The sequence below is a fragment of the Oratosquilla oratoria genome, chromosome 12 (assembly GCF_046742065.1).
Source record: "Oratosquilla oratoria isolate Oo_2021 chromosome 12, ASM4674206v1, whole genome shotgun sequence".
In the NCBI taxonomy this organism is placed as follows: Eukaryota; Metazoa; Arthropoda; class Malacostraca; order Stomatopoda; family Squillidae; genus Oratosquilla; species Oratosquilla oratoria.
In genome coordinates this window covers 33,532,711-33,592,710 of record NC_134788.1, presented here as the reverse complement: position 1 = coordinate 33,592,710, position 60,000 = coordinate 33,532,711, and the positions used below count along the sequence as shown (strand labels likewise).

General features: G+C 37.7%; 2 protein-coding genes across 4 annotated transcripts; both read right to left on the bottom strand.

Annotated features, from left to right (window-relative positions):
• Positions 1-3,248: 3,248 nt before the first annotated feature.
• On the bottom strand, positions 3,249-30,492 carry LOC143031308 (uncharacterized). Of its 2 annotated transcripts, none has more exons than XM_076194979.1 (2): positions 30,008-30,492; positions 3,249-5,171 (listed from the first exon to the last, which is right to left on the bottom strand). In XM_076194979.1, exon 2 carries the CDS (start codon positions 4,709-4,711, stop codon positions 3,263-3,265), a length of 1,449 nt encoding a protein of 482 aa, XP_076051094.1. In that variant the 5' UTR covers positions 4,712-5,171; positions 30,008-30,492; the 3' UTR covers positions 3,249-3,262. The 2 variants fall into 2 exon arrangements, with proteins under 2 accessions (XP_076051094.1, XP_076051095.1); XM_076194980.1 differs by lacking the exon at positions 3,249-5,171 and adding an exon at positions 15,950-20,826.
• A 4,538-nt stretch (positions 30,493-35,030) lies between these two features.
• LOC143031310 (uncharacterized) lies at positions 35,031-40,091 on the bottom strand. 2 transcript variants are annotated; one of them, XM_076194984.1, is made up of 2 exons: positions 39,817-40,091; positions 35,031-37,293 (listed from the first exon to the last, which is right to left on the bottom strand). In XM_076194984.1, the coding sequence occupies exon 2, from the start codon at positions 36,919-36,921 to the stop codon at positions 35,632-35,634; it is 1,290 nt and encodes a 429-aa protein (XP_076051099.1). In that variant the 5' UTR covers positions 36,922-37,293; positions 39,817-40,091; the 3' UTR covers positions 35,031-35,631. The 2 variants fall into 2 exon arrangements, with proteins under 2 accessions (XP_076051099.1, XP_076051098.1); XM_076194983.1 differs by lacking the exon at positions 39,817-40,091 and adding an exon at positions 39,604-39,805.
• Positions 40,092-60,000: the final 19,909 nt, after the last annotated feature.

Genomic DNA, 60,000 nt, shown 5'->3' with positions numbered 1-60,000 from the left:
TAAGAAAATGACTGTGATGAGTGAGGTGATGAGATGTACAAGGGGTGAAAGTAGCAGCAGACTGGAAGTGAGACTGGAGGAAGTGGATAGTTTTAGATACTTGGGTGCAAATGTGGCGGGAAAGGGAGTGGGGGTGGAGGTAGAATATAGACTGAGAGAAGCGAGTAAATGCCTTGGTGGATTAAAAAGTGCAATGAAAAATAGACATTTGGGAATGGATGCTAAGAGGAGATTGTATGAAGGAGTGATTGTGTCGACAGCACTGTATGGGGCAGAAACATGGAACATAAGAGAGGAAGAGAGAAGGAGTTTGAATGTGCTTAAGATGAGATGTCCGAGAAGTATGATAGGGGTTACTAGGCTGGATAGAGTGAGGAATGAAGAGGTGAGGAGAACAGGGGTGTAAAGGGAGTTGGGAGATAGGGTGGATGAAAGAGTATTGGGATGGTTTGGACACTTGGAAAGAATGGGCGAAGAAAGACTAGTAAAAGAGGTGTGGAAGGAGTGAACATGAGGGAGCGACCTAGGATGAGATGGATGGATGGGGTAAAACGGGCTTTGGGGGAGAGGGGAATGTCTGTTGAGGAAGGACGGGAGAGGACAGATGACAGGGGTAAATGGAGAATGGTTGTATATGGCTGATGCTGTGTCGAGGGATAAGAGTCCGTTGTTACACTTTGTTGACATTTAATGAGATTGCATCAATGTTTAGGTATAAAAAGAGGGGAGAGCCAATAAGTAAGACAGAATCAAGGTCGGAATCGGGGAGTTGGGGTTTCCGCCTGGTTGCGCCTGGTTGTGTCTGGTTGGCTCAGCGCCTGGTCGAGGGTACAAGTAAGTTGTTCTTTGGTTTTATGTGTATGCACTTTAAAGGTATCGTTAGTGGTAGGGGATGTAGGGGGTCGGGGTGGCTATGTTGAATGAATAGCCAGCAGCACAAGGAGCAACGAGCTCTCCATGGTGGTGGCGGCAGCGATGATGATTGATTGAATGATGATGATGATGATGATGATGATGATGATGATGATGATGATGATGATGATGATGATGATGATGAGGATGATGATGATGATGATGATGATGATGATGATGATGATGATGATGATACGCCCCAACAAGGCCTTGACCTCAAAACACTTCGTTAGGTGTTCTCTAGCCTAGATACAATCATCGATAAAATAAAGCAAAGGGACCCAAACCCAGCACTAAGTGGAACAGCTGCATATAATGCAGAGGAAGCCTTCAAGGTCTACAGATATATATTCAAGGCCAAGAAAAAAAAATGCAAGGGAAACCACCATTTCCAGCTTCTTCAAACCTGCCACTTCCTCCCACCCATCAGGGACATGCCAGTTAGTAGTGACTCCTGCGACTGTATTGTGAGCTGCTCTTTGGTCTTTCTTACAAAACCTGTTCGATATGGGTGACCCTGCAGAAATTTCCTCTCTATCGACATAGCTTTTGTAATCATTAAGATTCTCAAGCCTATCCACCACATTAAGGTGTCAACTCTCAGATAGGTGACATATATATATATATATATATATATATATATATATATATATACATATATATATATATATATATATATATATATATATATATATATATATATATATGTATATATATATCACCTATCCGAGAGTTATATATATATATATATATATATATATATATATATATATATATATATATATATACACACATATATATATATCACCTATCCGAGAGTTGTATATATATATATATATATAATATATATATAATATATATATATATATATATATATATGTGTGTGTGTGTGTGTGTGTGTGTGTGTGTGTGTGTGTGTGTGTGTGTGTACATACACACGCACACACACACACGTTAGATGAGAAAGTGGTGTGTGCAAAAACAATACATGAGTTTAAAAATAATTTAGATAAAATGAGATATGAAGACGGGACATCACGAGCATGGCTCCCCTTCCCACAAAAGACAACTAGGTAAATACAACTAGGTAAATACACACACGCAATATATGTATATATACATTATATATGTGTGTAAAAGAGGTGAGCAGATTATCTGTAATACACGTGGAGTTGAAACTAAAATTATTGGCAGCTGTGATGTGATGACCCCAGGCGACTTCAGCTACTCGAGGCAGTTCAGCATCCAACACGTTTTCTACCATACCTTTATTTGATCCATCTCTTACTAATCGAACACAGACATTCAATTCAGCACCTCCCCCCTCTCCCTCCTCCCAACCCAACAGCTTGACCTTACTACACTGTGACCGGCTTCACACAAAAAAAAACTCCCCCTTTCATGGGACCAAATATACGAGACACACTTGAATTATGTTCTTCTTTCAACCTTTGATGATCATAAACTACATTTTTTTTTTATATGATATTCGGATAATTGTGAACTAAATCTCTGGAATCTGAGAGTTGTCTCAAAGGAAAAAATAAAATCTGCTGAATACATTGCAGTAGATATATTTACAGTAACACAAATTGCAGGTAACAATGTCGTATGCTCCAAACAACTTTATACAATGCTATGGTAAACAGAACATCTGCACACCATGAAGTGCAGATACTTATATCCACCAGTTACGCCATTCTCTAAGATTCTCAATAGTTTTTCATCATTACAAGAATATTTGTGCACTTGATAGAACACTCGAGAATCTTTAATTACTAACAAGCAGAAATGTAACTACATAATATGCCAATCAAACAGGGTCATTAAAATAACTGCACAACTGAGAGTAAACCAAAATTTACAACCGACAGTATGTGTGTGTGACGACTCATCTATCAAATAGGTTTATAACAGTGGATTAATATCTAATTGCTGAAAGTACCATCACAAAGAAAAGATAAATTACTCAGGTCACACTGGAGAGGCCTCTCAACAGCGTGAAACATCTTGCAATACATGAGATCAACCTTTGGTGAAGAAGTGTGATTCACAACGTGGCATTTAAAATCAGTCCATCGTGACAGAACTGAAAAGGTGTCTTTCCTCTATAGGTCATCGTGTGATGTCTAAGTCTATTCTCTTCTGAGAAAGATGCATCGCACAGGTCTAACTTGAAAGGCTTCTCCCCAGTGCGGGTCATCATGTGTCGTTTGAGACTACTCTTTTGTGAGAAAGCTGCATCACACAGGTCACACTGGAAAGGCTTCTCTCCAGTGTGGGTCATCACGTGTCATTTGATATCTCCCTTTAGTGTGAAAAATGCATCACAGAGGTCATACTTCAAAGGCTATCCAGTGTGGGTCATCATGTGTCGTTTGAGATTATTCTTTACTGTGAAAGCTGCATTACACAGGTCACATTGGAAAGACTTTTCTCCAGTATGCGTCAGCACGTGTCGTTTGAGACTACCTTTTTGTGAAAAAGCTGCATTGCACAGGTCGCAGTGGAAAGGCCTCTCTCCAGTGTGGGTCATCAAATGATATTTGAGATGACCCTTTCGAGAAAAATCTGCGTCGCACAGGTCACATTGATAAGGCTTCTCTCCAGTGTGTGTCACCATGTGTCGTCTGAGACTACTCTTTTGTGAAAAAGCTGCATCACACAGGTCACACTTGAAAGGCTTCTCCCCAGTGTGGGTCCTCATGTGATGTTTGAGATGGCTCTTTCGTAAGAAAGATGCATCACACAGGTCACACTTGCAAGGCTTCTTTCCAGTGTGGGTCATCACGTGATCTTTGAGATGACTCTTTGCTGAGAAAGCTGCATCACACAGGTCACATTGGAAAGGCTTCTCTCCAGTATGCGTCCTCATATGATTTTTTAGAGTATTCTTTAGTGAGAAAGCTGCATCGCACAGGTCACATTGGAAAGGCTTCTCTCCAGTGTGGGTCATCAGGTGATATTTGAGGGCACCTTTTTGTGAGAACGCTGCATCGCAAAAAATACACTGGAAAGGTTTTTCTCCAGTATGGGTCATCACGTGATTTTTGAGATCACTCTTACTTGAGAAAGCTGCATTACACATGTCACATTGGAAAGGCTTCTCTCCAGTGTGGGTCACCATGTGTCGTCTGAGATGACTCTTTTCTGAGAAAGCTGAATCGCACAGGTCACACTGGAAAGGCTTCTCTCCAGTGTGGGTCATTATGTGTTGTTTGAGGGCACTCTTTCTTGAGAAAGCTGCATTACATAGGTCACATTGGAAAGGCTTCTCTCCTGTATGGGTCATCATATGCCGTTTGAGATCACGCCTTGCTAAGAAAGCCACATCGCACAGGTCACACTGGAAAGGCTTCTCTCCAGTGTGAGTCCTCACGTGATATTTGAGGTCACCCTTTCGTGAGAAAGCTGCATCGCACAGGTCACATTGGAAAGGCTTCTCTCCAGTGTGGGTCATCACATGATGTTTTAGGGCACTCTTTAGTGAGAACGCTGCATCACACAGGTCACATTGGAAAGGCTTCTCTCCAGTGTGGGTCATCACATGATATTTGAGGGCACTCTTTAATGAGAACACTGCATCACACAGGTCACATTGGAAAGGCTTCTCTCCAGTGTGGGTCGTAACGTGATATTTGAGGGCACTCTTTCTTGAGAAAGCTGCATCGCAGAAGACACAATGTAAAGGCTTCCCTCCAGCATGAGTCGTCACGTGTCCTTTGAGATCCCTCTTTCCTAAGAAAGGTGCATCGCAAAGGTCACACTGGAAAGCCTTCTCTCTAGTAAGGGTCATCATGTGATATTTATGAGCACTCTTTCGGGAGAAAGCTGCATTACACAAATCACATTGGAAAGACTTTTCTCCAGTGTGTGTCGTCACGTGTCGCTTGAGATCACGCTTTGCTAAGAAAGTTGCATTGCATAGGTCTTACTAGAAAAGTCTTCTCTGCAGTCTGGGTCATCATGTGATTATTGGGAGCACTCTTTCGTGAGAAAACTGCTTCGCACAGGCTACATCGGAAAGGTTTCCAGTGTGTGTCATCACATGATATTTGACAGCAATATTTCCTGATAAAGCTTTATCACATAGGTCACACTGGAAAGGTTTCTCTCCAGGGTGGATAGTGGCGTGATATTTAAGAGGACTCGTGAGATAGATGAGCTGAAGACGCCACACCAGATTCTCTTTATCATATGATGAATGTACGGAATCTTTGGAGACCTTTTCCGAGGAAATTTTGATATTTACCCTCAACCTGAAAGAAAATATATTACAATTTTGAGATCTAACTTTTTGAGAGCACATGAGTGTATACAAATGCAGTGGGGGCAGTAACCAAAATGCAGTAAGGGAAAGGAACAAACAACTCATATCAAAGAAGAAACTTAAAGGAAGAAGAAAGAAATGGAAGGTTGAACAAATGCTAACTAAAAATGACGGGGTTGCATAAAAAAGGGCTGGGACAGTAAAAATAAACAGAGAAGCAATAAGGCAACAGAGGGTTGAATAAACACTGCAAACAGATAAAGGGCACAAGAAAAGGAGGTCGCTGTATAATGTAGGATACAATAGCATAACTGGAAATAAGAATCTTTGTCAAATTTTTGGAGAAAAGTACTACACACACACACCATTCAATCAATCTATATATCAAGATATTTTTTTCCCTTTTAAGGAAAGTAGCCAAAGCCTACTCCCACCCATCTCACTCCCCTCCACCCTCCCATCTCAGTTCCTCATGGATGACGGGTCATTCCTGCATCCACCAACAATCCTATGTCAAATGCAATACAGCAAGACATAGCACATCAACAGCAAGGCAGCTTCATTTGATCGGCGCCTCCCCCCCCCTCAGTCCCCCATGCAGAAAAAGAGATGGGGAGAAATCTCTTTGGGCTGCGTCAAAATATAATTTACACATAAGCAACCCCAATCTCCCATCCCTCTCTTCCTTGCATAACAGTATCATCCATACACATTCTCCACTCATTCCTATCTCCTGCCTTCTCCCTTTCTTGCTCAACAGACATTCCCCTCTTGCTCATCCCCCTCCTTCGCCCTATCCATCCATTTCGTCCTCGGTCATTCCCTCAAGCTCCATCCACATCTACCTTCAACACCTCTTTTAGTAATCTGCCATCTCCCTTTCCACTCCCGTTCTCCTCCTCACCTCATTTCTCACTCTATCCAAACTTGAAACCCCCTTCCATACTTCTCAGACATTTCATCTCACATTTAAACTTTTCCTCTCTGTCTCTCTTAAATTCAAAGTCTCTGCCTCATACAATGCCGTCAGCACAATCACTCCTTCATACAATCTCCTCTTTGCATCCATTCACAGTTGCCTATTTCTCATAACACTTTTTAAACCCCCCAAGGTATCTACTTACTTCTACCTCCATTTCTCCTTTCCCTGCCACATGCAACCCCAAGTACCTAGCCTTTCTCCTTTTGGATTTACTTCCAACTCACTGCCATTCTCTACCCTTACACATCTCATCACCTTGCTTTTACCCACATTTACCTTCAACTTTCTACTATTGCATATCAATCCAAACCCCATCACTAACTCCCTTCAACCTCCTCTGACCCTGCCACAAGTTCAGTGTTGTCAGCAAACAACTGGTTCACCTTCCACTTTTCTCCATTTTCTTTAACAATTTCCAGTCCATTATCCTCACCATTACCTCCTGTATCACCCTATCCATGTACACATTGAACATCCATGGCAGCATGACACAGCCCTGATGCAGTCCCACCTTTACCTTAAAATATTCACTCTCTCCATTTCCCAACATGACAAAGCCCTAAAACAGTCCCACTTAAACCTTAAAACACTCACTCTCCATTTTCCATTCTAACACAGGCTCTACTACTCGAATAAAACCTCTGAGTGCACTTAACAGATTTCCCCCAAATCCATATATCTGCAAAACCTCCCACAATGCCTTCCTGTCTACCCTGTCAGAAGCCTTTTCCAAATTTATAAAGGCCCAAAAAAATCCTCAACTTTTTCCCATAGCTTTCTCACATATTTGCCTTACTGGAAAAATCTGATCCACACAACCCTTTCCTAAACCCACATTGTTCCTTACCAAGTACTCCCTCTGTTCCTTTCCTAATCCTCTGTCAAAACCCTCCCCAATTACACTCAACAAGCTGATTTTATTGAAACTACTACACTCACATTTGTCCCCTTTTCCCTTGTAAAGTGGAACTATATAGGTGCACCTTCAGTCCTCTGGCATTCTATCCCCCCTTAGACACACATTAAACAAACTCACCATCCAGTCCACTATTACTGTACCTCCCTTCTTCAGACACCCCTCTAATCCAGGAGTAGACCTGTTCAAAAAACAACTTTTTCATATTTTCATATGTTACTTGCTTTTTCCCATGCTTTCTGACCTGAAGAAACAAAAAAATACATTCATTGTATCAAGGATGTATGGAAGCATTGCCATATGGTGGCCGATTTTTTTTTTTTTTTCTATCATACCAAAAGGCCAATTTTGAGGCATTTCTAAGCATATTTTGTGGTATAATTTTTTATCTATCCAAGATAAAGCAACAAATTAGGTACCAAATGAGTGAACAGGATCTACTCTACATATACCAACCATAAGAATTGATGAATTTTCCTCATGACTTTTAAAAGACATGACAGTGTTGAAAATCCTGACTTTTTTACTACCCTGCAGACATAGTTTTTATATGGAGCAAGATAGAGTAATAAAATAGTTATCAAATTAAAGAATTTTAATGCTCTTTTGAATGTGTACAATCTGATTAACATTGTACAAAAAATGGCATGTTATTTATATTTGCAGAAAAATAACAAAATTCCATACATTTGACATATATTATACAAAGTGGAAAATGTAATTTTGCAACAAGTCAAACCATCAACTGAAAAAAACTACCAAAATAATCATGATTATATGTATCAAAATGATGTTACCCAGTCATTTGTGAAGTGTTTGCTTCTTCAATCTGTTGAAGCACTGTCTGTTGTATTTCACTGCATGGAGGATATATTCCCTCTACTTTGGATCTGTGCAAAATCATTCATAATCTTAACTGCACGCTCAGCGATGTCATTCACTACTCTGAGGTTTCTCACATATTCCAAGGCTTTATCTTATTCCTTCTCCTTCTCTGGCCATGATTCAACCTGATCCAGGAGCCAGTCAGGTCTAATGATGAAGATGTCTAACAAAAGGTGGGATTTGGGACCAATGAGATCTACTAGTGTGGTCTTGGCTGTCACCTTCTGAAACACAGCTTTTTCCCCTTCTGAAACTGTCTGACTTCTGATTGGCATGCAGCTGAGCAGCAATGTCCTGTTTCTGTTTGGCACTCAGCCTGCTGCTGAAGAGCATGAATGGAATGGCCTCCTGAATCAAATACGACTTGTGATTTTCCATCTTCTGATGAACTCCTTCACTAATCTCTAGGTCTGATACCTGGCTGAACTGAAGATCATTCACAGGAACATCCACAGCAGATGTTGACATTATCCACATTGGTGTGTAGAACAGCACCAGGAAGATGTTGAGTGATTCCTGCTTTGCAACAGTCTCTTCATCACACTGAAGCTGGTCACAAAACATCAGGATCTTCATGGAATACAAGTTCCTGGTCATCCATCCAGCCTGGTGAATGGCCCCTGGTCGACTCCAGTGAATCCCTTGGGGAGGTGTGCCTCCAAAAACAATCATTGTGAGCTCAGCCATTTCCTTGTAGTCAGCTCTCAGTGGCTTCTCAGATGTGAGGATGTCATGAAGTATTTCCTCACAATCCCTCTTCTTTTCCCTTGAAGTGTCTGAACCAGGGATTCTTTAGACTCTTTACCTTGCCCAACAGCTTTTCCCAGACTGCTCCAACTAACACTTCCAGGATGTGGTATCACATCCCATGACTCTCCTGGGGAATATTGAAGTCATGGTGTCTTCATGGTAAGAACATCCAGGATGAGGCTGCTGGTTATCCATATCCTCTGTGTTAGTGTCACTCTCACTGGAATCAACTCAGGTAATGTCATCCACATGAGTAAATGCCTCTTGTTCTGTTGCAACTGCAGAATAATACAATGTGCATGTAAAACTGCAAAATAATGCAATGTGGCAAGAAAAATTCTAACTTGTGATATTCAAAAGTATGATTGGTAAAAGTATGAATGTATGATTACCTTGGTCTTGCCTCTGCAGTTGGGTCTCAGTTTGACCTACTTGTTGCTGGGATCTTGTCTCAAAGATATTATCATGACCTGACATGCGACCTTTCCTCTCATTCCTCTGGTCCTGGTAGGACCTGATGTCCTCTTCTTTCTTCTCCCTGGACAACAGTCTGTTGCTCTCTCTATTCTGGACAGCATCTGGATCTGGAGCTCCAATGTCAAACAGGCTGTCCAATTCCAAGACAAATGCATTCCTCTTTCCTCCAGGGTCACTTGCTCTTCCTTTGCTCTTCATCAGTGCTCTGTGTTTGTCATGGAGATTTACAAAGACCTTCATGCAGTTCTGTCTGGTCATTGTCTTGATCCTTGCCATATGCCAGAATGGGATGATAGCTTCAACCATTTCATAGATGAGGCCTTGAACCATGAGTTTCCCTGTATTTTCTGGTAAACTTTGGAGGTAAGGGAAGTACTGGAATGCTTGTCTGTTGGTGGGAAGCTGGGAACCACTGATGCAAGCTAAAGGGTGTCCTACCAGGTAGGTTTCAGTGATAGATCTGGTGGACGGCCAACTTGATTCTTGCTTGCGGACTGCACGTGCAGATTCTGAGTCATCAACTGTGTGTCCTTGTAGCTCCTTGCATGCCATTGTATTTACCTAGTTGTATTTACCTAGTTGTAATATACGGGAGGGGAGCTATGCTCGTGGTGACCCGTCTTTGTATCTCTCCGCATCAAGTTTTATCTTAAAATCTTGTATATTGTTAGCACATACTGTTTTGTTGTCTAATTTGTTGCATTTATTTATCGCTCTGTGCGGGAAACTGTTCCTTTTCAAGTTTTTTCTATAACTATCCTTTTTCAATTTTTTTCCGTGTCCTCTTGTGATGTACATGTATTGTATGGATAGTTTTCTGGATTTGGATCGAGTTTCTGTGTTGGCCTTGCTGTACTGTTCACTACTGCCCAACATTATTAACAGGTTTCTGTAAATATAAAATGAAATGCTGATATTATGTATGAGTTTTGGTCTAAATTCACTTAAAATTCAAACATCCATACAAAAATCATGTCTCCAGGTTAGCAAAAAAAATCAGGATTTTAAGCAATTGCATATATTTTAAAATTCATTGCAAAAATTAATCAATTCCAATGGTTGCTATATGTAGAGTAGATTTTGTTCTTTCATTTGGTACCTAATTTGTTACTCTATCTTGGATAGATAAAAATTATACCACAAAATATGCTTAGAAAAGCCTCAAATTTGGCCCCTTTGGTATGATAGCAAAAAATTTCAGCCTCCATGTGGCAATGCTTTCATACGTCCTACATAATAATGGATGTTATTTTAGGCTTTTTCAGATTAAAAAAAGAAAGAAAGAAAAAAAAAACATGGGAAAAGGTACAGTAACATGAAAATCTGAAAAAAATTGTTATATTTGAACAGATCCAATCAAGGAGCTTTACCTGTTCTCACATTTTTTCAGAGTTACTGGAACCTCACCTTTTCTTATTTCACCTCCATTTTCCTCTCTCATCAATTGTCCTCCATTTTTTTGTGAGACTCCTTCACCTAACCTCAGGGTTGAAGGGAAAATGAGAAAAATACACAAATATCACCAAAGGCCTATAAATAAAACTACAAAATGTTGATTTCTGACATCCTAGAGTAAGAAGTAAGTTACTTTCTTCACTCTATCATACCCTGTCCCTACCTACACCTAGGTTAGGTTATATTCACCCCTCCTTTCCATCAACTGCTAAAACAAGGCATAGGGTGGGAATAACTTGTTGAGTTATAGTTATTCGGTGGAAACAGGCACTTCAAATGAGTCGCAACTAATTTACACAAATGTTTGTGTCCCATGGCAATCTTACTCATACATCAACATAATATTTGATTTTTTAGCTGGTTGATGAAGTGTAAATTAATAAGGAAATAAGAAGCCACAGGAGTGGATGAATAAACAATACAAAGAGAAGTTACATTAAAAAAAAATCATAGCAAATGAAAAGAATAATCAGAGTATGATGAAATATACAATAGCATTGATCACCCGAAATAAGAAATCTTGGTCAAATGCTAGCAGAGGTCTACTCCAATGTCAGAAATCTATGTGTGTTCTTGTGAATCCTTTACTGGTTTCCACTTGTCAGGGAACACCTCACCCTCTACCAACTGAGCCTGCACTATCCCTACCTAAAGCTAGGTTAGATTAGACTCAAACCACCCTATCCCCATTTTCTCAACTACAAAAAGCATGGCACATGGTGGGAGCTGTTTGTTGAGTTATGATTATTCAGATACAATCACTCCAAATTAATTATAATACATTTATCTTGAAACTTGCTTTGTGCACATGGCAATCATACTCGTAAATCACAAAATCATGACACTGCATCTGGAACCTTCCAAAATAAAGTAAATTACTAATATTTTGTGAAGCAATCATTCCTCTTGTGAGACAGGGCTTTTAATGAATGTATTTGAGTATTCCTGTCCCAAATAATGTACAACCCGCATCCTTCGCATTATAAAGAACTTGCCAAGAATATAGTAACCTGAGAAAAATGTTCATTAGTTTGTGACTTTTTACTTAATGTCATTGGATGCCTAGCATGCAAGAATATAAACATTAAATAAGCATTTCAGCAAGACTTTTTTCTATCAAATTGGCAGTGCCCAAATGCAATCGGAACTACTGTAACATCAAACCAGGCGACATAAAGTCATGAACAGTTGAGGAAGATGGCATCTACCACATGATAAATACATGTGCTCATAATAACACTCGCTTATTACCTGCACAACTGTTGTGATTCTGTATTCTATGCCACATCTGGATCTCACAGGTGTCACAAGAATGTCAAGGATTCTTTCAAATCTGTACTATATAACTGCTCACAGTATGAAGCACTTATTTCTATTCAGTTATTACAAAGTGGAGTTATTGTGATTATAAAGACAATTTTTACTTCATGGAAATAAGCCCCTTATTTGGCTTCTTCAAGTTATCCTTAGTATGTCAATATATGCTTACCTGTGACTCAGCCTATAATCTAGAATCTTTACATCTGTTGTTTAGTTCATTTGTAAAGGTTATTTAGCTTGAATTGCTTGTGAAATGATTGTCTACTGAAAAATAAAAATCCTAACACTTAAATTAATAACTAGTTGAATTAGACAGTGAATGTCGTAAATTGGATTTTTGTTCCATGGCAGCCCACCAATTAGAGTGTAAAGTTGTTAAGAAACAGGATACACACAAACTTTTTACAAAGGATTATATGCAGACAAGGGACCTTTTGGTCCATAGCTAGGTTGACTATGGGATTAATGATAAAGAGAGACATATATAAGTATATAAAGGAATAAAACAAACTGATAATGGCAAATAATAAACAAAAATAATAATTATCTATAATAACCAATCAATAAATAATAAAAATAAACAGATAAATATCAACTAAATAATGATGAATAGATATAATGAAATAAATTAAATGGCAGGCATTAGAGTATATTGCTTAGGTGCTTTTCAAATCTAATCTTAAAACTCCCCTTGCAGGAAGTTTATTTCATTCATTTACTACACAGTTTTCGAATCTGTTTCTACCCATTTCCAAATTAGATATACTTGCTGACATTTTGAAACCATTATTTCTCGTCTGATTTGCATTCAGTTTGAAAATTTCATTACCTTTGATGGTGTCAAAATCTTAAAGACCTTTACCAAATCACCCGAATCTATACTTTTGTGGGAAAACAGATTCATATGTTTTACATATATATATATATATATATATATATATATATATATATATATATATATATATATATATATATATATATATACACACATACATATACATATTCTTTGTATCAGCACTGAAGATGTAATTATACAAAAGCGCTCTGCTTTATTAGTTTACTTTTCCTAGTCATTACGCATATATATATGTGTATATATATATATATATGTATATATACATACAGCACATATATATATATGTATATATATCATCTCTGTAATATGCCTTGCTGAATATCCTGTAAACAGATTGAAGGACTTTTACACTCTATAAAAGAAGTTTCTGAGTTAAAATTGTTGTATTTATATATGTTAGTACACTAGATATTACAGGGGAGAATCCCAAAACATCAGAAATAAGATAATATCAACAGGTATTGGAACCTGATCTCAATGTGGAAATCTAAATTATTAAAAGTGATGGCAACTTCAGGATATTCCCAATGCTGTTTGAACAAATATTTATCACCAGGGCGCCATATGGTGGATCAGTAGTAAATGTGGTATACAGAGCCCCGACATGGATCCGCCCCAGGGTGAGTCAAAAAGTGACGCCTCCCCCTCCCCCCCTATCACTACCACCACCTTCCACATCTGATGGTCACTAGCATGATTCACATGTAACATTCATCCACAAAACAACGTTTATACACACATCATTCACACACACAACTCATGATAAATAAATCATGCATTAAAAGTACATTAGGGGGAACTTGCTTTACCTTCTTTTTGCCAAAAGTACTGCCCCCCCCCCTACTCCTCCCCTTGTCAGGGCCCTGGTGGTATATGCTTTCCTACAGCGCAAGACCTAGGAAAAGCATGAAAAATTAATCGGGGATAGTACTGGACCAGTGCCAACAGCAAGACCTCTTCCCAGATCTGCAAATGGTATTGACTTATTGGGTCATTTTAATGCTGTGTATGTAGCCGGATGCTACCAATATGTTCATGCCCCAAATGGAGTAATGCAATTCAGACGTGTGCCACCTCCCATCTTGAGAATTGGAATATACACGACAAGCGACGTTGGATAATTGTGCTTGCACAAATGACATTTGTGAAGGATGGAATCGTATATTTTTCAATCTAATTGGACACCGTCATCCTTCTGTTTGACATGTGATGCTGCCATTCCAACAGGAGAAAGCTTCTGTTGTTGCAGTCATAGATCAAGATCGTAGTGGCCAACGTCCTGCTAAGCAGAGATGTTGATAGTTTGTGAACCTCAAGAATGGTTTGAAGAATTTGTACTTGGATTACAATAGATAAATAAATAAATAATCTTCGTGGAATAGGTTGGAATATGCATTTGTTAAATCATCAGGAAATGCCATCAAATTATACAGTTTAATTTACGGTATAATTGTTATTCATTGTATTAGTATGTAGTACATGTCAATAGTAATAAATTTCTACAATAAAATATTGGATAATTATATTACTTTTATTTTAATCTCAATGGAGGGATTTTTTATTTTTATTTGTAATGGAGAGAAAATACTGCAACTTCCATAATCATATTATTTAATTTTGAAGCTGTTCTTGGTGGGTATCCAACTTCTTATTGTATGGGAAGACCCAAACACATTTTCGTATATTTAAACGATCTTGAAGAAAGATACACTTTGTAGGTCCAAGCGGATCTACGTTCACCTCACAACTAACCGGCTCCCCGCACGGTCGTGGTTTATATACCACTTATTTGATGAAGTCAGCCTTGGTGAGGGAAGTCGACAGCTTTATCAGTAATTGTCTTATTTCTATATAAATGAAAGATTTAAACATAATCTATGTTTTGAAATAATTGGTTTTATTATGTAGTTGCTTCTTGTGATTTAATTTGTTTTGGGGTAAATTTGGGGATGTGGTGTATGTGTGCATTGAAAATAAGTTCCTGGCTACCTAGCCATTATCACGCACTGTGCATGTGATGGTTGGTCACCTAGAAAGGGTGTGGGTGTATTTTTGTTAGTATGTGTATTATGATGTAGTTTTCTGTGGGTGATGGTACAGCATGTAAGGCTACAATTTTTAATGGCAGAAAAATGACCAGTTATTGAAGGGAAAACAGCTGCGGGATTGAGCCTGGAGGGAGGGAAATTAAACCTAAGAAAATGAACAACAGCGGGGCGGAGAGACCAGGAAAATGAGTGTTACATATGTATATATATACATATATATATATATATATATATAAATATATATATATATAAATATATATATATACCTAAAGAGCATAATTATAATTCATCTGCAGCGATATTGTATCAAGAAGGAATTACATAGGAAAAACAAATACAGTGAGTCCTCTTTATATAGTAATTCTTTATCCGGTAAATTCACAGTTACGATATTTGGTAATTACTACCCTCAATTCTATTTGCGGTAAGAAAAATTCACAGATACGGTATCTGCTCATGTTTTGAAGAGGTATACAGTAATTTCAATTTGCGGTAAGGTTTTCAGGAACGCATATGTACAGTATAATGAGGACTTACTGCATTAAAAAATCACATGTTACCTGGACATAACAAGGCTTGCGTATTACCAGTATAACTTTGCTGTGCTTGCATTATTCAATGATACATCTAGACCTCATATATATCCCAGGAAGCACAAAGATTATTGCATGTCCATAAGTCTCTTTCTAACACAGATTCATGGTGTTTACTCATGGCTGGACAAATCCTAATGTACAATTTGATATACTGTAGAATCTGATTCATTGTTTATTAATGGATGACCTTTAATCTACTGGTAACATGAGCAATTATTGACGAACAGTTTGTTTTATCATTATTATTATTATTATTTTTTTTTTTTTTGGGGGGGGGGTCCAGAGGTGGGCACGATTCGAAAACATTTAAGTCCGATTAGCGATTACCAAAAAAAAGATGACGTTGACCTGGATTAATCGTAAATCACCCTAAAATTTCCGCAATCTGATTGTGATAATCCGATTTGTTTGGCTGGGGTTAGTCAGATTCGATTATCCAATTAAAAAATTCGAATCCAATTAAACTGATAATCGGACTTCCGAACTAGACCACCCACCTCTGACTTATTTCCCAGAGGTGTCCACAGATGAGGGTAATGGAGAGGGGGACCAGAGGATAAAGGAGAAATGGATTGCAACAATTGAGCTGTGTTGTTTAACCTGAAATGTGCAGAAGATTTTTCTCTCAGATATTTGTTATTAGAAGAGTCAACTATTGCCACAACTCCAAGATGGCCTCCACTTCTCCTTTGACTATTAGCATGAAAGAGTGGCATTGTTAGTAGCTTTTCAGATGGCCACTGGATGAACCATCACACAAAGTGCTATTTCATTCTTGCCATCATTTTTTATGTTAATGTGTGAACCAGCTGAACACCAGGAATTACTTCATTCATTTGTCAGTATTTGTAGTAATGACCATTTATCAGGCATTCATACAATTACAAGTTTAAAGTGTCAAACACAAACTAATTCTACGAAATTTATTATTATCATATTACTATTACTCATATATTGAACAGTGACCAAATTTGGTTTGGTATAGGGAATACAAATGTGTAAAAATTCCAAGAAAAATTATTAACATCAACTACTACCTAGAGACGCAGACTGGGTCCAGTCACTAAACGCATAAACTCCACAACAGTTTTCTACACACCCAGAGCTCATTGTCAAGGATGCTCCTATATTGCCCTGAGATTCAATTGAACAAAGACATGTTACATGCACAAACATGAATCAACAACTAGATTTAAAACAACGGTCAGAAACACTAGAGGTCGTGGAGGCATCAAGACGTATATCAGAATTGATCCGACACAAAAGTTCTCATGACTCGTTCAGATAATCAGGTAGAAATGACTGCCCTCCACCAAATGCCCAGGTATAAATTATCATAAACTGCTATTGTCCGTCACAAAATGATCTCAAAAACATCAAATTCTTACAGCTCGACCTGACAAAGAGGTTCTGTCTCAGGAGTCACGAGAGAACAAGCACATGCAAAACTGCTGCTGAATACCACAAACAAGCTCTTCCTGGCACATATATACATATACCAAAGTCTTTTTCCCCCTTACAAGGGAGGTAGCCAAAAACAAAGGCATAAAAAACCACTCACACCCATTTCATCCAAACATACTTCACTCCCCTCCACCCTCTACCCTCCCTCTTATCTTAGCACCTCCTGGATGATGGGTCATCCCTTCATTTTGCCCACTGCCCTGGGTCAGAAGCAGTGTCACAAGACACAGTATATCCACAGCAAGTTTGCTTCATCAAATCGGCAACCCCCCTCTCCATCCCCTCATGCAGAAAAGGAGATGGGGAGAAGTCCCTTTGGGCTGCGTCAATTTATTTTGTCACACATACTCCCTCACCCCCACCCACTCCCTCTCATGCATCACAGCATCATCCATACACAACCATTCTCCATTCACTCCTATCTTCTCTCCTCTCCCATCCTTTCTCAAAAGATATTCTCCTCTTTCTCAATGCCCCTTTTACCCCATCTATCCATCTCATCCTAGGTCGCCCCCTCATGTTCACTCCTTCCACCTCTGCCTTTCACACCTCTTTTACTAATCTTTCTTCATTCATTCTTTCAATGTGTCCAAACCATCCCAATACTCTTTCATCATCCCTATCTCCCAACTCCCTTTCCACCCCAGTTCTTCTCTTCATTTCTCACTCTATGCAGCCTAGTAACTCCATCATACTTCTCAGGCACCTCATCTCAAACACATTCAAACTCTTCCTCTCTTATGTTCCATGTTTCTGCCCCATACAGTACTGTTAGCACAATCACTCCTTCATGCAATCTCCTTTTAGCATCCATTCCCAAATGTCTTTTTCTCAATCTACATTCTACCTCCACCTCCACTCCCTTTCCCACCACATTCGCACCCAAGTATCTAAAACTATCCATTTCCTCTAGTCTCTCTCCCTTAATACTCACTTCCAGTATGCTGCCACTTTCTCCCCTTGTACAGCTCATCACCTTACTTTGGTCCACATTTATCTTCAATTTCCTTATTTTGCACACCTTCCCAAACTCTGTCACTAACTTCCTCAATCCCTCCTCTGATCCTGCTACAAGAGCAATGTCATCACCAAACAACTGGCTTATCTCCATTTTCTTTAGCAATCTCCAATCCCTGACCCACTACCCTTGCATTTACCTCTCGCACCACCCCAAACATGTATAATTTGAACAGCCAGGGCGACATAACACATCCCTGACGAAGTCCCACCTTTATCTCAAACCACTCACTTTCTCCATTTCTAATCCTAACACAAGCTCTACTACTCTCGTAATAACTCATGACTACTCTTAACAGCTTTCCTCCTATCCCATATATCTGCGATACCTCCCAAGGTGCCTTCCTGTCTACCCTGTCATAAGCCTTTTCATGATCTATAAAAGCCCAAAAAACATCCTTAACTTTTCCTACAGCTTTCTCACATATCCGTCTTATAACAAAAATCTGATCTACGCAACCTCTACCTGTCCTGAACCCACACTGTTCCTCACCATTCACTCCCTCTGTTCCTCTCCTAATCCTCTCAATCAAGACCCTCCCATAAACCTTCCCAACTACACTTAACAAGCAAACAAATTGGATTCATTCTTTGTTAACAACAAACAATTCATCATGTGACACCTGATATCACTCTTCAAAGATTATTGAATTCTTAGAGTAGTTTCAAAGAATAAAATAAACACTGTTGAATATAATACCATACATATATTTACAGTAACACAAATTGCAAGTAACAATGGCATACATTCCAAACAACTTTACACATCGCTAAGGTAAACAGAACATCTGTATGTCAATATTCTCAGCGATTTGTCATATATACAAAAATATTTGTGCACTTAATGGAACACTCAACAATCTTAAATTATGAACAAGCAAAAATGCAATTACGCACTTGGTTAATCAAAAAAGGTCACTTAAATAACTGCATAACTGAGGGTAACCCAACCGACAATATGCATGTGACGACTCATCTACCAAACAGGTCTATAACAGTGGATCAATACTTAATTGCTGAAAATACCATAATGGAATAAAGATGCATCATTCAGGTCACAAAGGAGAGGCGTCTCACCAGCATGTACCATGACACACTACACGAGATCAATCTTTCTAAAGGAAATGTGAGTCACTATGTTACATTTGAAATCAGTTCTTCATGAATAGGATGAAAAGGCTTTTTACCTGTATGGGTCATCAAGTGATGTCTAATTTTTACCTTTTTTACTGAGAAAGCTGCATCACATAGGTCAAACTTGAAAGGTTTCTCTATAGTGTGGGTCATCACATGATATTTGAGGTGACTTGATTGCAGGTTATACTAAAAAGACTTCTCTCCAGAATGGGTCACCACGTGTCGTTTCATCTCACTCTTTCGTGAGAAAGCTACATCACACAGGTCACACTTGAAAGGCTTCTCTCCAGTGTGGGTCATCATGTGTCGTTTGAGACTACTCTTTTGTGAGAAAGCTGTATTACACAGGTCACATTGGAAAGGCTTCTCTCCAGTGTGGGTCATGACGTGTCGTTTGAAATCATGATTTACTAAGAAAACTGAATCGCACAGGCCACACTGGAAAGGTCTTTCACCAGTGTGGGTCATCAGGTGTTGTTTCAGAACATCCTTTCTTGGGAAAGCTGCATCACACAGGTCACATTGGAAAGGCTTCTCTCCAGTGTGGGTCATGACATGGTCTCTGAGCTTACTCTTTCTTGGGAAAGCTGCATCACACAGGTCACATTGGAAAGGCTTCTCTCCAGTGTGAGTCACCATGTGTCGTTTGAGAATATCCTTTCTTGAGAAACCTGCATCACATAGGTTACATTGGAAAGGCTTCTGTCCAGTGTGGCTCAGGACGTGATTTTTGAGATTACTCTTTCTTGGGAAAGCTGCATCACACTGGTCACATTGGAAGGGCTTCTCTCCGGAGTGGGTCATCTTGTGTCGATTGAGATCACGCTTTGCTAAGAAAGCTGCATCGCACTGGCCACACTGGAAAGGTTTCTCTCCAGTGTGGGTCATTGCGTGTCGTTTAAGAGCAGTCTTGAGAGAGAAAGCTGTATCACACAGGTCACATTGGAAAGGCTTCTCTCCAGTGTGGGTCATCACGTGTTGTTTGAAAGCACTCTTTCTTGAGAAAGCTGCATCACACAGGTCACATTGGAAAGGCTTCTCACCACTGTGGGTCACAGCATGTCGTTTGAGGTCACTCTTTCCTAAGAAAGCTGCATCACACAGGTCACATTGGTAAGGCTTCTCTCCAGTGTGGATCATCAGGTGATGTTTGAGATAACTCTTTCTTGAGAAAGCTGCATTACACTGGTCACATTGGAAAGACTTTTCCCCTGTGTGCGTCACCACATGTCGTCTGAGACTACTCTTTTGTGAAAAAGCTGCATCACACAGGTCACATTGGAAAGGCTTCTCTCCAGTATGGGTCATCATGTGACTTTTTAGATGACTCTTTCCTGAGAAAGCTGCATCGCACAGGTCACACTTGAAAGGCTTCTCTCCAGTGTGGGTCATCACGTGATATTTGAGGGCATTCTTTCTTGAAAAAGCTACATTACACAGGTCACACCGGAAAGGCTTCTCTTCCATGTGGGTCATCATGTGTCATTTGAGATCAAGATTTGCTAAGAAAGCCGCATCACACAGGTCACACTGGAAAGACTTTCCAGTGTGAGTTTTCCTGAGAAAGATTTATCACACAGGTCACACTGAAAAGGTTTCTCTCCACTGTGGATAATCACGTGATATTTATGAGGCCTCATGAGATAGGTGAGCTGCAGACAACACAACCGATTCACTTTATGATATGATGAATGTACTCTTTGGATATCTTTTCTGAAGAAATTTTATATTTACCCTCGACCTGAAAGAAAATATATAAAAATTTTGAGCTCTAACTTTTTTAAAGCATATAATCAGAGTACCACAGGTGTAAACAAATGCAGTGGGGCTTTAACCAAAATGCTGTAGAGGAAAGGAACAAACTCATACCAAAGAAGAAGCTTAAAGGAATAAGAAAGAAATGGAAGGTTGAACAAACATTAACTAAAAATGATGGGGTTGCATAAAAAAGGGCTGGGACAAAAATAAACAGAGAAGCAATAAGGCAACAGAGGGTTGAATAAACACTGCAAACAGATAAAGGGCACAAGAAGAGGAGGTCACTGTATAATGTAGGATACAATAGCATAACTGGAAATAAGAATCTTTGCCAAACTTTCGGAGAAAAGTACTTGACTCACACACACACCATTCAATCTATTTACCATGAGATTTGTCTCCCTTTTAAAAAAGACAGCCAAGGTAGAGGCACGTACCTACTCCCATCCATCTCACTCCCCTCCCATCTCAGGTCCTCAAGGATTATGGGTCATACCTGCATCAGCCAACTCTCCTAGGTCAAACACAATAAAGAAAGACACAGCACATCAATAGCAAGGCTTCTTCACTTGATCAGCGACCATCCTCTCCATCGCCACACACAGAAAAGGAGATGGGAAGAAATCTCTTTGGGCTGCATCAAAATATCATTTACATAAGCAACTCCAATCCCCCATTCCTCTCTTCCTTGCATAACAGCATCATCCATACACATTCTCCACTTATCCCTATCTCCTGCTTTCTCCCTTACTTGCTCAACAGACATTCCCCTCTTGCTCATCGCCCCCTTCACCCCATCCATTTCATCCTTGGTCGTTCCCTCGAGCTCTCTCCATCCACATCTACCTTCCACAACTCTTTTACTAATCTTTCACCTCTCAGTCTTACCATGTGTCCAAACTATCCCAATACTCTTTCGTCAGCCCTATCTGCCATCTCCTTTTCCACTCCTGCTCTCCTCCTCACCTCGTTTCTCCCTCTATCCAACCTTGCAACCCCCTACCCTTGGTAGAAAGAGGGGTAGTATATGGGTGTTATATTTTTATGGTCTAGGTGTTGATAAATATAATACTTGAAGGCAAGTGAGTTGCATAAGTTTACTCTCCACATTATGTTTATAAACAATGACAGGTGACCCATTGCTGACTTGTAACCTAAGTGATATGCAGAGATTCGATATTGCTTAAGTAAACAATACTGATTATAGACTTGTGACAATAAATCTGATTGGGTAAAGGGTGGAGAACATTCATTTGGTTCATGATTGTAAGATCACACACTTTGGGAAGGATCGTATATATAAAGTTAATGATCATTGGACAAAAGAAATCACCACATCACTGCAAAGCTCACCTAGGAACTAACATACATGTTCTTGGGGGATTCCTTCAGTGTACCTCAAAGAAGCACGCTGTATAAGAATTAAAGGAAGAAAACTGTATAACTCTTATTTCACCAATACAGAAAATTATAATTCATCTGAACAAAACTTACTTAAATGGATGATTGGAGGCAACAGGACCTACTGACTAGAATATGTGAAACAAAGTTAGTAATAAGAACTCAAAGTGAAGAAAGGGGAAAGTGACAAAAGACAAGAAAGGTGGACAAGAGTGATAGGATGAAAACCATACTTCTTTGACATTTCTTCCCACATTTAAACTTTTCCTCTCTGTCTCTCTTAAATTCCAAGTCTTTGCCTCATACAATGCCATCGGCACAATCACTCCTTCATACAATCTCCTCTTTGCATCTATTCCCAGTTGCCTATTTCTCATAACACTTTTTAAACCCCCCAAGGTATTTACTTGTCCCCACCTCCATTTCTCCCCAAATACCTAAAGCTATCCACTTCCTCCAGCCTCTCTTTGGACTGCCATCCTCTACCCTTACGCATCTCATCACCTTGCTTTTAACCCACATTTACCTTCAACTTTCTACTATTGCATACCTATCAAAACTCCATCACTCCCTTAATTCCTCCTCTGACTCTGCCACAAGCGCAGTGTCGTCAGCAAACAACAATTGGTTCACCTTCCACTTTTCTCCGTTTTCTTTAACAATCTCCAGTCCCCTGTCCATTATCCTCACCATTACCTCCATCATCACTCCATCCAAGTTCACATTGAACAGCTATGGCAACATGACAAAGCCCTGACACAATCCCACTTAAACCTTAGAACATTCACTCGCTCTCCATTTCCCATTCTAACACAGGCTCTACTACTGATACAAAAACTCATGACTGCCCTTAACAGCTTTTCCCAAAACCCATATATCTGCAAAACCTCCCACAATGCTTTCCTGTCTACCCTGTCATAAGCCTTTTCCAAATCCATAAAGGTCCCAAAAATCCTTACCTTTTTCCCATAGCTTTATCACATATCTTACTGCAAAAATCTGATCCATGCAAACCCTACCATTCATAAACCCACATTGTTCCTTACCAAGTACTCCCTCTGTTCCTCTCCTAATCCTCTGTCAAAACCCTCCCCAACTACACTCAACAAACTGATCCCTCTGAAACTACTACACTCGCATTTGTCCCCTTTTCCCTTGTAAAGCGGAAATATATAGGAACATCTCCAGTTCTCTGGCACTCTACCCTCCCTTAGACACACATTAAACAACTTCACAATCCAGTCCACTATTACTGTCATCCCTTCTTCACACACTCAACATAACACCCACCTAATCCTGGAGATCTGTTCAATAGATAACTTTTTCATATTTTCATACATTACTGTACTTTTTCCCCATACTTTTTGACTGGGAAAAGCCAAAATTACATTAATATTTATCTAGGATGTATGGAAGCATTGCTACATGGAGGCTGAAGTTTTTTGTTATCTTACCAAAAGGGCCAATTTTGGGGCATTTCTAAGCATATTTTGTGATATGATTTTTTAACCATCCAAGATAGGGCAAGAAATTAGGTACCAAATGAATGAGCACGATCTACTCTGTATATATCAACTGTTAGACTTGATAATTTTTTCCTGTGATTTTTAATAAATATGAATTTGTTGAAAATCTAGACTCTTTTTTTACTAAAGTGGAGATAAGGTTTTTGTGTGGAGCAAGATAGAGCAACAAAATTATCAAATTAAAGCATTTTTAATGCTCTTTTGAATGTGTACAATTTGATTAACATTGTACAATAAATGGAATGTTATAATATTTGCAAAAAAAAAAAAAAAAAAAAATCCATACATTTGACATATACAAAGTGGAAAGTGTAATTCTGAAACAAGTCATCAACTGAAACTACCAAAATAATCACGATTATATGTATCAAATGATGCTACACAGTCATTTGTTAAGTGTTTGCTTCCTGAAGCTTTCGAAGCATTGTCTATTGTACTCTACAGCAAGGAGGAGATACTACACTTGGGATCTGTGGGTGATGACATTTCCAAAATCATTCATCATCTTAACTCCACACTCAATGATGTTATTCACTACCCTGAGGTTTCTCAGTCAGGTCTAATGCTGAGGATACCTAACAGAAGGTGGGATTCGAGACCAACGAGATCTACTAGTGTGGTCTTGGCTGTCACCTTCTGAAACACGGGTTTTCCCCTTCTGAAGCTGTCTGGCCTCTAATTGGCATGCAGCTGAGCAGCAATGCCCTGTTTCTGCTTGTCACTCAGCTTGCTGTTGATGAGCGAGAATAGCATAGCCTCTTGTGTCAAGTACCACTTGTGATTTTCCATCTTCTGAAGAACTGCTTCAGCAACCTCTGGGTCTGATCTCTTGTACCTCAACATGTCCTGAATGAGCTGAAGATCATTTACAGGAGCATCTGCAGCAGATGTTGACATCATCCACATTAGTGTGTAGAACAGCACAAGGTGTGGAGTCATTCCTGCTTTGGAACAGTCTCTTCTTCATACTCAAGCTGGTCACAAAACATCAGCATCTTCATGAATACAAGTTCCTGGCCATCCATCCGGCCTGGTGAATGGCCCCTGGTCGACTCCAGTGAATCCCACGGGGAGGTATGCCTCTAAAAACAATCACTGTGAGCTCAGCCATTTCCTTATAGTCAGCTCTTGGTGACCTCTCAGATGTAAGGATGTCATGAAGTATTTCTTTACAATTCCTCTTCTTTTTTCTAAGCTATCTGCTTCTGATCATCAGGGTTTTAGGGATGTCTGTTGTAAGCTTCCCCCCCACATCCTTGAAGTGTCTGAACCAGGGATTCTCTAGACTCTTCACCTTGCCAAACAGCTTTTACCAGACTGTTCCAACTAGGACTTCCACAATGTGGTGTCTGCATGCCAAGTAAAACACCTTAGTACTCAGGTTTTCCTCAAACAATTTGGCAGCTCCCATGTGTACTTCAATGTTACTGAATGTAGTGTAAAAAACGAGGGCAGTCGTAATACCAGTACGCCCCCATGTCTCCATCAAGTCAATTGATGCCTCAACTTGAGCTGTGCCTGTTGAGCTGTCGATGACAGGTACTCCCAGTAACTTCCCTTTAGGATAGGCAGGTGGTCCAGACATGAGCACAGCTAAAGTCTCTGAGGTGGTCCCAGGTTCACTATCTAGGACATCTCTGAGCTTCTTCCTATCCCAGTGTAGAATAGCAAGCTGAAGAGGCTCCTCACTGAACTCTGCCAAGTAGCTCTGGCTGATGTTGTACCTGGACAGAATTCTGTTACAATGTGTTGTTGATCTTGAAATGATGAACTTGTCCAGATCAGCCCCACCAGCTTTCATGGTGGCAGAAACTAGAGCAGTAACTTGACTGTCAGAAAAGCCACGATGAACAGCTGTATTGCAGATGGCATCACATTCCATGACTCTCCTGGGGAATGTCAAAGTCAAGGTGTCTTCAAGGTAAGAACATCCAGGACAAGGCTGCTGGTTATCCATATCTTCTGTGTTAGCACCACTGTCACTGGAATCACCTCAGGTAATGTCATCCACATGAGTAACTGCCTCTTGTTCTGCTACTGCTGCAAAATAATACAATGTGGTAAGCATGTAAATCTGCAAAATAATACAATGTGGTAAGCATGTAAAACTTCTAACTCGATGAGATGCTCAAAAGTATGATTAGTAAAAGTATGAGAGTATGATTACCTAGTTCTTGCCTCTCAGTCTGGCCTACTTGTTGCTAGGATCTTGTCTCAAAGATCTTGTCATGACCCGACATGAGACTTTTCCTCTCAGTCCTCTGGTCCTGGTAGAACCTGATGTCCTCATCTTTCTTCTCCCTGGATAACAGTCTGTTGCTCTCTATATCCTGGACAGCATCTGGAGCTCCTATGTCAAACAGGCTGTCCAATTCCAAGACAAATGCACTCCTCTTTCCTCCAGGGTCACTTGCTCTTCCTTTGCTCTTCATCAGTGCTCTGTGTTTGTCATGGAGTTTCATGAAGAGCTTCATGTAGTTCTGTCTTTTGATCATCTTGATCCTAGCCATACGCCAGAATGGAATGACAGCTTCAACCATTTCACAGGCAAGGAAGTACAGGAAGGTTTCAGCGAGAGATCTGGTGGATGGACGACTTGATGCTTGCTTGTGGCCTGCAAGAGGAGGTTCTGAGACATCAACTGTGCATCCTTGTAGCTCCTTACTTAATATCATTGTAAAGTATCTTGTGGAAAGTTTTCTGGATTTGGATTGAGTTTCTGTGCTGGCCTTGCTTTTGTACTATTCAGTATTGACCAACATCATTAACAGGTTTCTGTAAATACAAAATTAAATGCTAATATTATGTACAAGTTTTGGTCTCAATTCACTTAAAATTCAAACATCCATACAAAAACCATGTCTCCAGGTTAGAAATAAAAAAAGTCAGGATTTTCAACAATTTCATACTTTTAAAATCCACAGAGAAAATTAATCAATTCTAACAACTACTATATGTAAGGTAGATTCAGTTCTTTCATTTGGTACCTAATTTGTTGCTTTCTCTAGGATAGAAAAATTATACCTCAAAATTGGCCCTTTTCTTAAGATAGCAAAAAATTTCAGCCTCCATGCAGCAATGCTTCCATACATCCTAGATCATTTTTTTTTTTTTTTTTTTTTTTTTTTTTTTCAGGACAAAATGCATGGGAAAAAGTACAGTAAGATATGAAAATATTAAAAAGTTGTTTTTAGAATTGGCCTAATCCAGGAGCCTTGCCTGTTCTCATAATTTTCAGAGCTATTTAAACCTCCCCTTTCTTATTTCTCCTCCATTTTCATCTCCCATCAATTGTCCTCCATTCTTTAGTGACACTCCTCCCATTACCTCAAAGTTGGAGGAAAAACAAGTAAAATTCTGCACAAATACCACCAGAGGCCTACAAATAAAACTGCAAAATGTTGATTTCTGACATCCTAGAGTAAGAAGTAAGTTACTTTCTTCACTCTATCATAGCCTGTCCCTACCTACACCTAGGTTAGGTTATATTCACCCCTCCCTTCCATCAACTACTAAAACAAGGCACAGGGTGGGATTAACTTGTTGAGTTATAGTTACTTGGTGGAAACAGGCACTTCAAATGGGTCGTAAGTAGTTTGCAAGAATGTTTGCGTCCCATGGCAATCTTCCTCATACATCAGCATAAGATTTAATTTTTTAGGTGATTGATAAAGTGTAAATTAATAAGGAAATAAGAAGCCACAGGAGTATGAATAAACATTAAAAAGAGAGTCTACAAAATAAATAAAAAAAATATCATAAATACAAAGAATAATCAGAGTATGATGAAATATGCAATAGCATAGATCACTGGAAATAAGAAATCTTGGTCAAATGCTTGCAGAGGTCTACACCCACATCAGAAATAAATGTGTGACTATTGTGAATCCTTTACTGGCTCCCACTTGTCAGGGAACACCTCATCCCACCCACCCCAAAAAATACGGGTAAATAAAAGAATTTTGTCAGAAATAGTACCAAAATTCAATAAATAAAAATATAAAATGTTTATGCTTATCATCTTAAGAGTAAGAAAAAAAATTCTAGTCTACAGAGCCTAGCCTATCTCTACCAACCGAACCTAGACCATCCCTACTTATATAGCTAGGTTTGGTTACACTCAACCCACCCCACCCCCATTCTACTAACTACAAAAAGCATAGTGCATGGTGGGAACTGTTTGTTGAGTTATGATTATTCAGATACAGTCATCCCAAATTAATTATAGTCCATTTATCTTGAAATTAGGTTTGTGTATGTGGCAATTATACTCATAAATCCCAAAGACATCATAAAACAATTTTTGGGGTTAGGTTATGGTCAATGATGCTGCATCTGAAGCCTTCCAATATAAAGTAAGTTAAAGTTACTAGTATTTTGTGAGGCAATCATTCCTCTTGTGAGATGGGGCTTTCAATGAATGTATTTGCGTATTCCTGTCCCAAATAATGTACAATAAAACCCACATCCTTGCCAAGAATATAATAACCTGGGGCCGTATACACAAAACTTGTTAGCACTAACAAATAGCTGTTAAGGGTAACAAATTCCTGTTAAGGCTAACATTTAGCTGTTAAGCACTAACAGTGATACAGAAAACTTGTTAGGGCCTTAAAAGTACTGTTAAGATAAAAGTGCTGAGGAGGACTATTAAGCTCTTAACAAGTTCCTGTTAGTAGAGAAGATGGCGGAGCAACAACAACTAAAAAGATGACTGCGAGTTTATCGACAGCGACGGGACATATTTAACGAGTACAATGACGACGAACTCATCAAACGCTTCAGAATGAACCGTGCTGGTATAATAAAAATGGCTGATTTAGTGAGGGACAAACTTCAATCCCGAACAGAACGGAATCGACCACTGAGTCCTGAGACGAAGGTGGCAATTACCCTATGATATTTAGCCACAGGTAAAATGCAGCAGTGACGAATTTGGGACCTCGCAAGCATCAATCAGCCGTGTCATTACTCAAACACTTGATGCACTATGTAACTCAGTGTGTAAAATTCCTATTGACTCGCCAAGAAGTGCAAGTAAAACAAGCAGAGTTCATGGAAAACTGTAGGTTTCCCGGTGTTGTGGGTACCACAGATGGCACAAACATTAGAATTGGGGCTCCAAGTGTCGATGAACATTTATATGTAAACAGAAAACAATACCATAGCATCAACGTGCTTTGTCATGCCTCCCTCTTATCCTTGTGGTTTAAACTTGGCTTGAATCGCCCATTTATTATTATTTTTTCTCCATAATCACGTTGATCAAGAGGAGTGTTTCCTCTTGTGACCAGTTTGGCTTCCTTTTCTTTTTCTGTGTTTCTTCTGCCATGTCTATGTCCTCTGAAATTATTGTTGAGTCTTCTGTCGGAAGATTTGTCTGTGGCACGGCCGCCTGTACAATGCGCCTTCGTCCAAAAATATCTGTCGTTGGTTAATAAGTACTTCTAAAAACCCATACATACGATATCTATGTGCTATCATGATACTTTATTAATAAATTCTGAACAACTGCATTAATAACACTGTTTTATGTGTGCAATTTTTGATAATACGTCCATTTACATGTTCATAAGCTGCTAACTTCAGCGCTGTTTAGCGGTACTTGACAAACAACTGTTTGCTAGCTAACAATTGTTAGTTAAGCATTGGTGTATAACTTTTAGTGGTTTTCTGTTAGCTAGCAGAGATTGTTAAGGCTAACAAAAAAGTTTTGTGTATACGGCCCCTGAGAAACATGTTCATTAGTTTGTGGCTTTTTGCTTATGGTTGTTGGATGCCAAGCATGGAAGAATATAAACATTAAAATAAGCGTTTTGGCAAGACTTCTTTCTGCCTACCAAATTTCTAGTGCCCAAATGCGATCAGAAAGAACATCAAACTGGGCAAAATTAATTCATGAATATTTAAGGAAAACAGGTTCTACCACATAAAAAAATACATGTAAACGATTGATGAGTGCTCATAATAACACTTGCTTATTATCTGCATGACTGTTGTTCTTCCATATTCTATCATCTATGTCCCTTCTGGATCTCATAGGTGTCATAGGAATCTCAAAGATTCTTTCAAGTCTGTACTATGTGTCTGCTCATACTACAAAACACTTATTTGTATTCAATTATTACGAAGTGGATTTGTGGTGTGAATATAAATTAAATTTCAACTCGATGGATTGAAGCCCCATATTTTGCTACTTAATGCTACCCCTGGCCTAGTATGTCATTATATGCTTACCTGTAACTCAGTCTATATTCTTTACATCTATTGTTTGATTCCTTTGTAAAGGTTATTTGGCTTGAATTGCTTGTAAAATAATTCTATACTTGTTGCATACTGAAAAATTAAATATAAAACCTAATTATACAGTCAGTGCACGGTGAATTCATAGATTATGCAGTGTAAACACGGAGGTGTTTTTTATAGTTTTTACAAAGGATTACAAAAAAAAAAAAAAATCATGCAGACAGGAGACCTTTTGGTCTATAACTAGGTCGGATGCGGCAAATAATGATAAATAGGTATATAAATAAGTAGATAAATTAATAAAACAAATAAATAGATAATGGCAAATAATAAACAGAAAAATAACAATAATTGATAATAAACAACATAGAAAATAAATATGTAAATAATAATAGATAAATAGATAATGATAAATGAATAAGATAGAATAGATTAGAAATATTATAGTAATTTGCTTAGGTGTTTATCTGTTGAGGAAGGACGGGAGAGGACAGAAGACAGGGGTGAATGGAGAATGGTTGTATATGGATGATGTGATGCATGAGGTGGAATGGGCGGGGATGGGGGGTGAGGTAGTATGTGTGAGCAAAATTTGGCGCAGCCCGAAGGGATTTCTCCCCGTCTTCTCCTTTCATGCATGGGGGGACGGAGAGGGAGGTCGCCGATTTAATGAAGCGGCTGTGGATGTGCTGTGTCTTGCGACACTGCTTCTGACCCAGGGCAGTGGACAAGGTGCAGGGATGACCCGTCATCCAGGTGCTAAGATAAGAGGGAGGGTGGAGGGGTGTGGAGTGTATTCAGGGATGGAATGGGTTGGAATGGTTTTATGCCTTTTCCTTTTTGGCTACCCCCCTTGTAAGGGGGGAAAAGCCATGGTGTATGTATGTTTCTATAAATGAATCTTAAAACTTCGAACTGTACTAAATTGCACTGCTTCTGAAGGAAGTTTATTCCATTCATTTACTACACGGTTGGTGAGGTTGTTTCAACCCGTTTACAAATTAAATCTACTTCCTGACAGTTTGAGGCCATTATTTCTTGTATGATTTATAGTGTGAATATTTCGTCACTTTTGATGTAAATTCCCTTTGGAATCAAATTTGTTGCTCGCCGTTGTAGTTTTTCCAGTCTGTCAAAGTCTTTAATGGGGTTCGGTGACTATACGGAAACAGCATATTCCAAATGTGGACGAACTTACGATTTGTATAGCTTCTTAATGACAGATGGACTTTTAGAATCAAAAGATCGCGTAATCAGTCCTAGAATATTATTTGCCTTATGTAAGGCGAAAATACACTGCTTCCATGATTTGAGATAATCACTGATAATTATGCCCAGATTCTTTTCACTATCCCTTATTGTTAACGAATTCTAAATAACTCGTAATCGTACTTTTTATCTTTACCTAATACGGTACTTAACATTTACACGTGTTAAATTTCATTGGTCACTTTTCAGAACATTACTGTAATTTGTCTAAATCTTCTTGTGTGTGTGTGTGTGTGTATTATATATATGTATATATATATATATATATATATATATATATATATATATACTTATACATATATATAATTTGTTTAAGTGATCATTTGTCATTCCGAACAGTTTTGTATTATTGGTAAATGTGTAGACAATAGATTTCAGTCCATGGTCTATTTCATTTATATATACTATGAACAGAAGTGGCCCAAAAACTATTTCCTGGGGAACTCTACTCATAAAAAATAACATCTAGATCTCTTGCCATTTAGAACAACTCTTTATTTACGATCATTCAACCAAATACTAGTCCAGCTTAATAGGCTATCACTTATTACGTGTGAAGCTAATTTAGCAAATAGTCTTTCGTACGGGACAGTATCAAAATTCTTCGCAATATCCAGATATATTAAATCTATCTTGTTTCTTTTGTCATAATTTGAGATGACTGTGTTGTAGAATTCGAGTATAATCACGGAAAAAAGTCTGTCTAAATCATTACTGGCTATCATTTACTGAATAGTTGCTTTCTAAATGGTTTTCATACTTGTTTATTTTCTTGATTAACTTCGGAAGTTTGTTGTTCTCTTCATTGGCACCATAAGGACTCCTATATATCAAATTGAGTAAGAAGGATTTCACTCCATTTCTCATCTCTATGCATATGCATTCACCATAGTTCGGTTGCAAATTCATAATATTTGCACTTACTCTTTTCGTAACATAAGTAAATCTCTTCCTTCCCCTGCATTTACTATTCTTTTTTTTTTCTACAAATTAAAAACATTCAGTGTTGTATTCTGCAAGTACTTTCTCAAATCTACAATGCTATGGACACATACGTGCACATACCAAAGGCTCTTTCCCCCTCACAAGGGAGGTAGCCAAAAAACAAAGGCATAAATACCACTTCCACCCATTTCATCCAAACATACTCCATCCCCATTCACCCCCTCCCTCCTTATCTTGGCACCTCATGGGGGACGGGTCATCCCTGTATCTTGTCCATTGCCCTGGGTCAGAAGCAGTGTCGCAAGACACAGCACATCAAGAGTAAGGTCGTTTCATTAAATCGGTGACACCCCCCCCCCTCCTCTCCGTCCCCTCAAGGAGAAAAGGAGAAGACGGGGAGAAATCCCTTCGGGCTGCGTCAATTTATTCCCCACACATACTCCCTCACCCCGCATCCTCCACCCACTCCCCGTCATGCATCATAGCATCACCCATACACAACCATTCTCCCTTCACCCCTATCTTCTATCCTTTTCCATCCTTCCTCAACAGACATTCCCCTCTTTCCCAGTGCCCTTTTTACCCCATCCATCCATCTCATCCTAGGTCGCCCCCTCATGTTCACTCCTTCCACCTCTGTTTTCCACAACTCTTTTACTAATCCTTATTCACTCATTCTTTCCACGTGTTTAAACCATTCCATTAGTCTTTCATCAACCCTATCTCCCAACTTCCTTTCCACCTCCGTTCTCCTCCTCATTTCTCACTCTATCCAGCCTATCATATTGTGGTACTTGGTTGGGTGTCGATAATGCCGCTCCTTCGGTTGCTTCTGGGTCGGTCTTTACTCCTCCTTGGAACACTCGATCACACCAGGGTCCTTAATCCAATTCCCTTTCTTCTAACTACTAATATTGGCCCCACCTTTCCTCAGTGGGTCTCCCTCCCTTACTACACTCACGTTCACTCCACCACCCACGCGCGGTCCTTCCCAGGCACTGTCCACCCACGCCGATGCGAGGGCACTCCCGCCTCTGGCAGGAAAGGGGGGGGGGGGCTACCAACGCTCGTGCCCTTTGACCCCCACCCCCCCGTCCCCGCCATATACACTCACTCACCCATATTTCTCATGCACCTCATCTCAAACACATTCAAACTCCTCTGTTATGTTCCATGTTTCTCTCCCATACAGTGGTGTCGGCACAATCGTTCCTTCATGCAATCTCTTAGCATTCATTCCCAAATGTCTATTTCTCATTACACTTTTTAATCCACCAAGGCATTTACTTGCTTCTCTCAATCTACATTCTACCTCCACTCCTCCCTTTCCTCCCACATTCACACCCAAGTATCTAAAACATTCACACCCAAGTATCTAAAACTATCCACTTCCTCCAGTCTCTCTCCCTTAATACTCCCCTCCAGTCTGCTGCCACTTTCTCCCCCTGTACATCTCATCACTTTACTTTTACCCGCATTTATCTTCAACCTCCTTATTTTGCACACCTTCCCAAATTATGTTACTAACTTCCTCAATCCCTCCTCTGATCCTGCTACAAGCATAGTGTCATCAGCAATCAACAACTGGCTCATCTCCCACTTTAATCCATTTTCTTTAACCGTCTCCAATTCCTGACCTACTACCCTTGTATCCTCTCACACTACCCCATACATGTATAACTACAACAGCCAGGGTGACATAACACATCCCTGACAAAGTCCCACCTTTACCTCAGACTACTCTCTCCCTGTGTAATCCTAACACACGCTCTAGTACTCTCGTAAAACATCCTGAATGCTCTTCACCCTTTACTGCCTGAATTTTACAGTATGAATAAAAAAAATCATGGCACACATTTCTTTATTCATTATAAGGAAATACATCAACAGCAAGCTATTCTTTGGTGAGTAACGTAGACTTTTGTACTTTAGTAACTAGCAGGATTTTTTAGAAGTCATAGACTTACCTGATCTGGCATCCATGGTCATCTAAAAATGAAGGATGTAGCTGCACGTGCCTACTGTACACAACCAACAACACTTTTGTTGACACTGACGGGAGGCGGGCTAAAGTTGCCAGATACTACTTGCAAGTGGATGTCAAAGGGTGCCAGATATGCCCTCTCTGTCACAGCAGGCGATCCAGGCTACACTTTGCTGTAAATTTGCACTTAAAGATAAAGGGACAAAAATGACTCTTTCAGAGCTAAAGGGTCAACAGCTTTCCTCCTATCCCATATATCTGCAATACCCCCACAGCACCTTCCTGTCTACCCTGTCATAAGCCTTTTCCACATAAAAAAAAAAAAACTTTCCCTATAGCTTTCTCACATATCTGTCTTACCACAAAAATCTGATCTACACAATCCCTAACTGTTCTAAACCCACACTGTTCCTTACCAATTACTCCCTCTCTTTCATAGTCCACTCAATCAAGATCCTCCCATACACCTCCCCAACTACACTTAACAAACTGATCCCTCTGAAACTACTACACTCACACTTGTCCCCTTTTCCCTTGTAAAGTGAACCTATACAGGCACCCCTCCAGCATTCTACCCTCTCTTAAACAAACATTAGATAATCTCACTAGCCAGTCCACCACCACTGTCCCTCCTTTTTGCAGACATTCTGCATATATAATGATATAATATCAAAACATATCCATTCAACAAACTGGATTTATTCTTCGTTAACAATGAACAATTCATCATGTGATATCTGATATCACTCTTCAAAGACTATTGAATTCTCAGAGTAGTTTCAAAGTATAAAATAAACACTGTTGAATATAATACCATACATATATTTACAGTAACACAAATTGTAAGTAACAATGGCATACATTCCAAATAACTTTACACATCGCTAAGGTAAACAGAACATCTGCACGACAGTATTCTTGGCAATTTTTCATATATAAAAGAACATTTGTACAATTAATGGAACAATCCAGAATCTTAAATTATGAACAAGCAAAAAATGCAATTATGCAATAGGCTAATCAAAAAAGGTCACTTAAATAACTGCATAACTGTGGGTAACCTAACTGACAATATGCATGTGATGGCTCATCTACCAAACAAGTCTATAACAGTGGATCAATACTTAATTGCTGAAAATACCATCATAGAGGAAACATACATCACTCGAGTCACAATGGAGAGGCGTCTCACTGGGGTGAATCATCACGCACTACACAAGATCAATCTTTCTTAAGGAAGTGTGAGTCACTATATTACATTTTAAATCAGTGGGTCAACACGTGATGTCTAATTTTACCTTTTTACTGAGATTGCTGCATTGAACAGATTAAACTTGAAAGGTTTTTCTGCAGTGTGGGTCATCACGTTATATTTGGGATGACTCTATCGCAAGAAAGTTCCATCACACAAGTTATATTAAAAAGTCCTCTCTACAGTATGGATCACCACGTGCCGTTTTATATCACTCTTTCGTGAGAATGCTGCATCACACAGGTCACACTTGAAAGGTTTCTCTCCAGTGTGGGTCATCATGTGTCGTTTGAGAGTACTTTTTTGTGAGAAAGCTGCAGTACACAGATCACATTGGAAAGGCTTCTCTCCAGTGTGGGTCATCACATGTTGTTTGAGAACATACTTTCTTGAGAAAGTTGCATCACACAGGTCACACTGGAAAGGCTTCTCTCCAGTGTGGTTCATGACGTGACGTCTGAGATTAATCTTTGTTGAGAAAGCTGCATCACACAGGTCACACACGAAAGGCTTCTGTCCAGTGTGGGTCATCACATGATCTCTAAGATGACTCTTTCCTGAGAAAGTTGTACTGCACAAGTCACACTTGAAAGGCTTCTCCCTGGTGTGGGTCATCACGTGATATTTGAGAGAACTCTTCAATGAGAAAGCTGCACAACACAGGTCACATTGGAAAGGTTTCTCTCCAGTGTGGGTCCTCATGTGTCGTTTGAAACTACTTTTTTGTGAGAAAGCTGCAGTACACAGATCACATTGGAAAGGCTTCTCTCCAGTGTGGGTCATCACGTGTCGTTTGAGATCACGATTTACTAAGAAAGCTGCATTACACAGGCCACATTGGAAAGGTCTCTTTCCATTGTGGGTCATCATGTGTTGTTTGAAAAGATACTTTCTTGGGAAAGCTGCATCACACAGGTCACACTGGAAAGGTTTCTCTCCAGTGTGAGTCAAGATGTGACGTTTGAGATTAATCTTTCTTGAGAAAGCTGCATCACATATGTCACACACAAAAGGCTTCTGTCCAGTGTGGGTCATCACATGATCTCTAAGATGACTCTTTCCTGAGAAAGTTGCACTGCACAAGTCACACTTGAAAGGCTTCTCTCCAGTGTGGTTCATTGTGTGATATTTGAAAGAACTCTTTAATGAGAAAGCTGCTTCACACAGGTCACACTGGAAAGGCTTCTCTCCAGTGTGGGTCATCATGTGATCTTTCAGACGACTCTTTTGTGAGAACGCTGCATCACACAGCACACACTGGAAAGGCTTCTCTCCAGTGTGGGTCATCATGTGTCGTTTAACATCACTCTTTCTTGAGAAATCTGCATCGCACAGGTCACACACAAAAGGCTTTTCTCTAATGTGGGTCATCATGTGATATTTGAGAGCACTCTTTTGTAAGAATTTTGTAATACACAGGTCACATTGGAAATATTTTTCTCCAGTTTGCATCATGTGTCGTTTAAAATCACGCTTTGCTAAGAAAGCTGCATCTCACAGGTCAGACTGGAAAAGGCTTCTTTTCAGTGTGAATCATCATGTGATATTTGAGAACACTTTTGTTAGAAAACTGCATTACACAAGTTACACTTAAAAGCTTTCTTTCCAGTGTGGGTCATCATGTGATATTTAAGAGCACTCATTCCAGAGATAGCTCAATCAGTTTACATTAGAAAGGTTTCTCTCCAGAGTAGATCATACCATGATATCTAAGATGATTAGTGAGATAGGTGTGCCACAGACGTCACACCAGATTCTCTTTATTATATGATGAACATATGGAATCTTCAGATACCTCGTGAGGAAATGTTGATATTTACCCTCGACCTGAAACAAAATATATAACAAGTATGACATCTAACTTTCTGAGAGCATATAATAGCGTATACACAGTGGAGCATCAACCAAAATGTAGTACGGGAAGGGAACAAACAACTCGTATCAAAGAAGTTTAGGAGTATCTGAGTAAACACTACAAATAAGGGGTACAAGGAAAAAGAGGTCGGTGTATAATGTAGGATAAATTAGCATAATTGGAAATAAAAAGTTCAAGTTTACACAGAGGACCACTATACACAGACATCAATCAAGAATGTCACAAATCAACGTTTGAGTGACTTGTGAGAATCTGGCATTGATTTCTACAGCGAGTTGCTTGTCTTCCATATTATTTATTTATTTATTTTTGTGAGACACCCCCCTAACTTTAAAGTTGGTGGTAAAATGAGTAAAATTCTGCACAAATACCACTAAAAGCCTATAGATAAAACTACTAAATTTATATTTCTGGCATCCTTGGGTAAGAAGTAAATTACTTTATTCAATCTATTGTAGCCTGTCCCTACATACACTTAGGTTACATTCACTCTGTCCTCCCATTAGGGAATAGCTTGTTGAGTTATAGTTATTAAGTGGAAACAGCCATTTCAAACGAGTTACAAGTAATTAATTTGCATGAATATTTGTGTCCTGTAGCAATCTTACTTATAGATAAACATAATATTTATTTCTAGGTGATTGGTAAAGTGAAAATTAATAGGGAATTAAAAAATAAACTGCAGGTATGCTTTTTCAAAGGAATGGTGTACAAACAGGCTGTGGGCATTTTGTACATGGGGTGGACCTCACTACCTCCATGTGTTACTATAGTTGGTGCCAAGTGTGAACTTTATATATTCATTGTGGCAAATGTAATGATAATGATAAAGTTTTAACAAGTGGTAAATATGATGACAACACTAATGATAACAATGAAAATATTAATAGTAATTGTAACAGTGATAACAGTGACAAAAATATTATTAATAATAAATAATGATAATAATAATAATAATAGCAATAATAGTAATAATAATAATAATAGAAATATAATAAAATAATGATAAAAAAAATAATAATAATAATAATAATGATGATGATAATAATGAAAAATTTAAATATTATGATAACATATATATATATATATATATATATATATACATATATACATATATATATATATATATATATATATATATATATATATATACATATATACACACATACATATATATACACACACACACACACACACACAATAACAACAATAATAATAATGATAATAATAATAGGTGTTGAGATATACAGTAGCATAGATCACTGGAAATATTTGCAGAGGTCTACACATGTCCAATAATCAAGGATGTCACTATATCAATATATGATTCTTGTGAATCCTTTATTGGTTTCCATTTGTCAGGTACTACCTCACCCCCGCCCCTAAGGATTAGCGAGTAAACAAGGGGATTTGGGCAGAAGTAGCTCCAGAAGACTATAAGTAAACCATAACATTTTTATGCCTATCAAGTAAGAAAAAGAAATCTAGTCAACCAAACATAGCTTATCACTGCCTATGTAGCTAGGTTAGGTTATGTTCAACCCAACCCAACCCCATTCTATCAACTATATAAAAAGAAATTGAGCATATTATTGTTGAGTTATAGTTTTTTAGAAACTGTCACTCCAAATTAAGCATGGAATTTTAATTTTTCCCGTGGCAATCATGCTTGTAAATCACAAAGACACTAAACATATTTTTCGGGTTAGGTTATGTTGAATAATGCTGCTCCTGGACATTCCTATATAAAGATGTTACTTCTAATATTTTGAGGCAGTCATTCCTTCGCATTAAAAAGAACTTGCTGTGAATATGGTAATCCAAGATAAATTTTCATTAGTTTGTGGCTTTTTATCTAGTTGTTGCATGACTGGCACGTGAGAATATAAACATTAAATAAGTGTTTTGACAAGACTTCATTCTGCCTACCAAATTGGCAGTGCCCAAATGTGATCGGAACTGACATCAAACCAGGCAACTTAAAGTCATGAACAGATGAAAAAGATAGCCTTTACCACATATTGAATAACACTTGCTTATTACCTGCACTATTGTGCTTCCGAATTCTATGCCACTTCCCACAGGTTAAGAATCTCAATAATTGTTTCAAGTCTGTACCATGTATCTGCTCACACTATAATGCACTTATTTGTATTCGGTTATTACAAAGATGAGTTATTGTGATTTAAAGCAATTTTTTACTCCATGGAAATAAGTCCCTTGGCTTCTTTGAGTTATCCCTAGTACCATGATGTGCTTACCTGTATTTATGTATAACCTGAGACTCACTTTATATGTTATCTTTTGTTTAATTCATTTGTAAAGGTTATTTAGCTTAGTTTGCTTGTAGAATGAGTGTATACTGAAATATTAAATCTAACACCCAAATTTATCACCAAGCCACAGTGAACTGAGAGATTAAGGGCAGTGAATATCTAATCAGGATTTCCGTTCCGTGGCGCCCCGCCCCTTACCTTATCGTCGTGCCATATCCTCTTGGACTTCGGCAATCATGGAGCGCCACCGTTCACGGTCCCTAGTTACTTGTAACATCTGTGCTGGTTTGAATTGTTTTCCCGTCGCCCTCATCAGCACGTCCATATACTTCTCCCTCTGCTTTCCTCTTGCTCTCCTTCCCTCCACCATTCCCGTCATCACCACCTCTTCCAACCCTTCCCTCCGCATTATATGTCCTAAGAATCGCAACTGTCTTTTCCTTATTGTTGTCATTAATTCCCTATCTGTATCCATTTCTCTCAATACTTATTCGTTTGTTTTCTTCGCTGTCCATGGTACTCTTAATACTCGTCTCCATATCCACATTTCTGCTGCTTCTAAAATTTCCTGCAATTTTTTTTTTTATGATTGTCCACGCTTCTGAACCATGTAATAATGTTGACCATATAAATGTTTTAACTGTTCTTCTCCTTATATCTGTAAGAAAAGTGTAAACAAATATGCAGACATATGCACACAGGTCACAGGAGACTTGATAGTCCTTAACTAGGTTGGATGGGGGGGGGGGTGAATGATTAATAAATAGGTAGATAAATAAGAAAATAAAGGAATAAAACAAAGAAATAGATTATGTCATATAACAAACAAAGAGAAAAGAACAACGATTTATAATAATGAATAATAAACAAAATAATAATGAACTAAAATCAGTGGCAGGCATAAGTATATTGCTTAGTTGCTTATCTAAATTAATCTTAAAAGTTCGAACTGTACTACGTGCACTGTCCCTGCAGGATGTTTCTTACATTTATTTACTACACGGTTTTCAAAGTTGTTTCTACCCAACCCCAAATTAAATCTACTTCCTGACAGTTTGAAACCAGCATTTTTTTTTTGTCTGATTCGCATTCAGTATGAAAAATTGAAATTGAATATATATGTTTTAGTTGATTTTCGTATGATTTCTGATATTTGGAATCAGTTTTGTGGCTCACCATTGTACTTTTTCCAATCTGTCAGTGTCTTTAATAAGATTCAGTGACCATAATGAAACAGCATATTCCAAATGTTGACGAACTAACGATTTATATAGTTTCTTAATGGCAGATGGACGTTTAAAAGTTCGCAATCAGGCCGAGATTATTATTTGCCTGTTGTGATATGGTTCGGACAAGCCAGGGAAATGAAACTCACAATAACACAAAGGCACTCGGTTTATAATGAACACTAAGTTCGTAGAGGGAGGGTCGTAGTTTGAGAGCGAAGGGGAACCTGAAGCTTGGAGAGGACCGATACTTGGAGATGCTGTGCCCGGGAGTGAACGATTTGCGATTTGCTAGGTAAGACCACCCGCTCGCGCGGGATCGGTTTTTGTGGGAGGGGAAGAAAGTCTGTCAGAAAATGAAAAGATAGTATTGTATGAAAGAGGGCTTTTGCCACTGGGCGATTGGGGATATCTATTTCGCGGCGTCAAGGCTTTGGAGGCATGGACAGGAGACTTGGGATTGGAGACTGCGATTGATGTGCAGCGGGGGCGCCAGGAATTGTTAGTTGGGGAGGCTAAGGGGGGGGGGCTGAGCAAATTTTTGGGGTGGCTTATAGTACTATAATTTCCGCGTTAGCGTCAATCCGAAAGGCGTAGTCCAAGGTCTGCCATGGGGTCAAAGGGGCCGGCCTAGGGTCCTTGGTGGGGTCCAGGGGCACCGTCCTCACGGGAGCTCTGCTAGGATTTTTTGTTGGGGGCTGAGGAGGGACTCAACATGTTGACGAGGGGGGGGGGTCTCAGAAAATAAACTCAGATGTTGATCATTCACGAACATCTGAACACGGGAGGCATACCATGCTGTTTTGATCCCGGTAAAAAAGTTGATTTTCTAACCTCATTTATCTATTGTTCGAGTGAGGTATATCGAGTTTCCAAACCCACTGCTGGAGGTCTATTATTATCACTTTACCGAGCTGCTATTCCACTTAGGTTGCAAAAAATGACACGGTACTTTGGGCAGGATTGTAATCAAAACCCCCTCTACATGCTCTGCATGCTGTGACTAGGGTTTCTTGAGCTGGATTAAATGTCTATGAATGGGGGTATTATTGTCTGTCAATCATCAAATTGTGTAATTGGGTAAGGAAGGAAATCAAGTGTATATTTCTACCGTGAGCAATTCATCATGCAGTACATGCCATTGGAAATTCAGGGCCAATGTGGAAATTCAAAAGCTTCTTATATAGTATTGTGGGCCCTGGCATCTAATCACCCTTTTAACCCATGTAGCAAATACGTCTGTGTAAATTACTTGAAGTAGGCTATATTTCTTCAATTGTTGAATAAACAAAATATGAAATAAAAACAAAAACAAAAATGTTTTACGGTTTGTAAAACATTTATAGGAATGAAAATTAAATTCATATATAGCTGAACAAATACTTTTGAAACATAAGCACTTCCCTAGAAACTATTTACACATTTCGATAACAAAAATGTAATCCTCTTGCTAAACTTAATTGCAACTTGTTCCTTAAGAATAATTTTAAAAACAGATAGAAATACATGTTTTCTTCATTCAGTGTCCTTCATATGAAAAAGCCAGTAAATCCTTGATGTTTTGACATTTCATGGATTTCAACCATAAACAGATAAAGTTAAAAAAAAGAAGAGAAACTCACGATGATATATCTCGGGAAATACATCATTCCACCTACTTTAAAATGATACGCCTATTCCTATGGTTGACAGCAAATGCATCGATAATCATATCCCTGTGTAACATCTTTGCTCTTTGGGAATTGATGTTTAATACTCCAAGATTACTGGTACGTTTGTCACCGCTACTGTTACAGCCGACCCCTTTGACCCCATGGCGGACCTTGGATTACGCCTTTCGGATTGCCGCTAACGCGGAAATTATAGTACTATAAGCCACCCCCAAAATTTGCTCAGCCCCCCGTTAGCCCCCCCAACTAACAATTCCTGGCGCCGTCGCTGCAAATTATAATGTGGATTTCAAAGACTGCATTTCCTAGGTTTAACCTTAGCATTCTAAACGCCTAACTGTTGTTTGGTGAAATCTCAAGGAGCATGATGTCCAATTAAAGATCTATTTAACTATTGCCCATCATTACGTACAAACGGTTACATAATAATATCAAACAATAGAAAGCGATAGTTACACACAGAGATCAAGGATACATTAGAAATGTGTATATATATATATATATATATATATATATATATATATATATATATATATATATATAGATTACGTAAACACAATGTGTTATACTGGTCATTCAACAGAAACGATGTTAAAACATGTAGGAACCACAAAAAAGTGCTACTTCGCTATGCGATCTACAGTCAATTAATGTGCAGTATAGCAGCGGAATAGGAGTAAAGATATCAACGACGGAGTAGCCATTGCTGTAAGATGCAGGCTTGAAGCATAAAATAGTACCGGACTTGGAAGATTCAATCCCAACCGTACATATAGAAACAAACAGAGGCCCCTTTAAGTATAAGACAAAAGGAAACTAAAACACATAAGCCCAGATTTCCCAATTTACATTTGACAGATGCCTTAAAGATGTCTCAAACAGACGAAAACGGTCGGTCACCATTTATCTAATTTTCCAGTCGACAATAATACTAACAGAAACGAAGAATCATTACTGAACTTAGAGTCATTGTGTTGAAATGCAACATTCTTTTTGCACCACTATTATACATTTTATTTGTTAATATAATGAACGTTTAGCAAAGGGGCTGAAGTGTTTACAAATATTTATGCTTCATGTCGCCTCACAAGGATTCTGAAATGTTTACTAAAGTGTCTCCTTATACAATGAGCAAAGATACTTGGTATATTTATTAGATATCGGAGGTAATAGTATCTACTGCCAATGTAGGATATCTTAATGTCTTTATATTAAATGATAAAATTAAAAAAATCATAAACTTGCAAGCATATCATTTGTATCAAAATATATTCTCTTTATATTTTTTCGAAACAATAATATCCGTCACGGGATATCTAGAGATTGACCAAATGTCTTCTCAGAATGTTTCGCTCAGTGTCTTTAAAGCATTTTTCTCTGCACATGTTTAACGGTTTTCTCAGAATGTTTCGTTCAGTGTTGATATGAACACTTTTCAGAATTCATCGTCTTTTCTATATTTAAAAAAGATCTCTAGTTTTTTTCAGAATGTTTCGCTCAGTGGTAATATGAAAAAAAATCAAAATTCATCGTCTTTTTTATATTTAAAAAAATTCTCTACGCGTGCTTAAGGATTTTCTCAAAATGTTTCGCTCAGTGTTAATATGAACAGAATTGCCAATTTTTTTTTTATTAAAAAATTCTTTCCACGTGTTTAAAGATTTTCTCAATGTTTCGTTCAGTGTTAATATGAACTCAATTGTCAGAATGTTTTGCTCAGTGTTAGATTAACATAATTGTCAAAATTTATCGTATTTTCTGTACGAGTATTTTTCATATTTTCTCTACAAGTGTTTAAGGGTTTTCTCAGAATGTTTCGCTCAGTGTTAATATTAACACAATGGTCTAAAATATTTTTTTTATATCTTTAAAGCACTTTTCTCTGCACGTGTTTAAGGTTTTTTTCATAATGTTTCGTTCAGTGTTAATATGGACACTTCAAAATTCATCGTCTTTTCTGTATTTTAAACGGTTTTTCTCTATGTTCTCTCAGAATGTTTCACTCACTGTTAATATGAAAATTTTCAAAATTCATCGTCTTTTCTATATTTAGAAAAATTCTCTACACGTGTTTAAGGATTTTCTCAGAATGTTTCGCTCAGTGTTAATATGAACACAATTGTCAAAATTCATCGTATTTTCTATATTAATATATATATATATATATATATACATATATATATATATCCACGTGTTTAAGAATTTTCTCAGAATGTTTTCTTCAGTGTTAATATGAACATAAGTGTCAGAATGCTTCGCTCAGTGTTAAAATGAACATAATAGTCAAAATTTATCGTATTATCTTTACGAGTATTTTTCATATTTTCTCTAAAAGTGTTTAGGGATATTTTCAGAATGTTTCGCTCAGTGTTAATATGAACACAATTGTCAAACATCATCTTTTCTATATCTTTAAAGCAGTTTTCTCTCCACATGTTTATGGGATTTCTCAGAATGTTTCGTTCAGTGTTAATATGAACACTTCAAAATTCATCGTCTTTTCTAAATGTTTTCTCTGTTTTCTCAGAATGTTTGGTCAATTTTCATTGTATTTTCTATATTTAAAAAACATTTTTCTCTCCACGTGTTTAAGGATTTTCTCAGAATGTTTCGTTCAGTGTTAATATGAACACAATTATCAGAATGATTCGTTTAACATTAAAATGAACATAATTGTCAAAAATTATCGTATTTTCTATACGAGTATTTTTCATATTTTCTCTACAAGTGTTTAAGGATTTTCTCAGAATGTTTCGCTCAGTGTTAATATGAACACAATTGTCAAAAACCATCCTTTCTATGTCTTTAATGCATTTTTTCCACGTGTTTAAGAGTTTTCTCAGAATGTTTCGTTCAGTGTTAATATGACCACTTTTAAAAATTCATCGTCTTTTCTATATTTTTGAAAGGTTTTTCTCTAGGTTTTCTCAGAATGTTTTGCTCAATGTTAATATGAAAACAAATTTCAAAATTCATCGTCTTTTCTGTATTAAAAAAATCTCTACGCGTGTTTAAGGATTTTCTCAGAATGTTTCGCTCAGTGTTAATATGAACACAATTGTCAAAATTCATCGTATTTTCCATATTAAAAAAATTATCTCCACGTGTTTAAGAATTTTTCAGAATGTTTCGTTCAGTGGTAATTGAACACAATTGTCAGAATGTTTCGCTCAGTGTTAAAATGAACATAATTGTCTAAGTTTATCGTATTTTCTATACGAGTATTTTCTATATTTTCTCTACAAGCGTTTAAGACTTTTCAGAATGTTTCGCTCGGTGTTAATATGAGCACAATTGTCAAAAATAATCTTTTCTATATCTTTAAAGCATTGTTCTCTCCACGTGTTTAAGGGTTGTCTCAGAATATTTCATTCAGTGTTAGTATGAACACTTCAAAATTCATCGTCATTTCAATATTTCTAAATGGTTTTTATGGTTTTCTCAGAATGTTTCGCTCAGTGTTAATATGAAAACAATTTTCAAAATTCATCGTCTTTTCTATATCAAAAAAATTCTACACGTGTTTAAGGATTTTCTCATAATGTTTCGCTCAGTGTTGATATGAATGCAATCGTCAAAATTGATCGTATTTTCTATATGTTTAAAACATTTTTCTCACCACGTGTTTAAGAATTTTCTCAGAATGTTTCGTTCAGTGTTAATATAAACATAATTATCAGAATGTTTCGTTTAGCATTAGAATTAACATAATTGTCAAAAATTATCGTATTTTCTATACGAGTATTTTTCATATTTTCTCTACAAGTGTTTAAGGATTTTCTCAGAATGTTTCGCTCAGTGTTAATATGAACACAATTGTCAAAAATCATCCTTTCTATGTCTTTAATGCATTTTTTCTCCACGTGTTTAAGGGTTTTCTCAGAATGTTTCGTTCAGTGTTAATATGACCACTTTTCAAAATTCATCGTCTTTTCTATATTTTTGAAAGGTTTTTCTCTAGGTTTTCTCAGAATGTTTCGCTCAATGTTAATATGAAAACAATTTTCAAAATTCATCGTCTTTACTGTATTAAAAAATCTCTACGCGTGTTTAAGGATTTTCTCAGAATGTTTCGCTCAGTGTTAATATGAACACAATTGTCAAAATTCATCGTATGTTCTATATTTAGAAAAAAAAAAGATCTCCACGTGTTTAGGAATTTTCTCAATGTTTCGTTCAGTGGTAATATGAACACAATTGTCAGAATGTTTCGCTCAGTGTTAAAATTAACATAATTGTCCAAATTTATCGTATTTTCTATACGAGTATTTTTTATATTTTCTCTACAAGCGTTTAAGGTTTTTTCAGAATGTTTCGCTCAGTGTTAATATGAACACAATTGTCAAAAATCATCTTTTCTATATCTTTAAAGCATTGTTCTCTCCACGTGTTTAAGGGTTTTCTCAGAATGTTTCATTCAGTGTTAATATGAACACTTTTCAAAATTCATCGTCTTTTCTATATTTCTAAAAGGTTTTAAGGTTTTCTCAGAATGTTTCGCTCAGTGTTAATATGAAAACAATTTTCAAAATTCATCGTCTTTTCTATAGAAAAAAATTCTACACGTGTTTAAGGATTTTCTCATAATGTTTCGCTCAGTGTTAAAATGAACGCAATCGTCAAAATTTATCGTATTTTCTATATGTTTAAAACATTTTTCTCACCACGTATTTAAGAATTTTCTCAGAATGTTTCGTTCAGTGTTAATATGAACATAATTGTCAAAATTCATCGTCTTTTCTATACTTTAAAACGTTTCTCTCTAAATGTATACAAGGATTTTCTCTGAATGTCTCGCTCAGTTTCAATAAGAACGCAATTGTCAAAACTCATCGTCTTTCCTATATTCTTAAAACATTTTTCTCTCCACGTGCTTTCTCAGAATTTTTCGTTCAGTTTTACGAAAGGCCACGTGCTGAACTGGAAATTTCTCTCCATGATACCATGACATCTTGATCTCCTTTTCATGTCGTCACTAGGCAAAAACACAATCGATTTCCATCTTCAAACGAGGAAAAGCACCGTCGATTTCCATCTTCACACTGGGCAAATATACCGTCGATTTCCATCTTCACACTGGACAAAAATACCGTCGATTTCCATCTTCACACTGGGCAAAAATACCGTCGATTTCCATCTACACACTAGGCAAAACTGCCGTCGATTTCCATATTCACACTAGGCAAAACTGCCGTCTATTTCCATCTTCACACTAGGCAAAATTACCGTCGATTTCCATCTATACGCTAGGCATAAATAACGTTGATGTCCATCTTCACACTAGGCAAAAAATACCTACGATATCCTCCTTCATACCAGGCAAAAATGACTTCGATTTATATATACACACTAAGCAAAATTACCGTTGGTTTTTATGTACACACTAGGCAAAACTGCCGTCGATTTCCATCTTCACACTCGGCAAAAGTAACGTTGATTTCCATATACACACTCAGCAAGATTACCGTTGATTTTCATGTACACACTAGGCAAAACTGCCGTCGATTTCCATCTGCACACTAGGCAAAAATACCGTCGATTTCCTCCATGCTAGGCAAAAATTACGTCGATTTCCATCTTCACACTAGGCAAAAATTCCGTCGATTTCCATGTTCACACTAGGCAAAAATAACGTTGATTTCCATGTTCGCACTAGGCAAAACTGCCATCGATTTTCATCTTCACACTAGGCATAATACCGTCGATTTCCTCCTTCATACTAGGCAAAAATGACGTCGATTTCCATCTTCACACTAGGGAAATATGCCGTCGATTTTGGTTTTCTATGTCGATGTGTTCATTCACATTTGGCAGAAAAATCATGTTTTTTGTTCTATTCTAGTGTACATGAAAATCAACGGTAATTTTGCTTAGTGTGTATATGGAAATCAACGTTATTTTTGCCGAATGTGAAGATGGAAATCGACGGTATTTTTTGCCTAGTGTGAAGATGGATATCGACGTCATTTTTGCCTAGTATGCAGGAGGAAATCGACGGTATTTTTGCCTAGTGTGAAGATGGAAATCGATGGCAGTTTTGCCTAGTGTGAATATGGAAATCTACGTTATTTTTGCCTAGTGTGTAGATGGAAACCGACGGTATTTTTGCCCAGTGTGAAGATGGAAATCGACGGTATTTTTGTCCAGTGTGAAGATGGAAATCGACGGTATATATGCCTAGTGTGTAGATGGAAATCGATGGTATTTTTGCCCAGTGTGAAGATGGAAATCGACGGTATTTTTGTCCAGTGTGAAGATGGAAATCGACGGTATATTTGCCCAGTGTGAAGATGGAAACACTGAGCGAAGCATTCTGACAATTGTGTTCATATTGCCACTGAACGAAACATTCTGAAAAAATTATTAAGCACGTGGAGATATTTTTTTAATATAGAAAATACGATGAATTTTGACAATTGTGTTCATATTAACACTGAGCGAAACATTATGAGAAAATCCTTAAACACGCGTAGAGATTTTAATACAGAAATGACGATGAATTTTGAAAATTGTTTTCATACTAACATTGAGCGAAACATTCTGAGAGAAAAACCTAGAGAAAAACCTTTCAAAGATATAGAAAAGACGATGAATTTTGAAAAGTGGTCATATGAACACTGAACGAAACATTCTGAGAAAATTCTTAAACACGTGGAGAAAAAATGCATTAAAGACATAGAAAGGATGATTTTTGACAATTGTGTTCATATTAACACTGAGCGAAACATTCTGAGAAAATCCTTAAACACTTGTAGAAAAAATATGAGAAATACTCGTATGGTAAATATGATAAAATTGGACAATTGTGTTCATTTTAATGCTAAACGAAACATTCTGATAATTGTGTTCATATTAACACTGAACGAAACATTCTGAGAAAATCCTTAAACACGAGAGAGAAATGTTTTGAAAATATAGAAAATACAATGAAATTTGACAAAACATTCTGAGAAAACAGAGAAAACCTTTAGAAAAGACGATGAATTTTGAAGTGTTCATATTAACACTGAACGAAACATTCTGAGAAACCCCCTAAACAGGTGGAGAGAAAACTGCTTTAGATATATAGAAAAGATGATTTTTGACAATTGTGTTCCTATTAACACTGAGCTAAACATTCTGAAAATATCCCTAAACAATTGAGAAAATATGAAAAATACTCGTAAAGATAATACGATAAATTTTGACTGTTATGTTCATTTTAACACTGAGCGAAGCATTCTGACACTTATGTTCATATTAACACTGAAGGAAACATTCTGAGAAAATTCTTAAACACGTGGAGATTTTTTTTATATAGAAAATACGATGAATTTTGACAATTGTTTTCATATTAACACTGAGCGAAACATTCTGAGAAAATCCTTAAACACGTGTAGAACATTTTTTTTAATATAGAAAAGACGATGAATTTTGACAATTTTCATATTAACAGTGAGTGAAACATTCTGAGTAAACATAGAGAAAAACCGTTTAAAATATAGAAAAGACGATGAATTTTGAAAAGTGTTCATATTAACACTGAACGAAACATTCAGAAAAACCCTTAAACACGTTGAGAAAAAATGCTCTAAAGATATAGAAAATATTATTTTTAACAATTGTGTTAATATTAACACTGAGCGAAGCATTCTGAGAAAACCCCTAAACGCTTGAAGAGAAAATATGAAAAATACGCGTATAGAAAGTACGATAAATTTTAACAATTAATGTTCATTTAAACACTGAGCTAAACATTCTGACAATTGAGTTCCTGTTAACACTGAACGAAACATTGAGAAAATCTTTAAACACGTGGAGAGAAAAAAATAGAAAAATAAAAATACAATAAATTTGAGCAATTCTGTTCATATTAACACTGAGCGAAACATTCTGAGAAAATCCTTAAACACACGTGGAGAATTTTTTTAAATATAGAAAAGACGATGAATTTAGATTTTTTTTCTTCATATTAACACTGAGCGAAACATTCTGATAAAACCTAGAGATTTTTTTAATATAGAAAAGACGATGAATTCTGAAAAGTGTTCATATCAACACTGAACGAAACCTTCTGAGAAAACCGTTAAACATGTGCAGAGAAAAATGCTTTAAAGATATAGAAAAGACGATTTTTGACAATTGTATTCATATTAACACTGAGCGAAACATTCTGAAAAAAATATTTTGTCAATCTCTAGATATTCCATGACGGATATTATTGTTTCGAAAAAATATATATAGAATATATTTTGATACAAATTATATGCTTGCAAGTTTATGTTTTTTTAAATTTTACCATTTAATGTAAAGACAATAAGATATCCTACATTGGTAGTAGATACTATTACCTCCGATATCTAATAAACATATCAAGTACCTTTGTTCATTGTAAAGGAGACACTTTAGTAAACATTTCAGAATCCTTGTGAGGCGACATGAAGCATAAATATGTGTACACACTTCAGCCTCTATGCTAAACGTTCATTATATCAACAAATAAAATGTATAATAGTGGTGCAAAAAGAATGTTGCATTTCAACACACGACTCTGAGTTCAGTAATGATTCTTCGTTTCTGTTAGTATTATTGTCGACTGGAAAATTAGGATAAATGGTGACCGACCGTTTTCGTCTGTTTGAGACATCTTTAAGGCATCTGTCAAATGATAAATTGGGAAATTGGGCTTATGTGTTTTAGTTTCCTTTTTCTTATACTTAAAGGGGCCTCTGTTTGTTTCTATATGTACTGTTGGGATTGAATCTTCCAAGTCCGGTACTATTTTATGCTTCAAGCCAGCATCTTACAGCAGTGGCTACTCCGTCGTTAATATCTTTACTCCTATTGCGCTGCTATACTGCACATTATAATTGGACTGTAGATCGCATAGCGAAGTAGCACTTTTTTGTGGTTCCTACATGTTTTAACATCGTTTCTGTTGAATGACCAGTATAACACATTGTGTTTACGTAATATATCTTATATATATATATTATTATGAATATATTATTTATATATATATTATATATATATACACATTTCTAATGTATCCTTGATCTCTGTAACTATCGCTTTCTATTGTTTGATATTATTATTGTGTAACCGTTTGTACGTAATGATGGGCAATAGTTAAATAGATCTTTAATTGGACATCATGCTCCTTGAGATTTCACCAAACAACAGTTAGGCGTTTAGAATGCTAAGGTTAAACCTAGGAAATGCAGTCTTTGAAATCACATTATAAATTGCAGCGGTCGCCCAGGAATTGTTAGTTGGGAAGGATAAGGGGGGGCTGAGCAAATTTTTGGGGTGGCTTATAGTTCTGTAGGGAAGAGGCCAAACGAGAGTATGGGAGTCCCAATATATTTTACGTTTCGCCCACCAGGGCGAAACGTCAAATATATTGGACTCCCATACTCTACGTTTGGCCTCTTCCCTACAGAGCTGTTTGCAGTCATTGCTGCTTTTACTCAGTGGCTTATAGTACTATAATTTCCGCGTTAGTGGCAATCCGAAAAAGCGTAGTCTAAGGTCCGCCATGGGGTCAAAGGGGCCGGCCTAGGGTCCTTGGTGGGGTCCAGGGGCCACCGCCCTCACGGGAGCTCTGCTAGGATTTTTTGTTGGGGGGGCTGAGGAGGGAATCAAACATGTTGACGAGGGGGGGGGGGGGGTCTCAAGAAAATAAACTCAGATGATGATCATTCACGAACATTTGAACATGGGAGGCATATCATGCTGTTTTGATCCCGGTAAAATATTATATATATATATATATATTTTCTAACCTCACTCATCTATTGTTTCGAGTGAGGTATATCGAGTTTCCAAAGCCACTGCTGGAAGTCTATTATTATCACTTCAGACCGAGCTGCTATTCCACTTATGTTGCAAAAAATGACACGGTACTTTGGGCAGGGTTGTAATCAAAACCCCCTCTACATGCTATGCATGCTGTGACTAGGGTTTCTTGAGCTGGGATTAACTGTCTATGAATGGGGGTATTATTGTCTGTCAATCATCAAATTGTGTAATTGGGTTAAGGAAGGAAATCAAGTGTATATTTTTACCGTGAGCAATTCATCATGCAGTACATGACATAGGAAATTCAGGGCCAATGTGGAAATTCAAAGCTTCTTATATAGTATTGTGGGCCCTGGCATCTAATCACCCTTTTAACCCATGTATCATATACGTCTGTGTAATTTGCTTCATGAAACATTACTTGAATTAGGCTATATTTCTTCAATTGTCGAATAAAACAAAAAATGAAATAAAAACAAAAACAATAAGGTTTTACGGTTTGTAAAACATTTATAGGAATGAAAATGAAATTCATATATAGCTGAACAACACTTTTGAAACATAAGCACTTCCTAGAAACTATTTACACATTTCGATAACAGAAATGTAATTCTCTTGCTAAACTTAGTTGTAAGTTGTTCCTAAAGAATAGTTTTTAAAAACAGATAGAAATACATGTTTTCTTCGTTCAGTGTCCTTCATATGAAAAAGCCAGTAAATCCTTGATGTTTTGACATTTCATGGGATTTCAACATAAACAAATAAAGTTAAAAAAGAAGAGAAACTCACGATGATATATCTCAGGAAATAACATCGTTCCACCTACTTTAAATTGATACGCCTATTCCTATGGTTGGCAGCAAATGCATCGATAATCATATCCCTGTCTAACATCTTTGGGAATTGGGAATTGGTGGTGTTTAATACTCCAAGATTACTGGTTTGTTTGTCACCGCTACTGTTACACAAGTAGGTTTTCAGTTGCTTAGATACGGAAAGCTTCTTTCCACATGATTGCTAAGTTTAACTGGAAGAGTAACATTTAATACGCACTTAGCTTATAGAAAATTCTATGAATGCATCTTTGTACGGTTGGAGCATTGATGGCAAGTTGCATAGGTGTGTCCATCTATGATAGTGGAGGACAATATATAACGGTGGGATATAATGTCAGTGGAGGACAGCATATCATTTTAGGAAGTGAAGCCAGACAGAATATCAACGAACGACGGGTGGCCGGTGTAGGACGCAGTGGACGTGGCGGGGAGGGGGGGGGGTGTCAAGGTGTTCATGAGAGACCGGATGACCGTGGGTGACCAGATGTCCATTATAGGCAAGTGTCCATGAGGAAACTGAATGTCAATGAAGGAAAATGTCATTATAGAGCAAGGTGTCAATAAAGAACAAAATTATAATGTAAGGCATGATGTTGAAACACAAAACGTTTCAAAAAGAAATAATTATGAGTTAATTAAATTGTGTACTTTAATGCTCGCAGTATTAGGAACAAATTCCAAGAAATCCAGTTTGAAGTTGAATTTAATATTGCGGTATTTGAACAATTTCATCAGGATAGAAGCCACAAGAAATGTGGGGGTTTTCTGTAGTACGTTAAAGGCAAAATATGAATATAGGTATAATATATATTCCAAAAACATTATCATTAGCAGACGACAAACTATTGTTTCAAGAACTGTCTAGTTTCTACAACCGGGACTTATTGATAATGAGTGATTTCAATTTCACTGACATTGATTGGATAACCCTTGATCATGGCCATATAGGTAGTCGCTTGATAGATTTTCTTGGTGACAATTTCTTAGCTCAGCACGTAAAAGAGCCCACAAAACATTTATCAAAAGCCGCGAAAGCATGATATCCTATGTAGAAGATGGTGAATCTAATGCAAGTAGTGATCACAACTTAGATTAAAACTGCTAAAAGAAATAGAATAGATACTTGGGTATCTTGAATACCCAATTTCAGTAAAGCTTAGTTCATAGAACTACGTCAGGAGCTTCAGCTCACAGACTGGGAGGCAAAATTAAGCGAAAAACCTGTAGATCAGATGTGGGAAATATTTGAATCACAATGGCAAAAGCCGACAAGACTGTGACAATAAACACCTTGTGAGATCGAAACCTTTATTGGTACTACGTTTCGCTTACTTGAAAAAGCTGTAACAAGCGAAACGTAGTACCAATAAAGGTTTCGATCTCACATGGGAAATATTTCAAAATATGCTAAGATGATTCGTACTCATATCCCGTTTAAGGACAGACGCCCACCAAACCAGGCTTGCCCAAAATGGCTTGACAAAGAAAAAAAAGAAAAAAAAAGAAAAAAAAAAAAAATGCTAGACCATATTATCTGCTGAAGGAATGTGTGATATCTTAAACAAATATTTTAGCTCAGTATTCGTAAACTAAATACATCAAAGTGAACTCCAAAGTAAAACCTATGAAAAGGTGAATTTACTCACTACAGTAAATATAACGAAAGAAAAAATTAAAAAAAGTATAGAAAAACCCAAAGTTAATAAAGCACCAGGGCCTGACGGTTGGCATCCAAGAATCTTAAAGGAAATGAAAAATGTGATTCCGGAGATGTCCCAAGAGAATGGAAGCTAGCTAGCGTTACTCCCATATCTAAAAAAAAAAAAAATGACAAAAAGAAACCAAATAACTATAGGCCTAGAAGCTTGAGTTCAATCGTAGGGAAAATGATGGAAACTATCATCAGAGATGCTACCGAACACCATTTAGAAAGTAACTTACTAGAATTCTACAACACAGTTATCTCGAATGTTGACAAAAGAAACTATATAGATTTAATATATCTAGACTTTGCTAAAGCTTTTGATACCGTCCCCCACGAAAGACTACTTACGACATTAGCTTCACACGGAATAAGTGGTAGCCTATTAAGTTGGATTAGCGATTGGTTAAACGATCGAAAACAGAAGGGTTTTTTCTGAATGGCAAAAGTTCTAGATGGAAAATTGTTACGAGTGGAGTTCTTCAGCGTTCCGTTCTTGGGCTACTTCTATTCATAGTATATACATGAATTATATAGACCACGGACTGAAATCTATTGTCTCCAAATTTGCTGATATTACAAAACTGTGCTGCAAATGATCACACCAATTGGATATTCAAGAAGATTTAGATATACTATAGCAATCGTCTGAAAAGTGGCTAATGAAATTTTGCACTAATGCAAGGTTATGCACATAGGTAAGAATAGAAGTAAGTACCATTACAAGTTATTTGGATATTCGTTAACAAAAGTGGATAGTGAAAAGGATCTCGGCGTAATTATTAGTAACGATCTCAAATCATCTAAGCACTGTATTTCATCCTCTGAGAAAGCAAATAAAATTCTAGGACCGATAGCGCGATCTTTGGACTTCAAAAAGTCCATCTTTCATTAGCAAGCTATATAAATCGTTAGTTCGTCCACGTTTGGAATATGCTGTTTCCTCGGGGTCACCTAATCTCGTTAAAGACATTGATAGATTAGAAAAAGTACAACGGCGAGCCACAAAACTGATTCCAAATATCAAAAATGAATCATACGAAAATTGACTAAAACATATGAATATATTTTCCCTAAAAAAGCGTAAAATCTAAGGTGACTTGATGCAGGACTTTAAGATTCTAATGGGGAACTGACATAAAAAATGACAATTTTTTCACACTGAATGAGAATCCGACAAGAAAATTTATCATTATCATTTTTTTTTCACATGCTATTATGGACACATGGAAAGAATGAGTGAAGAAAGATTAGTAAAAGAGGTGTGGAAGGCAGAGGTGGAAGGAGTGAATATGAGGGGGCGTCCTAGGATGAGATGGATGGATGAGGTAAAAGGGGCATTACAAAAGAGAGGAATGTCTGTTGAGGAAGGACGGGAGAGGACAGAAGATAGGGGTGAATGGAGAAGGGTTGTGTATGGATGATGCTGTGATGCATGAGGGGGAGTGGGTGGGGGATGGGGGGTGAGGAAGTATGTATGAGAAATAATTTGACGCAGCCCGAAGGGATTTCTCCCTGTCTTCTCCTTTTCTGCATGAGGGGACGGAGAGGGGGGATCGCCGAATTAATGAAGCGGCCATGCTGTGGATATACTGTGTCTTGCGACACTGCTTCTGACCCAGGGCAGTGGACAGGATGCAGGGATGACCCGTCATCCAGGAGGTGCCAAGATGAGAGAGAGGGAGGAGGGTAGAGGGGAGTGGAATATGTAGAGGATGGAATGGGTGGGAGTGGTTTCTATGCCTTTTTCTTTTTGGCTACCCTCCGTGTAAAGGGAATAAAGCCTTTGGTATATGTATGTATGTACGTACGTGCGTACGTATGTAAGTATGTATTATGGATCAAAATGTCCCCTGTTTATTCTATAGATTTAATGTTTAACAATGGTGTGTTAATATCGAGGTTTGATTTTTCTTATAGATCTCACTTTTATACATGCTTCCAATTACACTCTCATGGCAGGGGTGGGTTGAGCATATAATTCGTGTGTATATGTAACTCGAGAAAGCATAAATAAGAAACTGTACTAATTTTTATCCCTCTTGATAGCACAATCGGTAAAGTCACTTTCCATTTGTTACATATCAGCTTGGTTCGGGTCCATAGTAGCCCGACAGCATATCAGTTTCCGAAAATGTTTCCATCGAGCTCTTGTTAATCTCGATCAGTTTTACAAGTAATAAAAACGGAAATATGTAATGTGGACGTTTAATTTAGGCTTTTGTAGAGAGATGCTTAATGCCTCATTAGACGTCCAGGTACCTTCGGATCATGTCCTCCCCTCCAGTAGACACAAACTTTCATCACGGGACACAAAACCATTGGGGGATTCTGCCTGAACAAGCGAGGAAAAATTACACCGTGGGATATTGTCTCAGGTCACTTTTCTGTATTATTGGATGTGACAGTTTCCCTCTACCCAAATGATACCCTCCCTCGCCGCATCCAACTCTGCCTTATATACCTTTGTATGATTTTATGAAGATGACCCTATGTAATGACTGAAGCAGCTTTCGGTATAAATGGATCGACATTCTGAAGCCTTTCACTATTTCCCCCAGAGTTTCAAGTACGAGGGAAAAAGAAAATAGAGTTAGAGAAATATTCTCTTGGAAACATTGACGCCATTTGTGCTTTAGCATTCAAAACACACACAACCCTGATGATGTCTCGAATAGACGAAAACGTTCGGTATTCATTTCTTTTATTTTCCAAGTGGTTTCTGCAAGTATTGTTGTCACCTGTGTTTAGTGATTTGTTTTGCATATATATATATATATATATATATATATATATATATATATGTTGAGACATTCTGACAGGTTGATGTAAGCGGAATAGGAAACACAGGAGTCTTAGTCTTGAGTTTATTCCTGACTAGTTTCGCAGGTATGCTTTTTCAAAGGAATATGTGTACAAACGGGCTGCGGGCATTAAATACATGGGGTGGACCTCACCACCTCTCCGAGTTGCCATAGTTGGTGGCGAATGTGAACATCACATTGTGGCTCATGTAACAATGAAGACATTTTTACAATTAAATATGATAACACTAATACCAAAGAAATTATTAATAGAAAATGCAACAATAGTAATGATAACGATGAAGATAAATATTTAATTAATAATATTAACAATAATAACAAAAATGATAGTAGCAATACAGGAAATAATAACAATAAAATAAAATTAATAATAATAAAAACAATAATAAAAATAAAAATGATAATACTAATAACCAAGAAATAAAAATTATTAATAGTAATTATGACAATAATGAAAACAATGATAATAAAAACGAAAAATTAATTAAATATTTAAATAGTAATAATAATAATAACAATAATAATAAAAAGATAATAATAATAAAGATAATGAAAGTAATAATAAAGATGGTAATAATAAAAATAAAATGTAATGATACAATTATAAATATAATGATAGAAATAATAAATAATAGTTATAATAACAATGATAATAATAATAGTGTTGAAAATAAATAGTAACAAATAGCATTAAAAGAATACCTCCTAGAGGAATACCTCCTAGAGGAAGACCCAACAATCCCATCCATGAAAGGACTTCCGAAAATCCACAAACAGGACATTCCCCTCCGACCTATCACTTCTGGCATAGGTAGCGCACCACATAGGCTAGCCAAGCTATTAGCCAAACCTCTTTCATCCTCCTTAGGTAGCATTAGCGGAACACACCTTAGAAACTCCTCCGACCTAATAGACAAACTCAACACACTTGACTTCACAGACCAACGCCTGATAAGCTTTGACATCACTTCCCTCTACACAAACGTAACAATAGACGGTGCCCTTCGGGCTGTTAAAGAAACAGTACAACACATTGACACCGACAACTTACCCATCAACAAGCGTGACTACTTGGAGTTGGTGGATAAGTGCATAAAATTTGGTTCCTTTGTTTTTAACAAGCAGGAATACAGACAACATGAGGGGCTTCCAATGGGGTCTCCATTGAGTGCGGTGGCAGCATCGCTCTACATGGAGACTTTGGAAAGGGACCACCTTCTGCATATCGTCCCAGCTAACTCCAGGTGGTACCGTTATGTTGACGACATCCTCTTCATTTCACACAAAACAAACGACACAAGAAACATACTGGAACAACTGAACAACGTGGACAAAAGAATTAAATTCACAGTAGAGGAAGAGACCAACGGTTCCATACCTTTCCTAGACGCTGTCGTCATCAGATCGGACAGCAGCGCTAGGTTCAAGGTAAACCGACAAACAAAGACGACTTCATCCACTATTTTAGCGCACACGACGAGAAGACCAAATCAGGGGTTATCATTGGGTTTTACCTTAGGGCTCTTAGAATATGCAGCGAAGAGTATTTACAAGAGGAAATTGAATACGTAACCGCTGCGTTCAGGAACCTAAGGTACCCAGAGGGCATGTTAGGGACGTCACTACGGAAAGCCATTAAAATCAGACAGAGGAAAGGATGTGAAGAGAGGACAAATTTACGATACCTTGTGGTTCCTAACTCTGGCCTCTCTCACATGCTTTCCAAAACGTTGAGACAGACAGGACTCATCATAGTAAATGACACAGGGAAGAAAATAGGACACTTGACCACCAACAGAACCAAGACGAACCGTGACAATAGCATCGTTTACAAAATTCCCTGCAAAGGATGTGACTGTGCATACTACGGAGAGACATACAGGGGACTTAACAACAGACTCAAGGAACACAAAGCGGACATTAGACACCACCGAGAAACCAACGCTCTAGTTAACCACATTGACACAGAGGGACATTTGCCTAACTGGGAGGGTTCCACCATTCTAGCTAAAGGACTACACAAGAAACAACGGAAAATAATTGAATCACTTTACATTGCCAACCACAAAAACACAAACAAGAGAACTGGTGACTCGAAATGGACAAAATCTACCGCGACACTTGCCCTCAAAGAATGGCTTCCCAGACCCCCCGACCCTAAGTAGATACCTTTTTCCCACTTCGGCCTACCCTCTCCAGCTTTCTTCCTTTCACTCTGAAGTTCCTCCATGCTACCCTACTTTTTATCATGATTTATTCTTTTAATGCTATTTGTTACTATTTATTTTCAACACTATTATTATTATCATTGTTATTATAACTATTATTTATTATTTCTATCAT

Bases quoted from the DNA above. Each gene is read 5' to 3' on its own strand.
- LOC143031308 (XM_076194979.1), bottom strand. From the start codon at position 4,711: ATGATGACCCTTACTAGAGAGAAGGCTTTCCAGTGTGACCTTTGCGAT.
- LOC143031310 (XM_076194984.1), bottom strand. From the start codon at position 36,921: ATGATGCAAACTGGAGAAAAATATTTCCAATGTGACCTGTGTATTACA.